The 72,089-nt window shown below is 42.2% G+C and overlaps 1 long non-coding RNA gene across 1 annotated transcript; it reads left to right on the top strand.

Moving 5' to 3' along the window:
• The first annotated feature begins 25,185 nt into the window (after nt 1-25,185).
• LOC123367441 lies at nt 25,186-67,694 on the top strand. Its single transcript, XR_006578466.1, has 3 exons — nt 25,186-25,233; nt 57,173-57,295; nt 66,019-67,694. It is a non-coding gene; the product is annotated as an uncharacterized LOC123367441 (long non-coding RNA).
• The last annotated feature ends 4,395 nt before the right edge of the window (nt 67,695-72,089 follow it).

The raw sequence follows: 72,089 nt of genomic DNA, 5'->3' as shown, positions 1-72,089 counted from the left end.
ATCTGGCATTCTCTAACTTTTCAGTGTTTGAATTCACAACCTTAATGTTATTTTAACATATTTCTTTGTGTGTAATTTCCTGGGTTTTAAAAAAGCAAACTGGAAAAAAAAAAGCCAAGTCTACCACATGGCATTGTATTAACACCAACATGAGTCACTCATTGGTCAGGATGGAGCCTTAATTCTGCCCTCTGTGCATATGCATTATGATTATGATGTTCACATTCTATTTTGTTCCTCAGGTCTCCTGGCGCCATCAGTGCACAGGAGGAACCATACTCACTTAATGAGCTGCTATTCAATATTTTGTTTTCTCTTCATTGTTCAGTACCTTATTTACCTCACACTGTTCAAACCATGTTTGGAAGACGGAATTATTAATGTAGCACAAAGATAGGCCTGTGCTGAAACACCTTGTTATGTCAGGGCTTTAGTCGCTTATGGTCTGATTCTTCAAGGTGCTCTGTGCTTTCAACTCCCACTGACTACTGGGAGTGAGAACTGTCATCTCCTCACCAGATAAGGTCATTAGTTGTCTCTTCAGTTCCCAGTCCAAAGATACCAGGAGTGCTACAGCTCTTTGTCTTTTTAAATCAAACTGGAAAGTCATCGTATTTGTCCTTGCTCTAGTTCATTGTATAGACTGTGGTTCAAGTTCTTACCCTGGATATGTGCATATCCAAGGGCAGAATTTGGCTCTGTAATATCACATTTATACACACTTTTTGTAAAACACTTTGATAGGTACTGACATAAGATGCAATAACATTTCATAACAAAAATAAAAAGGAGCAGGATCCTAATCCTTCTCCCATTCATGTCAATGGGAATTTTATCATTGAATCAAATGAGAGTAGGCTCAGGTGTGAGGAAAGTAATTGATGTTTTAGCAAAACATTACTTTAAAGGAATCGGTGTTAACTTGGGTTTAATATTGGTTTGCAATATAATGCAGGCACAGTTTTATGTACCCTCTTACTTTTTGTGGAGTACATCAGCAATTTTTTCTGTAAACAAAATAGAGATTCAGTGTTGATAGACCATAACGTGTTATGGTAAGGATTAATTTTCCTAAAACAGAAGGTTTTTTTAAAGGTAGTTTTGCAATTTACTCAATTACCTCAAATTATAACAGTAGGTCAGGTAATCAATCTGTTGCAAACCTGCTTTCTCTTTCAAAGAATTCAATAAAGCAATAGTGGTTAGGGTGTTCACTGGTAGTATTAGTGGTCACTCAATTTTATTTTTTTTGGTAACAGGAAAATTAAAAAACATAAATTTCTGACTCTGCTTTCTTTTGATTTTGTTTGGATTTAGAATTCAGTTAAGTTAATTCTCTCCACCTCCCCATCTAATCAACTGCCTATTAAGATAATGGACTTCTTAGAAAATATTTATGAACACCTGTAATAAGCATGATCTCTAATGAAAGTTGAGCTACAAAGCAGACATTATTTCCATATCTCTCCTGTACTTATCAAGGTTTTACAGTTTAGAAATTCTCCCCGGTCTTGATATTTTATTTTACTGGAGAATTCATCACCAAAGATAAAATTAGTTCATCAAACCAACGCTGATTATTAATGTTAACACTCTAGAGATTAATCATCTCTCTCCATCTCCATGTGGGAAAGATAATTACAAATGTATCCAACTCAATATCTTGAGCAGAAATTCTGTTTGAAACTGGGTGAGGAGATGGTTACTGGCACAAAGCCACTTGACTATTATTAAGATTATATCATGGACAAATTATTATAGGCCAAATCACCTATCTCATCAGAGAAACTTCCAGATGGGGTCCAGAAAGGCTGGTAAATGCCATGAAGTTCACCTTGTTGGGTTTTCTGTAAAGTCCTCCCTTTGCAGGGCAAGTGTGGGGAGTGGAGTAGAACTACAGAATTTGAAGGGGTGAGACTTCAACTCCTCATAGATTCTGACATCTTTGAGGAAGTGACCCCCCTTTGGAAATAGGAGCCACTCATGTGAACCCGTCTTTCTGTTCTTGACAGTCAGAAAGGGCATTGGAGAATACAGCTCCTTAAGGAGCTTCACTGCTATTGCTAGTGAGGAGCACAGTAGTAGCTACAACAGGGACTTAAAGAGTGAAAGCACGTGTGTAGTTGCAGTATATTATTAAGCCACTAGATGTTTCTATGTGATGTATACAGTTCAGACAGGCTGCTGTCCCTAGTAAACAAGGGAGCTGGAGCTGGACCTATATTGTATCTTCAGTTATGGTTGCTTTTATTTAATAAACACCTCCTGTTTCTGATGGCGATTCCATATATCATGAAAGAGTTCATACTGCTCTAAGATGTGCACCTCATGACCTCATAGTACAACTTAGAGCTGTATTAATTCATGACCACATTTCAGAGAATGCAGGGGTCAGCAGTGAAAAAGATGTCTGACAGAGAAGTTCTGTCCTTTGCTCTTAATGCCTGGGAACTCACTTAGTTATTACTAGCATAATATCATACCATAACCTGTTGGTTTCAGTATCCTCTATTTCTCAGAAAATCCAGAGATTCTGGAATGGGAGGGTAGCCCCTTTCTAATACTGTGGCAGCATCAAAGGACCACAGCTGGATGCACGGTGATGCTGGAGCAGGCGTACATCTCTGTACTTCATCTCCATTAGCAGCCTTCCAGGTAGGTGGTACTACCTGCAGACCTCACAAGACTAATGCCTAAACAAAGTCTTTAATATAACTAAATTAGGTCCCAATTCATGAAGCACCCCTATTCAGGACAGCAGGTAAGCATGTGCTTAATTTTAGTACATGTTTATATTTCCTTAAGTCAATTGGGCTTAAAAACATGCTTAAAATTATACACGTGCTTATGAGTTTTCCTGAAACAGGGCTGTAAGCAAGATAAGCAGTTACCAGAAGCACATGTCTGAGAGAGAGGGTGGAGCGCCAGGTCACACAAAGGGTGATGGGGATGCTGATTTTAGAGAGGAGAACACAAAGAAAATGAGAAGTCATTGACCCCATTGGAAGTAATGCATGTTCAGCTCCCCTGAAAATCAGATTGCTTTTATTTCGATGATTAAATATTAATTTAGCCATCTATGAAAATGTTGGCCTTGCACTCCATTAAGTATAAGCACCCACTTTGCCATGCTCTTCTGTGTTTGATGAAAACAACATGTCTTGTTCTGTTTATCAAAATAACATTTGTATTTTCCTGAGTATATAAGGGCTTGTTAAAGGTATTTTACTAATAAACATTTAATAAGAGTATTCGGAAAAGACCGAAAACTAATGTAAAGCACAAAACAAAATATGTTTAAAAGTTCTTGATAGCTTTACTTTAAATGTAAGCCTTCTATAATGATACAGTTACTTGTCACAACAACAGCTAAATCTGGGTTCTGTTGCTCATTGAAAATCTATTTATGTGCTCAAGAGAGTCCTGGAAAAGCAGGAAACTCTGCATGAGTGTGGAGTGAAGCATAAAATAGGCAAATTAGATGTTGTACTGACCTTATGGCATTGGAAATTTGATTGCTTCTTATGTTGTCTTTTTCTGTCCCTTGTAAGAATTGTCCAGAAAGTTAGTTCCAATGCTGCATGTTTCACCAGATACATAACTGTAATGAATTAGTGTATATATCTATATATCATGAAAAAGTATTACTGCATACCTAGAATGAGAGACACTTGAACACAGTTTTATAAATTCACTCAAACACATCATGTTTATCCACACTGAACAATATACCAAACAGAAAATTCTGTTTAGTCATTAGTTTACCATTCATACTCTTCTGATGTGTCACTCTAGCATTGTCCATTGTGTGTTTAAACACAGGGTACAATCCAGCAAGTACTCCACATACAGAGTTCACCGTGACATCAAGGAGAGATCTATACACAGAGCTCTTGCAAAATTGGTGGTAATGGATTTTGCCATCTGTAAAGCAGAATGGTCTTAAAACACGCTATGGGAACATCAACCCACTTCTTTTAAGCCTGAGAAATAGTCTATATTTTACTAACTTTATGAAATAAAATACACTGGGGGAAAAAACTTTTAATGGAGATTCACTGTGCAGACCTGAAAATACTAGCCATGGGAGTTTTCATGGCTTGAAGAGAGACAACTGAGGGTGGATCTAAAAGGTCATTGTTCCCTGAAATGCTCCTGAAGATCACAGAGTGATGTATGGGCATCTCAATGTTCATTATAAGCCTGGGGAAAAAGCTAAAACGTACACAGCTTTTCAAGGCTTCAGTGAAAATGATACGTATCCCTTTTCTATTCATCTTATTTTTGAGAAACCTACATTACTCTATAATGAAATATAATTGTGGACATAACTTCTGCTTGTTTTCCTTGACAGAAGATTGTCCCTATAGTCTAGTTCTAAAATCTAAATTGAATTTGCTTTTGTTGACTTCCTTCAGAATTTCATCTGCACTTCATGCTGCTGCAGACCATTTTGGGAACAGAAGCAGCAGTAGACAGCATGAGATCATTTAGTCACATCTGAAGTCTGGTGAGAAGGCATTTTATCTCAGCAAGCTATCCCAGCCTCCCCAGCTAGAACATCTAGTAGCCTTCTCTTGGGCCTGGTCTACACTAGGACTTTAATTCGAATTTAGCAGCGTTAATTCGAACTAACCGCTCAACCGTCCACACCAGGAAGCCATTTAATTCGAACTAGAGGGCTCTTTAGTTCGAATTTGGTACTCCACCCCGACAGGTGGAGTAATGCTAAATTCGACATGGCTAGCTCGAATTAGGCTAGGTGTGGATGCAAATCGAACTTAGTAGCTCCGGGAGCTATCCCACAGTGCACCACTCTGTTGACGCTCTGGACAGCAGTCGGAGCTTGGATTCTCTGACCAGCCACACAGGAAATGACCCGGGAAAATTTGAATTCATTTTCCTGTCTGGGCACTTTGAATCTGACGTCCTGGCTGGACATCGGGGCGAGCTCCGCAGCACCTGCAACGATGCAGAGCTCTCCAGCAGAGGAGTCCGGCCAATCCAAGAATAGAAAGAGGTCCCCAGCATGGACTGACTGGGAAGTCATGGATCTGATCGGTGTGTGGGGCGAGGAGTCTGTGCTGTTGGAGCTGCGCTCCAGCAAGCGGAATGCAAAGACCTTCGAGAAGGTCTCCAAAGCAATGATAGAGAAAGGATACAGCCGGGATGCAATGCAGTGCCGCGTGAAAATCAAGGACCTGAGACAAGGCTACCAAAAAGTCAGAGCGGCAAACGGACGCTCCGGAGCCCTGCCCCAGACATGCCGCTTCTACGAGGCACTGCATGCCATTCTAGGTGGGTCTGCCACCACTGCCCCACCAGTGACCGTTGACTCAGTGGATGGCATAGTGAACCTGGACAGTTCCTCCTCGATGTTCGCCGATGTGGAAGATGAGGAAGGGTCTGTGGCGGACGGCGCAGGCGACAGCCAACACAATACCGCTTTCCCTGACAGCCAGGATCTCTTCATCACCCTCACAGAGATCCCCTACCAACCCTCCCCGGCCGTTAACCCGGACTCTGAATCAGGGGAAGGATCAGGCGGTAAGTGCTATAAACATGTAAACATTTATTTTTTATAAAACAGGTATAAAAAAATAGAAATACTATATATAAAATTTTCAAGAAAAACTATATGAAAAGTAGGTCCACACATATAGGGATTGAACAATAATCCTCCAGGGACAATTCAAGAAAGGTCTCATTTAGGTCCTCGAAAAGCCTCCGCAGGAGGTTCCTGGGGAGAGGTGCCTTGTTGGGTGCTCCGTGGAAGCACACTCTTCCGCGCCAGGACATCCTTATGTAGATGGGAATCATCGCCTCCACAAGCATGGCCGCATATGGTCCTGGTCTCTGCAGGGCTTCCCTTAGCATCCGCTCTTTGTGACTCCGAGGGACCCGCATCAGGGTGATCTCGTTCATGAAATGCTGCATCTAATTAGGGCAATTAGTGTATTGTTACTGTTGTGAATGGTTGACTTTTACTTTGCATAACAATGACCCTCGCTTAACAGCCACGTGTTGTAGGCCACATAGGAAAAGCATACATTGATCTTTCCCATGCACTGGCGGGAGTGGCTGGAAAAGGGTCAGAGTATATGATTTCCAGATTGCCTTTAGCGGGAGGGCACAGCTATCCATTAACTGATAAGCAGAATGTACTGTAAGGCTTACCAGGACTGTCTGCTAGACGGATTCAGCTGTCTCTCCCCACTTGTCTGCTCTCCTGTGCAATGCCGCAGCCAATGAGAGCGTATTCTGAAATCTCGAACTTGTCCTGAGATCTCGTGAGACTTGTTGCCCTGTATGGTCTTGTTCAGAGAAACTGACTAGACTGTGTTCACTGTTCGCAAACATGTATCTGTTCAAGGAAATCACTTACTTTTCCCATCACACAGCTTCGGCTCTTTCCCGGACTGCCCCGGCATCCCCCTCGCAGAGGCTGGCGCAGATTAGGCGGCGAAAGAAAAAGACTAGGGACGAGATGTTCGCGGAACTGATGGCTTGCTCCAGAGCCGAGGCGGCAGAGCAGAGACAGTGGAGGGAGACCCTATGTCAACAGCATCGCACACACATCGAACGGGAGGACAGGTGGCGGCAGGAAGACCAGCAGGCGACTCAAACGCTGCTTGGGCTAATGAGGGAGCAAACGGACACGCTCCGGCGCCTTGTTGATGTTATGCAGGACTGCAGGCAGGAGGACAGAGCCCCCCTGCAGTGTATCTGCAACCGCCCTCCCCCGCCAAGAAGTCCTGCCCCACCCTTACCCCAAAGTACAAGACGGCGGGGCGGTAGGAGCCGTGAGAACTGTCACTGCACCACTGCATAGCGCTAATGTACCACACACCTCTCACGCTATAAATTTGTAGAAGTGCTTCCCTTACAGGCTCACCCAGTCCCAAATCCAAGTTTCATCCCCCCACTGTGTATTAGATTATTAAAAGCTGTTTGCTGTTATTCACTGTTTCGGTCACGTCTTTCGTGTCAGAGGATTTTTTTGTGTATGGGGGGGGGAGGGGATTTATAATTGCACGGTATAGCCTACATTACCAGGGTACAGACTTCGGGGCATGATCAACTGCAGGGCACACACACACTGCAGTCAGTAGGCACCAGCGTCACTCTGTGTGGTGTATGCTGCCCCGGGTCATTCTGTGATGTGTATGCTTGTCCAGGGTCCTAGCGCCTGCCACCCCCTTAATGTTAAGGCACGCTGCCCTTACCATGCACTTCCACCGTAGCAACGAGCCTCTCCGCTGCCCTGAGCCCCAACAAGAGCCCTCATCCATGGACAGATACTCACCCTTCCCCCACACCCCTCACCCCTTCCTACGCCCAAACCCGCAGCCCACTGCCATCATCCAAACCCCTATCCAAAGAAGGCACCACTCGCCCCTTCCTGCAAACCCACCCCTTCCTGCAATCCCTCCCCTTCATGCACAACCACTTGCAACCGTCCCCCACCCCAGAGACCTATGTAGGAGCAGGAGGATGTCATTCCTCTATGGAACAAGCGGTCTGTACATCAGTGCACACCGTGCCCAGCACAGTATGCGTCCATGTTTCAACACCTGAACAGAAATGCAAAGTAAAACAAAGATTTATTAATAATGAGCGTTACAATTAATTTGCTTCAAAACGTGCTTTGGAAGTGGGGGAAACTTGGAGAACGGGGTATGTAACCGCAGATCGAAATCGACACATACAGACACAGGCCCAGGGTCAGTTTCTCTTGAAAGCAAGTGGAGAGTCATAGGTTACCCTGCTCTCCGAGGAAACTTGCTTTCAAAGCCTCCCAGATACACAGCGCTTCCCGCTGGGATATTCTCTCGGCACGGGTGTCTGGCTGAGCGTAAACTGCAGCCAGGCGATTTGCCTCAACCTCCCATCCGGACAAAAAGGTCTCGCCCTTGCTCTCACAGAGATTGTGTAGCACACAGCAAGCAGCAATAACTACAGGGATATTCTTTTCGCTGATGTCCGAGCAAGTCAGTAAGCTCCGCCATCTCCCCTTGAGACGTCCGAAAGCACACTCCACCACCATTCTGCACTTGCTCAGCCGGTAGTTGAAGAGTTCCTTCTCACTGTCCAAGGCGCCTGTATAGGGCTTCATGAGCCAGGGCATTAGCGGGTAAGCTGGGTCCCTGAGGATCACTGTAGGCATCTGCACATCCCCAACCGTTATTTTGTGGTCCGGGAAGAAAGTTCCTGCCTGGAGGCGTCTAAACAGACCAGGGTTCCTGAACACACGCGCGTCATGAACCTTGCCCGCCCACCCGACGAAGATGTTGGTAAAACGTCCCCTATGGTCCACCAGTGCTTGCAGCACCATTGAAAAGTAGCCCTTTCGGTTAATGTACTTGCTGGCCTGGTGGGCTGGTCCCAGGATAGGGATGTGAGTCCCATCTATAGCCCCACCGCAGTTTGGGAATCCCATTGCGGCGAAGCCATCTATGACGACCTGGACGTTTCCCAGAGTCACTACCTTTGAGAGCAGTTGCTCAACGATTGCATGGGCTACTTGAATCACAGCAACCCCCACGGTAGATTTGCCCACGCCAAAGTGGTTCGCTACTGACCGGTAGCTGTCTGGCATTGCAAGTTTCCAGAGGGCTATGGCCACTCGCTTCTGCACACTCAGGGCTGCTCGCATCCGTGTGTCCTGGCGCTTCTGGGCAGGGGCCAGCAAGTCACAGAGTTCAAGGAAAGTGTCCTTACGCATCCTGAAGTTTCGCAGCCACTGTGATTCATCCCAGACCTGCAGCACTATGCGGTCCCACCAGTCCGTGCTTGTTTCCCGGGCCCAGAATCGCCGTTCCACACCATGAACTTGACCCATTGCCACCATGATCTCCACTGCGCGGCGTACCCTGCTTTGTGAGAGGTCTGCGCCACTCTCCTCACCGCGCTGCCGGAGCATCCTCGCCCGATTTCTCAGCAGCTGACTGTGGAAGAGGTGGACGATAAGGTGCGAGGAGTTGACAACGGCCATAAGTGCAGCGATGATCGCAGCGGGCTCCATGCTCGCAGTGCTGTGGCGTCCGAGCTGTAACCGACCAGAGAAGGACGCGAACAGATTTCCCGCCGGCGCTTTCAAGGAGAGAGGGCGGGAGTGACGGTTCAATAATGACAGTTACCCAAAACCACCCTCGACACATTTTTTCCCCCAGCAGGCATTGGGGGCTCTACCCAGCATTCCACTGGGCAGCGGGGACTGAGGGAACTGTGGGATAGCTTCCCACAGTGCACCGCTTCCAAAGTAGACGCTGGCCCCGTGAATGTGGACTCAGAAATTCGAATTAGTGTATTTAGTATGGATACACAAATTCGAACTAAGTTGATTCGAAATAGTCTTGTAGTGTAGACAAGGCCTTGGATTCTGTACTTTTTTGAATTTCCTAGATCATGGTAAAATTGTCAAAAGTGCTTATGTCACTTTTAAAAATAGGTCTTAGGCTTCTAAGTCACTTGGGCACTTAAAAGAATATAGGCCTGTCCCACCTGAAAACATGTACCTCTTTCATTGGTAGATCTGTGGGCACTCCAGGCTATCATGCACTGTTGTAAGTTTCACAAGAGCTGTGTGTGCAACATTTTCATATTGCTTTTTTTCCCCCCGTTTTGAAAGCCTTGAATTGCAAGTGCTTCTTCAGTACTCCTCTAGGCATGGATAAAACATCAGCAGGAAAAACAGAAAGCACTCAGTGTATTGGTGTGGATTAGATACCTGTTTTTTCATACCTAATATTAGAACACAGATACTAGCCATGGGGTGAGAAACACCTTGCTGTTTTTTCTCCAAGATCAGTGAGAGGGATAGTGGGTTAACAGACCCCTTCTGTATATTCCCTAGATTGGTATAAGGGCTAGTGATGCCATCAGAAGTGATGGAATCATTAGTTCTGCTGTCACAGTTGACATTATTTTTGGCAGAATGCTATTCAAGGCAATTGGTATTGCTGCTGCGCTAGGTTTGTCATCAGGAACTGGGAAGCAAGACATGCTGCAGCTCATTCACTTCAAGTATCTTTCTCTGAAACATGTGTCTTTTGGGATCAGGCAGATGGGGGAAAAACATGTATTTAACTCCCATAAAATTCAGTGTGAACTGCATACTTGTAAAGGCAGAATTTGGCACTGTTTTGCTAATTGACAAAATTGGTTTTACATTTCCAGAAACATAAGAATGGCCACACTGGGTCAGACCAAAGGTCCATCCAGCCCAGTATCCTGTCTTCTGACAGTGACCAATGCCAGGTGCCCCAGAGGGAATGAACAGAACAGGTAATCATCAAGTGATCCATCCCCTGGTGCCCCTTCCCAGCTTCTGGCAAACAGAGGCTAGGGACACCATCCCTGCCCATCCTGGCTAATAGCCATTGATGAACCTATCCTCCATGAACTTATCTAGTTCTTTTTTTAATCCTCTTATAGACTTGGCCTTCACAACACCCTCTGGCAAGGCATTCCATGGGTTGACGGTGTTAATGTAACACTGACAGACCCTGGTAACTCTGGTGGGATTGAACCTGGGAATCTCTGGAGCTAAATACATGAGCCTCTACTGCATGAGCCGAAAGCCACAGGCCCATTAGCTAAAGCTCTCAAGTAGACTCCTTAATCTCTTTCAAAGTGGTCTCGATGGCACTAGATGGGACAGAGCACCACACCCAGGAGGTGTATGGGTTACATGAAAAAATACTTCCTTTTGTTTGTTTTAAACCTTCTGCCTATAATTTCATTTGAGTTTTTGTGTTATGAGAAGGAGTAAATAACACTTCCTTATTTGCTTTCTCCACACCAGTCATGATTTTATAGACCTCTATCATATCCCCCCTTAGTCTGAAAAGTCCCAGTCTTATTAATCACCCCTCATACCGAAGCCGTTCAATACCCCTAAATATTGTTGTTGCCCTTTCCTGAATCTTTTCCAATTCCAATATATCTTTTTTGAGATGGGGTGACCAAATCTGCACCCAGTATTCAAGACGTGGGCATACATTGGATTTATAAAAGCAGTGGGCTAGACTCTGACTTCAGTTACGGCCTGATCCATAGCCAGCTGGAATGTTTCTATTAACTGCCGTGTGCTTTGGATCAGGCCCTTTACACTACTGCAAATCCAGAGTAACTCTTCAATGGGATCTCCAGATTTACAGCTGTGTCACTGAGACCAGTTTATGGCCCCCGGCCCTCAAAAAATGTAGAGCTTAGTGCATCCAAGTTTTTCAACAGATGCTTTGTATCTTTTAAAGATGGCTTTTCCCCCAAACTGGCTCTCTTTATATATAAAACAGAGTTTATTCCTCTGCCCCGAAAAGGTTCTTCAAGTTTGTAACATTTTTCCCCATCAGTAAACAGGTTTTATATTCTATTCAGGCAGATGAGGTAGTGGGATAGGTGGTAAGGTCATATTGGGCTAGAAGAGAGCAGGAAGCTTTATGATGTGATTCTCCCAATAGACAGCACCATGTAATGTACTAAAGTCTTACTCTTGAGACATAAAGAAGAAGCGAGATGAGACTACACTGTATTTCAGAGCCCCTCATGCCACGCTGGGTCTCAATCCAATATCAGTCCCAGTTCAAATTCCTTATTTTTACTTTCAAGGCATTTAACTAAGGCCTTGACTCAGACTCTCCCTCTCTGACCATGACTTACTACCTGTGGAGCAGCCAGTCTTTTCATCACATCTTGCAATAGGCTGAGCCTAAATTACCCAGTCTAGCTCCTAAAGAACTGGCAAGCATAGAAATAACAGAGTTGTTGTGGTTTAACTTTTTGAAGTTTACTTAACAGTTTCCTGTAGTACATAATAGTTCTCTTATGAATACTTCAGCCATGAAGATCACTGGCATTCAAAACATTTTGAATCATAACTTAAAACCCAGTAGGTAAATTATGTGCAATTATGTGTGTATTGGAGAAGTTATCACAATTTCAGCAGTGTAATCTTACCACGGTCTCAGCAGACAGTTGCGAATCATTTTGACAATTTCCAATTAACAGTCCCAAACCTATCCTCAGATATAAAACTGCATTTCTTTGAAAGAAAGAAGCACTCCTCATGCATCTCTGAGTTCCTATAAATCACAGTGACATTGTGCTTTCACCCATAACACCCAATATACAGATACTCTTCTACTTTCCATTTCTATCTTATCTCGAAAAGCACCTTGGGGCAGGCTGAAGAGCTGTCTGTCTATTTGAAGTATTTTTACAGGTTGTAAGTGATTTTAAATGCAAACTTTTTTTTGTAAAAACAAATAAAACATTTACACTTCACAGACATAAAATAAACATTCAGATCTTGACATGAAACCTTTCTGCAGCAGAATGTTCTTAGTGCAATACGTATGACTTAGCCATTTTATATTTTCAGCAAATAATGAAGGTTAATTTGTGCAAAAGAGATTTCCCTATAAACTTTCATTCTATGTGCTGCTAATAACTTTTCAGTTATAATGAAACTACTCTGTAATTCGATTGCAAGTATATAAAAATTTTGTGCCATGAAAATTACCAGATAATCTTTAAGTAACACTCTCAGCTCACATTCCTGTAGACATTTGAACTGTATTAGAAATATTTCAGAGAATTAAGTTACAGTACATTTTGTGCTCAGACACCATGATAATAGGGATTTCAGAGATAGATAGCAGGATACAACAAGTCAGAATTTATGCAGCAAAAATGCTTTATACACTTGTGAAAAACTATGAGACACCTCGACCCTGCAACCCTCACAGGCTCAGTGTGCAAGAATATAGGGAAAAAAAAGATATAAATCTTCTCTGGGCAGCACAGTGGGGGAGATGGGCTTATCATCCTCGATGGTATTTTACCTCTCTTGTGTCAACTGCTGTGATAGATGTTATTTACAAAAGTGGAACCTGGTACAGAATGACTTGCTTATGTACAGCTGGCAGCACCTCTGTTTTTCCTGTTGTCAGCTTAGGTCAGGAAGAGGTGAGGCCAAACATGATGGGTAGAAGAAGATAAGAAGGCTGTTGATGATCCTGAGCTACTGAATTACTGGAGAATTACTGAGAGATGCCAGGTTCTTTGACCATCTTCAAACACCGGCCCCTTGAATGAACTGAAGGAATTTTTCTGTCTTTTTTCAAGTGTTTGCTTCCCTTCAGTTTGACTCTTTCTGTTTTTCTTCCTCTCTCTCTAAATCTCGCTCTCAGTTAATTCCCTTTCCAATTTCTTTTAACACCCTGTTTTGAAATTTGGCCCTTCTTTTCCCCACTCCCTGCCCCTCTCCCTTTGCCACTTCCTTTCCCTTTAATGCTGTTCTCTCCTTGACCCCCTTCATACCCACTTTTTTCCTTCTGCCCTCTTCTTGCCCCTTCTATCCCCCTGCATCCTCCTTTTCCTCTTGGCTCTCTTTCTCTTGCACCAGTTTTCTTCCCCTCTACCTTCTCTTTACCACGTCCTCCCTTTTACCCTCTGCTTGGTCTTCCTCTCTAGCACCTTCTTCGCCTTGCTCTATCCTTGACCTCACAATTTGCATCACACTCCTCACTCATTAGTCATTCCACACAGTGCTGAAGTTACCTCAGAAGTTACCTTTCAGCCCCCCCTCCCTAACCTCCTCCCGTCAAGACTGAGCTTTCAGGTATAGAGCAGAATGTGTAGGACAGTGCCATAACAAGGGCGAGGTGAGTGAGGCATTTGCCTTGGGTGTGCAAAGTAGGGGGGTGCTCTACCGCTGCCGCTTCTTCAGTGGCAATTCGGCGGCAGGTCCCTGAGTCCCTGTCGGACAGAAGGACCTGCTGCCGCATTGCCACTGCCGCTTCATTCATTCTTCAGCAGCAATTCGACGGTGGGTCCTTCTCTCCAAGAGGGACTCAGGGACCCACCGTCGAATTGCCGCCAAAGAGACTGGAGTCGGGCGCAAAAATTCCTCGGGCGCAAAAATTCCTTGTTACGGCTCTGGTGTAGGATCCTACATGATTAAACACTTTAGCAGCATCTCTCCCACTTGCTTGCAGATCCGCTTCCAGCAGGTTGAAGTGGAGCTGAAAAGGCAATGGAAACAGAGCTGTTAATGTGCACAATGGCACAGCTACTTGTGTATTGACTGGAGCACTCTGGGGAATCTCAAGCCTCTGAAAAGCATCACCCCCTTCCAAACCCCTCCTCTTTCAGGCTGAGTCCCCTACAAGGGCCATACATGTCTTTCTATGAGAGTGAGCTGTGACTCTTAAACATAGCTGATTTGGGATATTGATCATGTTTACTGTCCCTATGGGTAAAAGAAATGTTATCAGTGGCCTGAGGCTATCCCACTTTGCACAGTTCCCCAGAAAGCCCAATATACCGAAGGAAATCACAAAGCAAATGAAATGGTGTCCTGTCTGCACCCAGAATACCACACTGGCTGCCATGAAAACCCACTACCTCTGCAGCCTCCTGCCCTGACAATACACTGCACCTGTCTGTGCACAACCCTCTAGTATTGGAAGTTATCCCATAACCCCAAATCGTTTGAGGGAATATGTTCAGCTGAAAGTCACCTTCACTTAGAGACCAAGCGTGGCAATTTTCAGCCCCAGAGATGATTTTTTTTCTTCAGAATGTTATCAGCATGTGAAAAAGGAGGGTGTGTATTGTGGGCGGGGGGGGAGCGGTTGTGGTGGTTGCCATTTCCACACTTCGGGGTTTGACCTTGCTATGATATATATAGTGTTACCTTGTAAGTTAAAATAAGTAATGCAACTACCGTGGCAAATTAATGGCCTGCCACTCTGTGATACATTTTTAATGGTGAGCACTCAAACTACAAATGGTTTTACATCCTTCGCTAGAGAGAGTTTTACATCCTTCACTTCTAGCACCATTGCTATAGTAATAATGCTTTGTACATATTGTAACATTTCACATTGCCAGTGCTTTGCACAAATTCACCAGTGACTGTGAGCTGAGCAAAGAAATGAGACAAAGAGTTGCAGTGACTGGCGCAAGTCTATGCAGCAAGTCAACATCACAGCTGGAATTAGGGTTCAGTCTCATTTCCTGTCCACTAGGCTAGGGGTGTGGACTACAGCATCGTAGAGAGATTGTCTCTTGTACACTTCCCTGCCAATGTGTGAATGCTGGGTTCATGTCCACTCCCATTTATGACTGCATAACATACCTGTGGCAAGGACAGCAATTGCTGACCTGGAAATGTAACACGAGACAAATATTTAACATACTTTTAGCATATTTTATTCAGTTTGGCAGCAGAAACAAGGAGGAGGAGCACCTTGTGCATCTCTTTCTGGACCACCTGTTGGTGCTCTGAGGACCACAGATGGTCCATACATCACAGCTGGAGGATCACCGTGTTGCTGGAGAAGTGACTTGCTGAGATTCCATAGGTCTAAAATGGTTCTGAGCAAAAGCAAAAAGTCAGAATTACAGAAGTCTCTCTGATGCAGAGTAGACATTTATAATGATATTTATTACAAATGGGAGCTTGTAAATGAGAATGAATTCTGAGAAGAATACCATCATGATAAACCACAAAAAAATCCTAATGCTAAACCCTCCCTAAAACCTGATGCCTCATTGAGAAAACTTGGAATGAAAATGTATGAGCCAGGAATTTTTGGAAACGTTCATACTTTTATTCATTTTTTTCATGCCTGAAGTCTTTTGTTTCATGAATGAACAGACAAATGGGATCCAGCAATAACCATTTTCTCAAACCATACTAAAAAGCAGGTAATATACACATGGCGGATTTCACCAGTTGTGCATATTTTATACCTCACTAGCAGAGTTAACATATTTCTATCCTGACTAGATTTGGAACTTTCCAGCTACTGCCTTGAAAGTTAAAAATAAGTGACTGACAGCAGAATATAATATAATAGCAGAGAGTCAACTATTCAATGTAAGGGTTACTGGTTTTATCTATACACTAAAAACTACAGTCAGTTTATAATTTATATCAATTTTTCTCTAAATGTGCTGCAGCTGTAATTGCTCTCTGCCAAGGCCTTTAGAAAACCACAAGAAGAACTGTGTCTGAATGCAGCAGGCATCACTGTTCACAAACATCCATTCGGATAACAGGATCTTTAAAACTCACCTTATGAGTGATACAATTTTTGAACATGAGGTAGTTTTGGAGGATGCATACGGCATACATTATGCATACTGCCTGGCAAAAATGACTTGGCTTTGCTATTTAAATCTATCCGTTAGTGTCTTCCCTGAATTGTCTTAACATAAGTTCTGTTCAAGGAGATATTAATCAGGCTAACACCAAAGCTGGCTCTTAATGTTTCTACTGCCTACTTTTTTATCCAGCCCTATAAACTTTATATTGGGATATAAATTAAGATTTCAAATGCTACTGCTTGCTTCTCAGCATCCTTGCCGGAGGCTGCCTTTAGTGCTGAAATGCCTGTCAAGCCCATAGAAATGACGCATTTGAAAATGCCATCAGCTTTGATGTAATGTTTATTTCTTCCCATTAATGAAAAGATTTCCCATTTATTATAGAAATATTTCTGGTGTTTTAAAAAAATATTGTAAGCTTTGTATTGCTTTAAGATTCAGTATGATGGAAAGGCTTTTTATTAAAACGGTATTTTTTTTCCCTCTAGCTTCAAGACTGGCACTCTCAAAGTCTAATTTTGAAAGTTTACGTTATTTCTCTGCATAATGGGATTGAAGCAGGGGAAGATTAACAGGAGGCAATCTAATTTAATGGTTGCAAATTATAGTTGATGAAGGAATGTGTTAATCAGGAAAAAAATAACTGACTTCCAATTTGGAAGAAAAAGAAGATGAGAAATGCATGTTGTGAAGTTGCTCATCTAAATATCCACTTTTGTTTCTCAATCATGATCCATAAATTAATGCAGACATCCTGGAACCAGAGACCATCTCTGAAGCGCATATAATGCATCTGACTGACGGTTCAGTATATGACAGTGTGACAGAGTAAACTGTCATATGTGGGGAGGGAAAGAAAAAAGGGAAAAACCCCATGCAGCTGGCTCCACTTAACCAATCCTCTCAGAGGCAGTTGGGAGTAGTCTGAGGCCTGTATAAGCCAGACTCAGCTCACTCCATCTAGAGTGAGATAATGTCCAGGATGGCAGGTGTGTCAAGGGGAAAACACCTTTTCTTGTGCTTCTCTCTGGAGCTAATCACCTGGGGAGACGGAAGGGAAAGGTACTGAGTTTGGGGAGAGTTGGGTACCAAGTAGGGTCTGCCTTCCCAGGAAACTTTGGATTAGCCTGAGAAATAAGAGAAATCATGAGGAAGTGGGACTAAAGACTTTGGGCAAACTAAATACTGATACATCCCTTCATACTACTATTGCATTATCTCTGGCTTTCTTTTCCTCCTCATCCTTATTCTGTGGTGGTCAGGTCATGGTGGCCCACCAGGCAATAGCTTGGTGAGAGCAAGATGATGAAGAGATTTGCTCAGATAATGACAAGTTTTATTCACAAGTAATCTAATGATTGATGGAAAGAAATTGTCCAACCTTCATTTTTCTTCCTTTATAATGTGTGTAAATGCATATAAAGTTAAGAACATCATATTGGTAGTTATGATGAGATAGAGAAATGGAATTTTACAATCAAGTGATCTAAATTCCAATGTTCTCCAGTACTCTAAGGGCTTGTCTACACATTTAGAATTAAAGTGGCCTCAATTTGGATTATGTTAATTCACTTTTCAAATTCTATTTGAATAAAACTAAATCAAATTAAGGCTATTTTAATTCAGAATGAGGTTTCCACACAAGTGTTTAATTCAAATTAACGAATCCATTTTAAATTCACACCTTTAATTAATTTTGATTAACTTTCCTAAGTGTCCTCAAGTAGACAAGCCCTAGAATGATGGCATGGATTCTCAACCATGGGTTTGTATCATCTAGGGACCAGCCATTAATCGGTGTCAGGGGGTTGCAGACACCCTGCTTTCCCTATATTGCTTACATGGGAGAAGGGTGCTAGGTGGGTTCTGCCTTGATAAGGGTAAGAGGATTCCAGGCTGGAAAAGGTTGAGACCTGCTGTACACTGGTATTATTTAGTTATTTATTGAATAATATCATCTGTAAAATACCCTCTACCCCCCAAAAAATAAATAAATAAAAGTAAAAAAAAATCCCTCTTTAAGGAAAAGAACCAGGCAGATCCAGAAATGGACAGGAGGCATAGAAAACAAGAGTGATATTGCTGTGGCATCACCCCTGCTTCCACCAACCACATGGAACAGCCACTCCATTATAGCCCCGCTGAGAATGGCTCCTCTGATCTAGAAGAAGGAGGCTGTGGAACCAGGGGATGGTTGGCTTTTGAGGTGGGATTTCCCTCCTCCCTCTGTGACACAGATCCCTGGGCAAAGTGTCCCCTGTTCTTTGTAAACAGCTCTCACCTCAGGTCTGGCAAACTCATTACACTAAACATTTTTGCGGGGTATTTTTCCATAAGGGATACCACATGAGCTAGTTACCAAAATCTTGTAACTTGTCAAGATTGATAATCATAGTGTGCTGTGTGTACAGATAATATTTAAGGAATAATATATTCATATTGAAATTATGCTTTATGGATGTGCAATAGAAAGTAATAATTAGTCACCAGGATGTCTCATAATGGCCCATTTGGGAGGTTGTCACCCCACCCTGTCTGGCTAGTGATGCAATGCAAGGCTCAATTGTGTGCCTTGCAGAATACTGAGACTTTGAGTGGGAAATATGAAAGGCAACAATAAACATCTGAAACCACTTGATGGGGTTAAAAAAATAAAACACAACTTGACAGGGGTTCCACCCTGGCTATCAATAGAAAGAAAGCAATATTCAGTTTCTATTCATAGCTAGAATCTATGCATAGATTTTCAGTATAACACAAAGGAAGACCCTCTGTATCATTCACTAAGGAAAACCCCTGGGGCAAGAGGGTGCTTTCATGAATGGTTTGGATCCTGATTATTGAGAAACAAGCCAGCTTTGCAATAGACTAAACTTGGGGAGGGGAGAATCTTCTTTATTATATAGGAAAGTTAACTACCGACAAATGTAGACCCAGGTTTGTGGTCTGTTTTATTTTGTATTGTAACCACTTGTTTCCAAAACTCTCTCTTGTTTCTAGTTACTTTTTTATTCTTTCTTAAATAAACCTTCTTCTGTTTTATTAAATGCTCACAATCATCTGGTTCTGTAAACCACACAGCATTTCAGGTAAAACTGCTAAATTGGGGTACTGTGTACCTATGGGTGAAGAGGGTCTGGAATTTCTGTGAGTAGCCAGTCTCAGGGGTGGGTATCACAGGGGAACAATTCAAAGGGACTCGAGGATTGGGATGCACCTATTATTAATCTCCAAGGAGAAGGAAGGGCTGGCAGAGCCCAGAGGAGACTGGCTTAAGGGCTGGCAGTGTCAGGGAGCTGACACCCAGCTACCACAAGAAAGACTCCCTCTTTTTGGAGGCAGGGGATAACAAGATGACTCACAGTCCTGGGTACTCTGAGATACTCCCCTTAGGCCTTCAGGATATTAATTCATAAACGAATGCAGAACCTACTGTGACCTCTGGTCAGAAATCACTCCTCCTACATGTACGGGCAGAGGGCAGCATCCCTCTTGACAAAAGAAATTGAAGGATGCTACTGTGCTGTGAATCAGTCCTCATAGAGCAGCTCATTCAGGGAAGCTTATAGTACTTTGGTAAGTCAGACAATTACTGTAACCATTGGGACAATTTACCAAGGGTTGAGGTGGATTCACCGTCACTGAGAATTTTTAAATCAAGGTTTGATGCTTTTGTAAAATATCTGCTCTGGGAATTATTTTGGGGAAGTTCTATGGCTTGTGTTAGAGAGGAAGTCAAACCCAGAGGTTGCCAAATGTCATTTCACTGCGACTCCTTTCTGACAACAAAAATTACTACACAACCCCGGGAGGGGGGACAGAAGCCTGAACCCTTCTGAGCCTCACTGCCCCAGCCAGGGTGGGGCCAAAGCGGAAGCCCAAGGGCTTCAGCCACAGGCAGGGGACCTGTAACCTGAGCCCCGCCATCCAGGGCTGAAGTCAAAACCTGAGCCCTGTAGCCCACTTTGGGTTTCCGACGCACAGTTTGAGAACCGCTGGATTAGATGATCACAATGGTCCCTTCTAGCCTAGGAATCTAAGAAATAGTGCAGATATCTGCTAATTTAAAACATTTTAGAAGCCTGCAATAATTACACATACAGAGAGAGTTGAGAAATCAGAAGGGTGTGGCTGAAAACATCTCAGAGGCTGATTGTGGGGGGAATCATGGACACAGAGGCTTCACAAGAAACTCTCCTTCTATCTTGGGTAGCTGTGCAGATTTCTGCACTCCGTATACTCCGGAGGAACAGGGATTGCTCGTCCTTTGTCCTCCCAGGGAACATGTTGCCAAACAGTGGTGGAGAGAGAGGCTAGGACATAGGAGCAAGCCATGACCCTTGCTGTACCTTTGTATAAGCCTGGTACAGCAAGGGGAACAATAATTGTTCACACCCATGCATATGGAGAAGCTCAGAGAGAGGGACTCTGAGGCACAGTCTACCCAATTCTCAGGGGTGAAAGTAACTTAAAGGACTTGCCAGTACGCTGGAGTCCTGAGCAGGGGTGTGGCCTCAACTGGAAGAGGTAGGGCCTTTCAAGATTCAAAGGCCCTGGAGCTCCAATTGTGGCTGGGAGCCCCAGGGCCTTTAAATCACCCCAGAGCTACCAGCTGCAGAGGTGGCTAGGAGCTCAGGGGCAAATTAAAGGGCCCAAGGCTCCAGCCACCACGGAGCTCTGGGCCCTTTAAATCCCCGCCTGAGCCCGGCTGCCAGAGCTCTGGCGGCGCTTTAAAGGGCCCGGGGCTCCCCGCAGCGGCCGGAGCACTGAGCCATTTAAATCCCCTCCTGAGCCCAGCTGCCAAAGCTCCGGCAAAACTTTAAAGGGCCTGGGGCTCCCTGCAGTGGCTGGAGTCCTGAACCCTTTAAATCACTGCTGGGGAAGCCAGTCCAGCCTGGCACGGCATACTGGCTCTTGCTGGTACACCATACCAGACCGGACCAGCTTACTTTCACCTCTGCCAGTTCTTCTCCTGAGGTGGTGCCATTCTGCTCAGCCCTCCGTGTGTGGCTTTAGCATAAAAACCATAATCTAGCCCAAATGTCAGCAACTGTGGAATTATCAAAGAATCCAAGTTAATCGATACAGTGTTACTAAAAAATCTTGGGAAGCAGACTAGAGATTGGAAATATATAGTCTTGTAGCAATATAGCCTTGCTTGTTAACTGGACTATCTGCTGATGTGTGAATTTTCTTTCTGATAAAAACCAAGGAGAATTGTTGTAAATGTTTGATACCTGCATCTGAAGATTATTATAGTTACTAGGATACTGTTATATGACTGCGATAGCATGATAATAGACTTGGAGAAAGGATGGTTTTGTGTTTAAGGACTGGGACTCAGAAGACCTGAGCAGTGCATGGTTCTGTCACAGCCTTCCTGTGTGACTTATACAAGCTATTTAATCTCTTTGTGCCTCCGTTCCTTATCTGTAACCTTAATACAGGGGTATTGAGATTAATCCATAAAAATACTTGCAAGGTGCTTAGATTTTATTTTGCCATCTGATTTATAGTTTGTTGATGAAAATCTGACTTTGATCAGTGGTGGAGTGGTTTAAAAAAAAAAGTGAGTAAACTAACCTAACCTAAACTTCATATTCCACAAAAGAGAAGCTGATAACCTCAGTTTACCCTCGACTACACTACTGACTGATCCATGAGGTGACATAAATATTATATGTCTAACCCTGCATGACAACATGTACATAGCATCCAGTTCTCATGAAATGGACATCGAGGAATGGCTGTTGCCTGTACAAATACATATATTTTCAGGTGAAAGATAGCATTTGTATGAATGAGATAACTGGCTATTATTTATTATTCTACTGTTTAAAATATTTAAACTAATAAAGAAGCAAGATAATACCATGTGCCATAGGCGATCAGTCTCACACTACAAACAGTGAATAGTTGAAGGGAAATGTTCCAACATCCTCCAGGTTGATTTGTTTTCACATAATTATTCAATGAATACTTGTGAATAACAAAATACTTTCAGACCTCATGGTTGGTTCACAAATTATTCTCACAAACATTCAGGTTAAATACGTTAGATAATATATTCACAACAAACAATTCAGCCAGCTCTAGATGTATTTAAATTTAACCTTGGTTACTGCTTTGTAGTACTGCTTTACTGGAACACAAACAAGTAAAGGTTTGCTACTGTGTGATTAACGCAGCTGCAGCAGCTAAAGGTGTATGCACTTTAGGGCTCTTGCAGTAGACTCCATTACCAGCAGTATTCTTTCAGTTTGCAGCAATATGGTTTCCTTAAAGGGGACCACCAATGCTACTACAACTTTTTTCTTCTCTAAAGAACTTTCTTTCTTTCTGGTGGCCTCATGTCACTTCATTATCTCAGCATATGGCTGATTCCAATAGCTGCCCCCAAAGGAGTATATGATTTCCACACTTACTGGGACAGGCTTCAGTTGCAACCAGTTTGGTTTTGGCTGAAGTTGCCTCTCTTCAAACAGCCGTAAACCCTCCTATGTGCAGCTACTGTGTCTGACCAGCCACTGTATAGCAGGGGATTGGATGGAGGCAAAGTAAGAAATAGTCACTGTTAGGGTTAAGAGAGAGGGGATGGGTGTAAACCAGGGAAGTCTTCTTTTGGCCCTGCAAACAGATCTAACACACCGTGTAACTGGTAAGGGGGTGGTGTGAGCCCATCACCCTTCTGAACAGTTCCCCCCTCCCCATACTCCTCTGTACAGTAAACATTTCAAATGTTCTGATATTCCTCCATTGGTTTTCAGTTTATCGTCTTCAGGGTTTGCTAGCTGTTTCTCAATATTTAGTGGTTAAAACTCCACTATCAGAATAGTTAATTCTATGGCTCTTCAGAGGTTTTTATAGATTATTTTATGTTTGTTATCCCTTCAGGACATCTTAATCAAAACCAGATCTGTAAATCCATTCTAATATAGTACTTGTGTGCCGGGGGTTATGTGTCTCCCTCTTCCCCCACCCCCCTTCTCATAGGAAACAGTCTTCACAGCCCATTTAGAAACAATGAATGAACTTAAATACCAACTTATTAGACACCCTGATTCATATCTTTAGTGTAAACAGCACAAAGATTAATTTAAGAAAGAATCTGGATTTCAAGATCAGTTCTGAAGCTGATCTTTATGCGAAAAAATATGCACAGTACATCCTGTTTTCATCTGAGGAATATGTTTTGTTTTTAATTTAACTAAAGAAGTCAAAGCCAGAGACTGTTTGTTGCTCTTTCAGCAATTTTTTTTTTAATTTGTAGTTAACAAACATGCAAGTGAGGAAAAAATCTGCTCTGGAAAAAAAAGTGTAAAAATGGTTACAGAAATGCATACATTAGATCCATACAGAAGAAAATGAGGAACAGCTTGCTAGCTGAAAGATGGTGACGCATCCTAATATGTATAATGGCGGAAAAGAAAGTTAAGATACAGAAATGGAAGAAATGAACAGAGGATCTAACAGTAAGAAACCATTTGGTGGTTTAAAATGAGCTCACTGGAAAAAGAAATGGAAAAACCATTGAACTGGAACACTGAATGAAAAGGATAGAAGGGGAAAGTGAAAAGGAAACCTTCCTTTAGTGTGCATGCAATTGAAGTGCTTTCAGACACTCTTTAATAGGAGGATATTAACTGGCTCAACTTAGGAAATATTTTGGGGTACTAAGGAGAAATGGAAAGTTGACTGACTGTAAAAATGATTCAGCTATGTGGCAAATATTAAAGGCTTCTAGTTCTGTAATATGCAGCAGGAAAATCTAGTGCTATGATGTTAAATGGATTTACATCAATTTACGGTGTAGGAAGGGGAAACTTTTCACAGCTAAGATGGGTAGTAAGGAAAGTGACTTTGCAGGGAATAGAATGGGCACAAAAGCATATAAAGAGGGAGGGAAAGCATTGGGTGTCTGCTAAAATTCCTACTGAAATACACCAAGATGAAGGATCTGAAGTTAGAGGAGGATCCAAATCAGACCCAGTTATCCAAACCTGCCTGAACTTTGCCATGGCCAAACCAGGTATCCAGATAACTTCTTTCTGTGGCAGCAGAACCAAAATCACTGTTTCTATTTCAGGGGCTCTGGACTGATAGAATTAATTCTATCTTCCAAGTTAACCTAATTTCAACAGAGTTACAGCTCCCCAATAAAACAATTCCCCAGTTTGGCACAAGAAGCTATGTGAGGGTTAGAGAGGATATAATCCTCCCCCACCCCCAGGGCAGGGTCTGAAGCATATGAGGCAGCCAAATTTTATAGCCCCCGAGGGGCTGTACAGCAGACACAACCTGTCCAATCTCCCTCTGCAAGGCTTGAGGCCAGCAGCTCCACAACATTTGAAGACCCACTGGCCACATCTTCTCATCTTCCCCAGGGTGCCTATATAGTTCTCTCTTTAAACTTCTTTGAGAGATCATCCCCGTGGTGAGCCAATTGAGGGGCAGTGGAGCTGCGAAGGTGGGTTGGGGCTTCCTTTGCCCCACCCTCCTAAGTCTTGTGCAGAGAGGAGTCAGGCTGAACTAGAGAATCTAGCCTTGTTTCAAGAATTTCCCTCTGCAAAGGGTGAATCTGTGATCTGAGCATTAAAATAGGCTGAGTAATAGAAGTGAATCCTTCTCCAACATCTATTGCTATCCTTCAGTTGTCATTTTAACTGGTGACCATGGCAACAATTAAACATCTTCTGCTTTATTCTCAGTTTAGTTTCTCTAGCAGATTCATGAGAATAGATTAATAGCCTTTACCAAGTTTTTTTTTCAACTAAATGTTTTATGCCATGTTTCTGATTTGTATTTAGACTATTTAAACTATATATAGTGATAGACCTAGGCCTGTTGGGAACAGCAGAATAGTCGAAAGGAGATATACTGGCCACTGGATAAGCAGTTTCCTGTTCCCTGAGTGACCAGAGCAGGGGCTGCTCCAGGCTAATGAGAACACCTGACTCCAATTAACCTGCTAGGAGTCAGGTGAGGCTGTCAAGCACCTGACTCTAATTAAGGCCCCTCTGATGCTAGAAAAGGGCTCACTCCAGTCAGGCCAAAGGGAGTCAGAGGAGAAGAAGTGTGTGTGAGGAACCAGAGGCATGCAAGAAGCTGAGAGTGAGTAGGCGTAGTGCTGGAGGACTGAGAAGTACAAGCATTATCAGACATTAGGAGGAAGGTCTGGTGGTGAGGACAAAGAAGGTGTTGGGAGGAGGCCATGGGGAAGTAGCCCAGGGAGTTGTAGTTGTTGTGCAACTATACCAGGAGGCACTCTAGACAGCTGCAGTCCACAGGGCCCTGGGCTGGAACCTGGAGTAGAGGGCGGGCCTGGGTTCCCCCCAAACCTCCCAACTCCTGATCAAACACAGGAGGAATTGACCTGGACTGTGGCTTCTATCAGAGGGGAAGGTCTCTAGGCTGTTTCCTGACCCACAGGGTGAATCTGTGAGGTGAGCAAATCCATCAATAAGCACAGGACCCACCAATTCAGAGGAGGAACTAATATTTGAAATACCCATCCAACAAAAGATTTAGGGGCTATATGTAAAATGATGATTTCACAAAGCAATGAGGTTAAAAGAAGAGCCTGTGAAAGTTTGATGACTTCTGTGCTAGTCATGAAAATTATGTTTTGAAGAGTGCACAATATCTCGTTCTCTCTGTGTACAAGCAGTATTGCAGCTTTCTTCCGAAAGCTTCATGGGCCATGGCCCTGCCCAATTTGGAAGGGTTTGTATAAGCAATGGCACGAGTCACATACACTCAGAGTGAGTCCACACTGTGCCTGGCCTACACACAACAGATAAAGAATGCATGAGGCTCATGCCAAAGCAAAAGGTTTAATGTCAAAGCAAAAAATAGTATTCACTAGGGCTGAAGAGAAGCAATAAACATTGGTTTTGGATTTTACTCAGTTTCATCATTTGGTTTTTAGTGAGTGTGCATTGTGAAATGCAAAGTTTTTCATTTAATCTAATGATACTTTTTCCCACCCTTTAAAATTGTGTAAACATAGGGTGCGGGGGGGAACCACCTGTCACTCTACACTGTGTGCCTTTGAAATTTCAAGCAAAAGTGGATAGTGGCTATCTTTGGAATCTGAGATTGGGAAATGTTAGAGAGAGAGAAGGAAGAGTCATGTGACTGATGGAATGATATGTATTATGCATATGCACACAAACCTACATAGGAGAGACTGAAGTTTTCCAATATGTCTGACCTCCAAGCCTCTCTGGCAGGTTGTGACAACTTGGAAAATCTGTCTGTACAACTTGATAATCCTGGTTGCTATTATAAAATTGTTACATCAACTTTTATAGTATCCTGAATGCCCCTCCGTATCCACTGTGAGCTGCTGGTTGTGTCACGTGTCTGCCAAACCAGGGACAATAGTGGATCATTAGAACTCCATGACCACCTACTGCAGTGGAAACAGCTTGGAACAAAAGGTGGCTTGTGCCCAGAAAATGTGTTCTCTTACCTGCCAGCAGTGGGCAGGAGTCTGGGGAGTAGAAAGTTACCAGACACAGAACAAAGAAACCAAGGTGTTGGCAGGGGAATATATAAACAGACTGAGGCAAGACACACAGGAAATCCAGGCAGGAAGAAGGAAGGGTTCAAGCTGGTCGAAGTGAGAGGTGGCAGGCTGACCTAGGGAGAGAAGGCTCCAGGTTTCAGAATACAATCCATGCCCTGGAGCTGAAGGACTCTGGATCGTCCCAAAGGCCGGTGACCCCAGCCCAAAGAATGCTCTGGAGTGCTGAGGAAGTTGAGGCAAGAAAGTATAGGTAGGATTTACTTAATCACACAGATCTATAAAAAAAATAATAAAGAGCAATAATGTGTTATACACAGGACACTTTGCAGAATTCTATGCTACACCTACTATGTACCCCCTTGAAGAGAGAAACCAGAGGGTTCATACCTTTGGAAAGATGCTGAGAGAGGGTATGTTTAAGCTATGGAGGAGTCAGCACTGGTTCCAGAGTCTGGGGAGGGGGTCCTCTGGCTGCAGCTACCTAGACAGAGGATCTGCACTGCAAATGCCTGGGGACATCAAGACAGGGAGAGTGCTTGGTCTCTGCGCAGACTCCAAAGGCTTTAAATACTTGGGGATGCTGTAGCTGGATCCCACTCATAACAATCTGCCAGTAGAGGAGCCCAAATGGATCTGGGACATAGGTGTCTACGTTTTTCCTCTTGAAATGGAGCGTAATTGTAGGAGGCCATGGGGAGTGAGGCGATATGGATATGCAGTGCTGGGAGCTCCCAAGCACTTGTTTTGGGCACGAGACAAAATTAACAAGCAGTTATGAAACTGTTATGCTTCTTGCGTCATGTGTACAGCATCTGGAAATTTCTAGCAATGGCCATGTGGGCATAGATAAGCAGCCATACTGTTCTTAGGGCTCAGTACAGACTGTTAGATGAGACCCCATCTGTGTGTCTCTGTCACAGGGATTTTGCTTTTGTTCATTTTTGTTTTGTTCCCTTATTCTAAATGTCACTTTTAATAAAACGTTTGCCCTTTGTGTATGAAAAATCATAACTGCAGTTTTTCCCTGGACAGGCTCTTGAGATTTGAAATGTCCGACTCCTCTCTAAATTAGAAATATCATCTGAATATGAAATACCGGAATATAGCTTCTACACTGTTTGTGTATAGTTATTGCATTTTCTGCTTAGAGTACTTTCTAGATTTCACTCAGAATTCTGTGAGATGTAAGAATAGGAAGAGTTAACTAAATGTTTTCCATCTCAAATGGCCTTTTGAGTTCTGGACAAGTTCATCTTGGTTATTTTTAATTGAACTGCTTTTCCAATCTCTGCTCAGGAGACCAGTAAATTTTATAAGCAACCTTTATCTTCAAATTGGTGAAATTGGATGAGACTTTCAGAAGTGCTAAGCATTGGCCTAGCTGCTCCCAGTGAATACAAAGGTTTTTTTTTCCATTGACTTCAGTGCAAGCAGAGTTAGACCAAAACCAAGCACTTTTGAAAATCCCACCTTTTAAGATTTTTCTCTTCTATTAAATAATGGGTATGTTTGCTTACTGCTACATACACATATGTCTCCTTGAGGACTCATATGTACGTAATATTCAATACTGTTTGGTCTAAATTAACAGTATAAAATGTAGTTTATATAAATATTTTGCATTTCTAAATTGTTAGGTCTCCAGAGCTTTCCCTGTGAAGCACCTGGCATTGGCCACTATCGGAAGACAGAATACAGAGTTAGATGGACCATTGGTCTGACCCAGTGGGGCTGTTCTTATGAGCTTATTGGATTTAATTTCTGTGTAAACCTTAGAGTAGCAGCAACACCCACATTTTGAAAAGGCACTTTAGCCTCTTAAAGCTAATGAAATACCATCACTGTGGACAAGATGTCTGTGACAGTGTCCAGAGCAGTGATTCTCAACCTATTTACCATTGTGGGCCACCTATGCAGCTCTCTGTGTTATGTGGGCCACATCCACACAATATATATACTACCTGTATGGCCCTGAGGATGTCACATGGGCCACAGCTGTGTGCTGATTGGGCCACAAGCGGGCCGCAGTTGAGGACCACCGGTCCAGAGCAATAAGAACATAAGAGCAGCCATATTGTGTCAGACCAAAGGTCCATCTAGCCCAATATCCTGTCTTCCAACAGTGGCCAGTGCCAGGTGCCCCAGAGGAAATGAACAGAACAGGTAATCATCAAGTGATCCATCCCCTGTTGCCGATTCCCAGCTTCTGGCAAACAGAGGCTAGTGATACCATACCTGCCCATTCTGGCTAATAGCCTCTGATGGACTTATCCTCCATGAACTTATCTAGTTCTTTGTTGAACCTTGTTATAATGAACCATTTTAATCAGTTAGATCCTGGGGACACTCCCATTCCCATATTATCCTGGCATCAATAGTTGAGCTTTCATACTCTTATTTGTGCAGTTCTCAAAGCCAAAATCTTCCCATTCTTCTCAAGTTAATATAGTCATAAAGATTCTATGCAGAAAATATGTGCGCATTATCTATGTTTTACATAACCCACCTTTCCCAAGTAGTATATTTATTTGTACTATGGTAGCACCTAGGTGGCCCAGCTAAGGTCAGAACCCCATTTTGCTAAATACACTACAGTAGGGCCGGTCAAAAATTTACCATCCAAATTGTTTTTAATTGAAAAAGTTTTTTCTGCTGAATGAAATACTTTGATATTTTTTGAAAAAATTGAACGCCCAAAAATGAAAATATTTGGATGTGATATTAAAAAAAAAAAGATATTTTCCCCATGGAAAACTGGTAGACAACCCCTCTCCCCCTCACACACACACATTTTTCTTTCAAACTTTTTAATTGAAATAAAACCTTACTTTCTGGCCAGCTCTACATTGGACACATACTAAGGGACACTCCAGTCCCAGTGAGTTTACACTCTAAATAGACAAAGAGAATTAGAGAAAGGTAAGGTGACTTGCTCAATGTCATGCAGCAGAGCTGGGTAATGAATCCAGGTCTTCTGACCTACTCCCCACCCCACTCCAGTCCCCAAGTCAGCCTCTCACCATAACCCTAACAGCCTAATCATTGATGAATTTCAGGCTTCTGAGAACAAGTGAAAACCTAAAGCTCTCACTAATATAAATAAAAATAAGTCTGGTCTTTTAAGAAGATCACTAGGCTTTCATATGTGTTGATCTACTGGATTAAGACAATTTAAAAAAAAGTTACAGAAAGTGTTGGTATATCTTGCCTACTGCAGGATTGTGAGGTGGGTGTTGATGTGCAAACTCTTTCCTGTCTGACTGTTCAGGAGCAGGGAAACAATCCTGAAGTTTTGAACAGAGAAATAAGAATATCGTGAACAATTTCACAATACGCTACAGAATTCCTGTTTCCCACAGAATTGCATTTGATGCGCCTCCGACCCTGCTCAATCATTTGAAAGAATAATCACTGTTTTCTCAAAGCACAATCATTTTGTTTAATGCAGCTCTTCACATTAATATCAAACACACAAAATATTTTCCCTTTTAAGATGAAATAAACAATAATATCTGAAAAGTCTAAAAAAATTTCAAAGAACTTCACAGATGTTGTTAGTATTAAAAGATAAACATATTTTTTTTCCAAATGGGGCCTGGATTTTCAAAAGGAGTCTATATCCCCTTTAGCATGCAACTGTGTACTCATTAACCACCCATCTAGTGTCTGTATAGCCTCTCTGAGGAAGTGCAGCCATCAACCTTAAGTTATTTTTGCTTCTAGCAGCCATAATGTAATGTAGGTATAGATATTCACTTTGGTACCTGCTATCTCTTGAGGGGAACATGCTGTTGAGTGTAGATGTCCTCAGTTCTAAGCACTCCTCTCTAGATTCACTTGTTCTGGCTCCCCTCTGAATGCAGAAGTAGATGGGATGGTTGGATCCTATAGCTGTAAAGATTTACAGCATCATCTGTGAGTCCTTTCAGCTTCTAGATTTGCTTCTTAAAATTGAGGACTGGGGATAAGACTTAAATAGATGAAATGGCATCCAAGAATGAAGGGGTGGATGAAAACCATTTGCCGCCACTTCTCTTATTCAGCTGGATATTCTGAATTATTAAAGCAGGGCTTTGGAAAAAAGACCAAGGACAGGGTAAGCACATTACTTAATCAGGGGAAAAAGCAATAACAGAAAATATAGAAAGTTTTGTTTCAGTTTTCACCAAAAAAATTAGTAGAGATTGAATATCTAACATAGTGAAGGTCAGTGAAAATGAGGTAGGACCAGAGACTAAAATAGGAAAAGAACAAGTTAAAAAGTACTAGATAAATTAGATGTCTTCAAGTCAGCAGGGCCTGATGAAATACGTCCTAGAATACTCAAGGAGCTGACTGAGGGTCAGAGCTGTCCCATTCATAGGACTGACCAGGGCAACCATCCCGGGCCCCACACTTGGGTGAGGGGGCGCTTCAGGACATGGGGTCTAGGGTGGCCTAGGGAGTTAGCAGGGAGCCCGGTGCCAGCAGCAGTGATCAACCCGGCCCCAGCCCGTCCTGCTCTGCCTTGCAAGCTCCTGGTGTCACTCGGGGGGAGGGGCAGAAGCTATAAAGAGGCAGGGTGGGTGCAGGGGCTTGGGGGAAGGGGTGGAGTGAGGGCAGGTCCTGAGGTGGGGGTGGGGTTGTCCCGTGCCCCACACCGCCCCCTAGGGACGGCCCTGCTGAGGAGATATCTGAACCATTAGCGATTATATTTGAAAAGTTATGGAACACGGGAGAGATTCCAGAGGACTGAAAAAGGACAAATATAGTGCCAATCTGTAAAAAGGGAAATAAGGACAACCCAGGAATTAAAGACCTCTCAGCTTAACTCTGGAAAGATAATGGAGCAAATATTTAAGTAATCAATCTGTAAACACCTAGAATATAATAAAGTGGTAAGTAACAGCATGGATTTGTCAAGAACAAATCGTGTCAAACCAATGTAATAGCTTTCTTTGACTGAGTAACAAGTCTTGTGGATAGGGGGAAGTGGTAGGTGTGGTATATCTTGACTTTAGTAAGGCTTTTGATACTGTCTCACATGACCTGCTAATAAACAAACTAGAGAAATGCAACCTAGGTGGCACTACTATAAGGTGGGTGCAAAACTGATTGGAAAAACATTCCAAGAGAGCAGTTATCAGTGGTTCACAGTCAAGCTGGAAGGGCATATCGAGTGGAGTCTAGTTCTGTGCAATGTCTTCATCAATGATAAAGATAATGGCATAGAGTACACTTATAAAGTTTGTGGACAATACCAAGATGGGAGAGGTTGCAAGTGCTTTGGAAGATAGGATTATAATTCAAAATGATCTGGAGAAATTGTCTGAAGTAAATAGAATGAAATTCAATAAGGACAAATGCAAAGTACTCCATTTAGGAAGGAACAATCAGTTGCACACATACAAAGTGGGAAATGACTTCCTAGGAAGGAGTACTGCAGAAAGGTATCTGGAGGTCATAGTGGATCACAAGCTAAATATGTGTCAACAGTGTAATACCGTTACATCCCAAAATGAGATTTGCTTTTTTTGCATTTGCAGGAGTGTGTAAACAAGAAATGAGAAGTAATTCTTCTGCTCTACTGTGAGCTGATACAGCCGCAACTGTAGTTTTTGGCCAGTTCTGGGCGCCACATTTCAGGAAAGATTTTGACCAATTGGAGAAAGTCCAGAGAAGAGCAACCATAATTATTAAGGGTCTAGAAAACATGACCTATGAGGAATGATTGAAAAAAATTGGGTTTATTTAGTCTGGAGAAGGGGACATGATTACAGCTTTCAAGTACATAAAAGGTTGTTACAAGGAGGAGAGAGAAAAAATGTTCTCCTTAACTTCTGAGGCTAGGACAAGACACAATGGGCTTAAGTTGAAGGGTGGCTTAGATTAGACGTTAGGAAAAACTTCCTAACTGTCAGGTGGTTAAACACTGGAATAAATTGCCTAGGGAGGTTGTGGAAACTCTGTCATTGGAGGATTTTAAGAGTAGATTAGACAATCATCTGTCAGGGATGGTCTAGATAATATTTAGTCCTGCCATGAGTGCAGGAGACTGGACTAGATGACCTCTTGAGGTCCCTTCCAGTTCTATGATTCTGCAGCTGGCAAAGCTTGGGGTTTCAAAAAGATTGGGAAAGGGCTAAATATTCTCACTACTTCTTATGCCTAATTATGCTCATTTCTTCAGATCTTTTTCTCTCCAGTTTTTGAGGTAAGGTTGTGAAAGTGCTGACCAGAGTTTACTATATTTCAGTTATAACTTACAGAAGGCTGCTACCTCTAAATAGTGTAGCACAGAGAAAAAGAGAGCACGCAAACAACTGAGGCATGATCAAGCCATCATCTGCACATGTGTAACTGATGTGGTGATCCATCTTTTGAAGAACAAAATAAATCTGTGGACTTACATTGGATTAAGTCTCAAATCAACTTAAATTCAGGTTGTTGTTTTTTACTTTGCTTGGTTCTCACTAGAGATGCTTGCAATACTTTCAACTAAATTTTTTTGTCAACATTCTATTTTGTTGAAGTAGTGTTTTGTGAAAACATCAATTTAGATGAAGCTTTCGAAGGGAAGGTTTCTGAAATCCAGGGTAGATTCTCTGGTCACACACCAAGTGAGAGAGAGGAATTGGAAGCCTGACCTTTTTGATCCAAGAAATTGATATTTTGAGACAGTTCTGTTTGATAGAAATTGTCGGTTTTCATTCCAATGTGGAACAAAAAAAAATCAAAACCTCAAAAGTAGTCTTGAACTGTAATAGTTATTTTCCAGTTGTCACCTACAATCTGTGCTTTTGAACTTTTGGGCAGCATAAGTTGAAGTTTAGCATGCAAAAAGCCAGTGAACAGCCAGCCAGCCTGCCTGCCCCTCTCCTACATTCCCTTTCTACTTTAGTGGGGGTACCACAGCTTGTAGGGGGAAGGAGCTAGCTGCAGCTATTCCCCTCCATAGTCTGAGCTTGTCAGGTTCAACACCCTCCAGCCCCAAGCAAAGCTTCAGGGTTTATGGCTATACAAATCCAATCAGAGGCTTCAGTTCACAAATTCCTTTTGCACATTGTACCCTGAAGTACTGGCATGGCCTTAAAACCAAAAAGAATGAAGATGAGAGCCAAAAAGGGAAAAAGTAGCTTCAAGTGGATTGAGAACACAAAGCTCTGGCCTTGGAGCAAGAGGAGAGGATAAACCACTTAAATCTTTGGGATTACACGGTTGTAAATGAGGGTCCAATATGGTTTGAGTTGAACAGGAAAAAGAAATAGACCAGTTGAGGAAGTGAGCATAGTTCAGGATAATCAAATGGGAAGAGTGCCTGAAAGACAAAGCAACCAAAGAAGAGAACAGTGAGCAATGTGAAGAGGAGAGGGTAACCAGGGGAGAGAACCCATGTCAAGGTAAAACAGTGTGCACATTAGTTCCACAGCACAAATTAACCAACTGTTATTTGTTTTATCACAGTGCTCATACTGTCACATCAACCCTTTATGTGCAAAGTTCTAAGGTGTATTCTGATGTGACACATTGATTCATAGATTAAATCTTGTCCTGTAACATTTCAGAGGTGACTTCATGAAAAAAATCTATGAAATTCCTCCTGCTATTCATAGTTTCAATTATTAAGGAGTAACTCCTATATCAGTTTACCACAGTCATTGGGTCAGAAAAGCTTCATTATTGTAATTGCCTAATAACATCCATCAGCAGCTAGTCTAGTAGGAAAGTAGCAGTAATACTAATGAGAATGCAGAAAAATAATTGCCTGCAAATATCTCAGCGTTCAAGTATCTACTACTGTACACAACAGGCGTAGGAACTGAAAGTGGCTGAAAATAAGGGGGGTGAGATTGAGTTGCAGGAGCACGTTCTGGGATGCTTCTAAACCAGTGGTGGGCAACCTCTGGCCTGTGGGCTGCAGGTTGCTCACCACTGTTCAAAACTGAGCAATCTATTTCCCCTATTCTAATCCATGCTTAACTCCTATTACCATTATATGCCCATTGTGAGAGGAGAAGGTACGTCTCAAAGATTATTTTGTTGTCATTCTGATTTTCATATGCTCTGAGTTTTTTCTTTGGAGTTGTGCAAAACTGCCCAAGTTCTTTCATGTTGCATTTTACAAATGGTTTCTTGTTGAAACCTTCTTTCGCTCCTGCCCCTGCCCCCTGCACACACCTTTTGAGGCCATTGGACTTTGAGAAGATTTTCTTTTGCTAAAATTGAACTGAGGAAAGTAAAACTACTTCCAAAAAATGGCAGGGGCAGAAAGTGTCTATGGGGTTATGAAATTTCATATTTGATCAGAAACAGAAAAGGGTTGTGTGCATCTTTGAAAATGTTCTTTTGGAGTTTGAAACAGAAAGGAAAAGTGGTTTGTTTTCAGATTGGGGGGGAGGAGGAAAGATTTTATCATAGACTATCATGGTTGGAAGGGACCTCAGGAGGTCATCTAGTTCAATCTGCTGCTCAAAGCAGGACCCATCCCCAGACACATTTTTGCCCCAGATCCCTAAATGGCCTCCTCAAGGATTGAACTCACAACTCTGGCTTTAGTAGACCAATGCTCAAACCTCTGAGCTATCCCTCCCCCAAAATTAAACATTCAGACATAAATACATATTTTGTGCCACACTGAGTGACGTTATCCATGTGATAAACTACATTTCCCTTGCACCTTCAACCAACTCATCTTGACTCTGCGCACCATCTCTACCTAGATTACTTCCAACAAACATGTCAGAAGCTTTAAAGAGGTGCCATTTATTTAAAAATGTAACAAACCTTTAAAACAGGGATTGGCAACCTTTGATACACACAGGGCCGGCTCCAGACCCCAGCGCGCCAAGCGCGTGCTTGGGGCAGCATGCTGCGGGGGGCGCTCTGCCTGTTGCCGGGAGGGCGGCAGGCGGCTCCAGTGAACCTCCCACAGGTGTGCCTGCAGCGGGTCCGCTGGTCCCGCGGCTCTAGTGGAGCATCCGCAGGCATGCCTGCGGAGGGTCCGCTGGTCCCGCGGCTCCAGTGGAGCATCCGCAGGCATGTCTGCAGGAGGTCCACCGGAGCCGTGAGACTGGTGACCGCCAGAGCGCCCCCCGCAGCGTGCCGCTGTGCTTGGGGCGGCGAAATTCCTAGAGCCGCCCCTGGACACACAGCCCGCCAGGGTAAGGAAAAGCTAACTCAGTGCAAATTCAATTATTTGAGACTACTTAGTTCAGTGCAACCACTCACATATTTAAAGTTAAGCATATCCTTAAGTGCTTTGCTGAATGCTGGATATATAATATCTGAGCACATATCAGCACCAAGTTTATCACTGAATCTGCTGCATTAAAATTAGCATTCGTGATTTGTTTAATGGGGCAACAGGACTACTTTATTTGGAAAAGCTGAAATTTAAATGTTAAAACTTACATGTTTTTCAAAGAGTCGAACACCAGAGCCGTTCTTAAATAATTATATTTTTCTCTAGGCAACATTCTTAAAATATGCGGCTGTCTTCTAGTCACAATTAGGAAGGCATTTTTAAGCACTGTTCCAATTAGATTGTGGCCATTTGCTAAGAAATTCTGATTGTGCTTCCAGAAAAATGATGTGGGAATCAAGATCTCTCACTGTAGGGGTTCAGAAAGCTTTTAAAATAAATGCTCTGATGCATAAAAATGCATTATAAATGGAGTGATATTCTTTTATATGAGGATTTGTTTTTAAATTTCAGAGTAGTGTGTTAAGCAATATCTATCTAGCAACGAGCCAAGGAGTTGATTATTATCCAGGCTAACTTTATTAAGATAAGCAAGAATATTTTAAAACATTGTCTACATTTTATTTTTAGGAATACATGGACACTAAGAACTGTGTATGGTATGTTTCAGTCTTTCAGATTTTACTCGATTCCTGACTAGGAAATCCTGTGAAATATTTTGCAGGAGTCACTCAACAGCCCACAGAATTAGGTATTACTGGATAGATTAACATACATAGAAGATATACGAGGCATGACTTACATTGTTTTATTATCTCCATACATACATTACACTTAACCAGCTAGGTCATTCCAGAATCTTGCAGAGTTTCTTCAAGGCCTCTATGAAATACTGTACCAGAATGCATAAGAAAATGGATACATAATAGAAGTTGAATATAAATGTCATGAGCACGGTAAAGACATAAGCAATTTTGCCTGGGTGTAATGGAAGGTCATAAAACCCTCATAAGTCTATTGCTTTTTCCCACAGTTTTCCCCTCTGAGTACTAATGCTTGCTCTTTTGCGCGCATGCATGGTCTCTCTGTTTTTTTTATTTCCCTCCCCGTCCCCTGCCCTCAATCCATCTAAATCGTATTCACATGAGTAGCCCATAATCACTTTAGTAGTCCCAATAGAAGCCATTGGGACTAAGGTGAATAAGGGGAACTTTCCTGTGAATTGTTTCCCTTCTCACTGATCAGCAGCATGACAACCTATCAAGCAGAATCATGTGACTCTGACTCCTCCACTTGACAGTTTTATTCCTGCCTCATTGCCGTGAAGAAACAGGAGGGTAATCACTGAGGTCTGGCTCAGGGCCACCCTCTGGATTTTAATAGATTCTGATCAACGGCTTCAGAAAAGCCTAACATTAAAAAGAGTCTTTCAGGCTATTGTTAACTGTAGTTTCAAACTACAGATGACTTTTTCCTCACAATGAATTGGACTGTGGTTTCAACCCCACTGCCCTGAGTAGAGTGCCAGGATATGAAAGCACCCCACTCCAATGAAATACCTGACAGAGAACTGAGTTGTGGTGAGGATCTTAGGCAATGTATTTGTATCAGCTAGTACTAAGGTTCAGTTGATCCATTATTTAATTTTAAAAAATCGATCACCTTTAGTTACTTTATCTTAATCTATGGCTTTGATTCTAATGAGGCCGGAGGGGAAAAAATGGGAAATGTAAAATCTCTTAATGGTCTTGGGATAAAAAAATTTAATGTGGAAAAGCCAATATCTAATCAAGAAAAAGGCAGTGAAACAAAGACAAGAGCTTTACAGTCACAGCCATCTGCTGCTGCTCACAACTACGTTGCATTGTGCATATGTGCAAAAACATGTAAAATAACAAAAGGAGGAGCGATCCAAAAACAGAAAGGGCACTGAGGAGCCCAACTGACACACAGTCAAGGGAAGCCGTGAGCCTAACTGCCCTTTGTGCCTCGAAAAATCTCCCCCAGAATTTTCATTTTCTAAATTCCCCAATATATTTCAGTTGATTTGGATTTTACCTGTGTCTTAAAATATTTAAACCAGGGGTAGGCAACCTATGGCACACGTGTTGAAGGCGGCACACGAGCTGATTTTCAGTGGCACTCACACTGCCCAGGTCCTGGCCACCGGTCCAGGGGGGCTCTGCATTTTAATATAGTTTTAAATTGTTTCTTAAACATTTTAAAAACCTTATTTACTTTACATACAACAATAGTTTAGTTCTATATTATAGACTTACAGAAAGAGCTCTTCTAAGAACGTTAAAATGTATCACCGGCACGTGAAACCTTAAATTAGTGTGAATAAATGAAGACTCAGCACACCACTTCTGAAAGGTTGCTGACCCCTGATTTAAACAAATTTGAAATAGATATTAGGAATAGGTATGAACATACTCTTATGGTGATAGCGCATTAATTAAAATGACACAACTGGAAGGGTCTGAGATACCATGGTGATGGATGCAGTAAAAAAATCTGAATAGACATCTTCAGCAAAAATATTTATCAACTGGTAACTATGATAAGCTGAGCATATCAGTTTCTTCCAGAGGTTACTTCTGCCCCTAATCCTAAATATGATGTTCCAATAAAAGTGTACTTTGTCTTATATTTGCTCTTGTCACAGACCTTGACTTGATGTTCAAGTTCTCTCGTAATCATTCAGATGATTTTAAGGAACATAAAGTACTTGGGGCTTTTTGTCCTGATATCACACTCTCTACATTTAATTGAAGATGTCAGTCTTCTTTTTTTTATTTCTGGAACTCCGGTTTCTGAATGCAGCTTACAAGTTCTTTCTATTCTCCTTGGTGCTTAGTTTCATATGCTGATTTATATATTTGCCATTACTCTGAGCAATGGATTTATTTTCTTGAAGGTCAAAAAAATCTGCCATGTGGCTATCTATTTATGTACTCATATGACCACCATAGTATTTACTAGTAGCAATGAAATAACAAAATCTCTCTCCCTCCCTTCCCAGTTTATTGCAGAAATAGCTTGGCTAGTTTAAAGGTTTTGTTTGGTTAACTGGTTTTCTTTGTTTTCCTGTTTAAATTCATGTGGGTGTGTGAGCGAGTGTGGATGTGTTATGTGAAGAAATTACCGAGGGAAAGCTACGTTGAAAAATGAGTTTTGTATTTAGTTCTGAAAGTGATAAGATGTGGGGTTATATTTATGTCATGTGAATTCCATAGTCTTTCCCTATGTCCCGGAGAAAATTGTCACCTGTATTGATGAATCTCCCTCTTGTTACTTGAATATGGTGGGAGGTTATGGTTATGGTAACAGCTGTATTACAGACTGGTTTTCAGTAGAATCAGGAGTACACCGGGGATGTGTATTCACACCTACATTATTTAATGTTCTGATAGACTTTCTGAAGACAAAACTGATTGAGGTCAAAGTACAAGTTGTCTAAGGATGAATCTTTAAATTTGAGGATTTCAGGTATGCAGATGATATTGCCTTATTTAAAGAGATGACTGACCATGTACTGCTAATGCTGGAAGAGCTCTGAAAAACTGCAGAATCTGAGAGACTTAAAATCAATGATGATAAAACCAAAGCTATGCATGCCTCTTATAAAACAGAAACTAATGACCTGCTGATGCTGCATGTAGATAGCAAAGACTAGTTTTCATCTATTTGGGTAGTCAGGTTCTATATCCGAAATCACATGTTGGATTGACTTGTCATGGCATTTCAGTATCTTCAAAGGTCTCTAGGCAGTGAGATGTTTGTGTGACAACTATGATACAAGTGTTCAATGCTGTAGTGATGACAACTCTGATTATGGAGCAGAAACATGGCTGTTAAAAGCAGCTGAGGAGAGAAAGCTAAACAGTTTTCAGTGTCAAAAGTTATAGTGTATTCTTAATATCCATTGGTTTCTTCTTTTTTTTTTTGGTCACAAATAAGGATCTACTTAGATAATCCTGGCATGTTGCAGTGTCACCACAGTTGAGAACAAGACATATGCAATTGTAGGAGTTATGTCCAATGTTCAGAAGAAGGTATGGTTTGACAGAAGGTTTATAGAGCTGAGATTGAATGAAGTAGAGCATGAGACCAACCATGAATGAGGTTGGAAGATGCAATTTTGTGGGATTTAAGAAACCTAAATCCTTCCATCTCATTCTTGCTGAAGGAAGAGGACTTTTAAGGACCCATTGGAGATGGAAGTCCATTCTGTGTGTCACCATGGCTACAACATAGCCATGTAAATCTGCTGCTTTTATGGATATTGAGCAAGAAGCCATCTTTCCTGTAGTTAGGGCCATCCCCTGGGATGGCATGGAATATCAGGATAAAGACTTTGAAACCAAATGCAATTCAATGGGGAGCCAGTGCAGAGTGGAGCACTAGGGTGAAGTGTTCCCATGGATCTGCATTTCTTAGCAGGCTACAGCATTTTGTAACAACTGGAGATTTTTCAGGGTATGTGGCTTCATTCCGAGATATGAATTCCAATAACTGCACCCAAAGGTCACATAAGAAAATCTAGTGCTATATTTGGGGGCATATTTTGTGTTACTTTAGAGTCAGGTGTGGATAGAATCAATCTGACCTAGGGAAGCACCAATGTTTTTTTTTTCCTGGCAGAATGTCTTCTGATTGACAGATTGATATATCTCTAAGTATACGTCAACATGTGTGGCTGGCCAGCTTGGCTGGCAGTGCAAAAGGGTGGGTGTAGGTAAATCCCAAGGTAAATGGGATTAAGAGCAGCTGAGGGAGGCTGGCAAGGTAGTTGGCCCCAGATGTGGTTGGCTTAATCAGGCCACAGCTGGCCCTGATAAAAGGGTCATGGGGCCAGAAGACACAGGAGTCTCACTCTAGCCCTGGAGTGGGAAGGGCTAGCTGCCTGGGAGCAAGGTACCTGAAGCAGGGCAGGGCAGGGGAAGGGAACTCCAGCCTGGTAAACCCCCAGCTGGCAGGCCTTGTTGAAGACCTATGAAAGGTACTGGGGCTGCAGAGGGGCAGCCCGGGGATAGGCAAAGGCAGCAGATCCTACACCCTTGCCAATGATGAGTGGCCATTATAGACTGCAGTCTGCCCAATGAAAGGACTAGATGATGACTGGCAGTAGCCACTGAGGCAAGGTGGGGATAGAGGGGTGGGCATTCCCCTGGGAGGGAAGACCAAGAGAGTGGGGGTACTGCTGGGGCATAACCCTGAGGTAAAGAGGCACTGGGGTCCAGGAGGGACACAGGGCCTGAGGCAGGAGAGACATCAGCCAGCCGAGGGTACTCTGGTGCTGGAGTTGAGCTAATTCCGAAGACAACCAGCAGGAGGTGCCACACTGGTGAGTCAGTGGTCTGCTACAATGGGGCAATCTGTGACTCTTGTCCCCTCACCCAGATGTGGGCATCAGGATCATGTAGTCCTGTAATCCTATCTGGCTTTTATTCTGTGTAGTGAGGCTGAATCTCCCATCTCCCACTATGTACTCACATATGGCCTAGACTAGAATCTAGTTGTCTGTGATCTCGAAATGTATTTGACTAATGATTCAAAAGGGTAATTATGAAGGGAAATGATGGGGAACTTTAATTTTTTCTCTTTATATTTAATTAGTGACTAATTTTAAGTAATAGTGGGTTGTGAATATTTTTTCATGACATTCTGATTTTAAAAAAAATCTTATCACCATTTTCCTATGTACTGTACTTTGCACACACAAATAATCCTATTGACATTAATGGGTCAACACATGGCCATAAAAAACTCAGATGTTTGTAGGATGGGGTCTGCATTCATTATTTTCAGAGCCCTTTTAAGCAGTTTCTTCTCCCTTGGTTTTCACACCTCAACTGCTAGAAGAGGGCCTCATCCTCCCTGATTGAACTAACCTTGTTATCTCTAGCCTGATTCTTGCTTGCATATATATACCTGCCTCTGGAAATTTCCACTACATGCATCCAATGAAGTGGGCTTTCACCCACGAAAGCTCATGCTCCAATACGTCTGTTAGTCTATAAGGTGCCACAGGACTCTTCGCTGCTTTTACTGACATGGGATCTCCAGCTCCTACTGAAAGAAGTGGGAGTTTTGCAATGGAGTAGACCCTATAAATCTACATCACTGTGTCATAGTAATGATTGAAAAGCTGTCCTGTGGTGTAATTTCAGTGGAACTGCTCATGTGACTAATGTTTTTGAGGGACCAGGCCCTTATTTTGTTATATTATATTAATATGCAAATCAAAAGTGTTCAGACAAACACCCCAAAGTTTAGCTACTAATTCAAAGTTTATTTAAACTTGCAAGACAGTAATAGAAATCTCAGGAGAACAGTCTTTTTCTCTGAATATTTCCAGTAGTGCCTACTCCTGGCGAAGAAATCCTGCAAGAACAGCTTCTCACAGGGGTAAATTCTTCCATTTACCTGTGTGCAATTCTTATTAACTGCATACATATCTGGGGGCAAAATTTGGTCCATGGTACTTTAACATAACTCTTTCTGGACTTAAACAGAGAGAGGAAAGGAAAAGTATATTCAAAATTAAATATATTTTTCTTGTTTAAAAAAGTTATTTGTAGAGTCCATCAGATTGGTTACAGATTACTATCTGTAACTGGTTACATTTCAATTCTATTTGGTTAGCTGTTGGGACCCATTTACAAACAGATCTGAATTTTCTGTACATATATTCATTTGTGAAAAACATTCCCTAACTAGTCAGATACCTAAATTTCACCCTGCAAGTAAGATAAGAATTTTGGGGTTTGACTCCTTGCTGTCTCATTTTTGGTCATATGTCACAATTTTTGTTTTTTAATTGGATGATTGATACATTTAGGAAGAAAGGCCATAATGAATAGCACATTTGCAGTGCGCAGTCTCAGAAATAAATATTCATGTTAAAAGTTGTAATATATATTGAAGACCATTTTAATGAAAACCAGATATGTCTTCTGAATACTCATCTGTTTTTATAAATATATTTCTACAAACTGCACTGGACCGAACATGGCACTCTCATTCACTAAAATTATCAGTTTATATTAACTAGAGCTGGCTGCATACTTATCTGTACTTTCCTGAATCTTAACTATTTTGGTTCATTTCAGATTCTGCATGAAGATTCCAATAAATTCTTATTTTATTCACATTACTTCATCCATTTATACTTGGGAGGAGGGCTTATTTCAGTTTTATTCATAGCAATTTAAAAATAACATTTTAACATGTAGTGAAATCCAGTGAAAAAGCATCACCTTACAGACGTGCTATGGCTTTTTAATTCTGTACTTCAACAGCTGTACAGCACACATGTTCAGCCAACAGCAACACATACATAAATTCCATTAATTCCTCTTCCCCTGAGGTCTTTGCTGACTGTTTGAATGACAAAGTTCTGCTTTTATTGGTTATGACAGATCAGGCTTGGGATTTCACTCTCTAGGGAAACATCACACTGTTATTTTAAGGTGAATTGCTCAATTCAGGGAACAAAACTGCCTAAAGCTCTCAAGACATTTAGCACCGAGTTTTTTTCAGTCAAACAGCTTGGCACCTTCTAACGCAACAAGAATATACAGATTATGAAATGGTTTGGAATGAAAGAATAAAGAGGATAGTATGGATGATGGTCTACCACTGGTTTTCAAACCAAAATACCTTGACTAGAATTGTTAGCTATATTAACCTCCATCTAAATATGTACATCTGAAATACAAATGCACTTTCTCCCCCCACTTTTCATTTTATTCATCGTCTCTTTATTAACAACACTCCCCCTGCACACACTAAAACAGTGTTTCCCAAAGTTGTTCTGCCGCTTGTGTAGGGAAAGTCCCTGGTGGGCCGGGCCGGTTTGTTTACCTGCCCCATCGGCAGGTCCGGCTGATCGCGGCTCCCACTGGCCGCAGTTCACTGCTCCCGGCCAATGGGAGCTGCTGGAAGCGGCGCAGGCCGAGGGACATACTGGTCTCCAATTTCAGCAGCCCCCGTTGGCCTGCAGAGGCGAACCGCGGCCAGTGGGTGCCATGATCGGCCGGACCTGCGGACGCGGCAGGTAAACAAACTGGCCCGGCCCTCCAGGGGCTTTCCCTGCACAAACAGCATCCCAGGTTTGGGAAACACTGCACTAAAACATACATCTGTTACCATGAAGCTTGAGATCCCCAGCTAACGCTACATAACAACGGTTGAATTTTGCTCCAAAGTTTACTTCAATTTTTCCCACAATACATTCATTACTATCAGCTTGATGAGATAGCTGAGCCAGGAAGCCAGAACATAAGTGGGCTCAGCAGAATTCCGTTTTTTAATATATAATTTTGGTGTTTAAAATAAACATTTTTCTATTTTTATCAACTTACCTTTTCAGTTACAGGAAATTATGGGGAGGGTCAGACAACTATATAATGACAGATGTTGAGATTCGAAAAGTTAAAGCTTTATAACCACTAAAATTCAAACTGTCGATATCATGTCAAAATATGCAAAGTAAATATCCTTAAATAAAACTCTAAATTCTCAAGCAGCATTTTTCTTTCTTTGCCTATCTGTAAATTTTGATTATAGATGGAAATATTTTTCATATCTTTGGGCACGTGTACAGTGAAATCATTTATCAACACTTACCAATAGAATATAATCCTTCCAAGTCTAAATAGGTGTGGAGGCTGAAAAATGCTTGTTTGATAAGATTGTAGATTTCAGAAAATCCATCTTTTGATTGTGCAAACAAAGACACTGAGGATAAAGAAAAGTTTGTCTGGAGAGCTGGTAGGTTTTAAATGAGGCAATGAAAAATGGAGTTGAGATTCCAACAGATTCCAGGGGATGGCATAACACAAATTTATTTAATGGCATTAAATGTTATTTCTATCCCATAGTTTACGCATCCTAACTTTTTTGCAGCTGTTTTGACCATCACTGTACAATGAGCAAAGGTTTTCACTGAGAACTGCACAATGGCACCCAGAATTGTTATAGTTAAACTAGAAGACAGTGAGTTGTATGGGGAGTTCAAATGTTTAAATTTTTCAACAATCTGGCATCGTGCTGCCCATTCACCTGGCTGCGTTAGGTCCCTCTGAAATTCCCATATTTTAATATTGAGTAACCTGAATAATTTTGTATCCTTTGAAAACTTTGCCACTTCACTCTTCACCCCTTTCCATATAATTAAACAACACATTCTGGCTCAGAGCTTGGCCGCCCCCCCTGTTAATTTTTTTACCATACTGAAAGTGGACTATATATTAGTACTCTTTTTGTTTTGTGTCTTAATCAATAGTTTGCCTCTCTCCTCATGACCAGTAAGTCTCTTTAATAACTTCTTATGAGGAACTTTGTCAAACCTGTCATCTGGTTCTCCATTAGCCACAACTGTGTTCACACACTCAAAAAAATCTAATAGATTAGAGGTGCACAATTTTCCTTTACAAAACCATGCTGGCTGTGGCTATCATAGAACACCTTGATGATCATAATATCATTTTATTTCTAATGATTATTTCAACCAATTTTCTTATTGAAATAAGTCTTACTGCTCTGCAGTTCTCATAGTCACCCTGGCATCTCTTTTGTAGATATGTACAATGCTTGCTATACTCCACACTAGCAGCTGACTTTAAAATTCTGAAACAGATGTTAACCATAAAAATAAGGAAGACAATTTAAAGTACAGCATTTATGTGACAATAAAGTGGGTGTGACAGGTATTCTCAAAGCTGCAGTCATAATAATAATATATGGGCACATAAGTATGATGTTAATATATTTTTACTGTTGACTCAGGGTAGAATGGATCCTACTCATGTATACCTGTTCATGTATTTGTTTTTGCCACCTAGACACAGGACAGCTGGTGGATGAGAATTCACTGTGGTAGTGCACTCTGTGTTCATTAAATGGATCCCAAATCTGAGTCACATTCCTTAGAGAACCCTCTGGTCCAATTAGACCCAAACACTTCCACAACCCTTGTGAAGGCAGAAATGAACCCCAGAAATAAATGCTGCACTCAGCCATAAACCAACACTTTGATCTGGGTGGTATATTGAAAACTCTAAAATGGTGATCTATCATTTTACATTCTCAGGGGGTTTCCTGGTCCTGCTTGCAGGCAGGGGGTTTTGTAGGGAAGTGTGTGATCTGAGCCTAGCAGCAGTCAGGTTGCAGCCAGACAACCTAAATTAAGGTGGGCTGAGTTGTCCATTTTTGTTTTAGGGAGTAGCCTGCCGTGTGTGTGTGTGTCTCTCTCTCTCTCTCTCTTTCTCCTCCCCCCTTGTGTGTATTCTAGATTTTAAGAAATAGACCATTTATGTTGCAACTTTCCAGCAAGAATGTTTTTCTTTTTATCTAACTTCTGTTTGTATGCCATGAAACACAACTGTCCATACAGTGACAATCTGTTAGTACAACTGTTTAGAGCAATGGCTCTCAACCTTTCCACACTACTTATACCCCTTTCAGGGTCTGATTTGTCTTGCTACCCCCAAGTTTCACCACTTTAAAATTACTTGATTACAAAATAATACATAAAAATACAAAAGTGTCACAGCACACTATTACTGAAAAATTGCTTACTTTCCTATTTTTACCACATAATAATAAAAAAATCAACTGGAACTGGGCTTGTCTTCACAAATAGCACTAAAGCAGTGCAAATTCACCAGTGCACCTGCACCGCTGTAGCACTGTAGTGAAGACGCTACAATGCCGATGAGAGATTCTCTCATCAGCATAGTTAATCCGCCTCCCCGAGAGACAGTAACTATGTGAACAGGAGAGGCTCTCCTGCCAACATAATGCTGTTTTAACTGGGGTTAGGTCAGCCTAACTACTTTTCTCAGGAGTGGGGATTTTTCACACCTCTGAGTGATGTAGATATACCAATACTGGTCTGTAGTATAGACCTGGCCTAAAACAGTAAACCCTCACACTCAGGGGAGAAGCATTATCATGTGTGAAATATTAGTTTACCATGAGAGGTGTTAGCGCCTCTCATTGGGAGTAGATATCTCCTCCCTAATACAAGAAAACCTATCAGCACCAGATAAACCATTGTGGAACATCAGTGAACAAAAGACTGTTGATTGGTTCCCCCACATCCAGGAAGAGGGTATGTGCATAAACCCTCATCCCATCACAGCTTGAACACTAGGTGAAGGGAAGAAAAATCCCTTTTAAGGAGAAATTGTGATCACTATGCTGCTTGAACTCCAAGGGACAAAGATTTCTAAGTGTAAGCAAGGGGTCCCCAGCTGTTTAGCTCGAGTTAGCTCTAAATGACATATAAAGCTTGCATATTACAGCAGTTACAATCTTAGGTTCCAAAAGATGATAGTATCTTGAGTGTATGTTTACCTGTTTTAACCCTAGTAAATAACTCTATTTCTTTTTCCTAGTTAATAAATCTTTATTGAATTTGTCACTGGCTTGGCTACAAACATTGTCTTTGGTTTGAGATCTGAGTACGACTGGCCTGTGATAAGTGACTGGTTCTTTGGGACTGGGAGTAACCTGAATATTGTTTTGGTTTAAGGGACTATCTATCACAAAGGCAGTCTTGCAAGAGAGATCAGAATGCCCAAGGGGACTATTTGTGACACCATATTAAATCTGTTATAATGCTTGAGGAGTTCACACTTGATGCTTGGTTAGTGAAATCTAAGTATAGAACTCACAACCAGTTTGTGGTTCATGCTCTGTTTCTTGATAAGCTGCCCTGAGGCTGGTACACATGGTCATGAGCCACTCCAGACAGCTCCCTAATTGGATTCCCTAGATCCACATTGAGGCTGTGTTTGAACTGCCTCCCTCCTGCAGCAGAAGCAACTGAGGCCCTCATCTAAGCTGCATGGCTCCTTTCTCCAGCCCTGCGCACGTGCCACCTGATTATAGGCCGTCTGGTTGGCTCTGGACCGATCAGTGCACTGTCCTCACTTGGGCATGCCTCATGACTGAGTTTCTGCTCTGGAGTGACATTTCTCTCCAGTGAGAGACTGGATAGGCAGAAGGAAGTCGGGGTGGAATTTCTTCCTAGTTCTGTGGCCAACGAGGTATCTAGGGCCAGCCATCCTCTCTTCCTGTCCCCTAAGCAATCAGTGCTTGTAGAGGTGGGGCTGGCCCTTCATATTGCAGCCATGTTGTGGGGAATCCACATCACATTTCAGAACTTCTCACTATCTTGTTGATGCAGTTGCTGAACTGATATATTCTCCCTTCCAGTCTGTCTTTCTGAGAGGTCGTGTCTTAATATACAATCCTAAAGCCAATGGGAATTTGGTCAAGGATCTCCATGACAGAAGGATGTCCCTGCTAGCTGTTTTCAGACTATGGTAGACTCTGGAAACACATTAAGTGTTACTAATAATTAATGATTATCATGGCCCGCTAATCTTTTCTTACATTAACATTTATGTCAACCTCAGCATGGTACTTGTCTAGCAAGAGGCTGATAAATAAGGGCAAAGAATAAACAATCCAGAATGAAAGAGAATGTAAAATCAGGGACTATTGTGGAACCTTGATTGTGGAACATGTAAGGGAAGGAAAATCCTCCTCTTGCATGACTGAAGAGAATATAATCAACACCACTGGAAAAAATTTTGCCTAATGACATAATTACACAATAGAGAGAAATGGCATTGGAACTCATCCAAGTGTTTTGTTACATAATAATACATTAACAACGCTGTCTGATTATAACTGCACATACTTACTCAAGAGATAGAAAAGACTTCCGAGGAGATTTTCTGGTCTGTGGGAAAATTGTACTTTTTCCCCAAAGCTGCTTAATTATTTACTATTTCACCAATTTAGAACATTTGATTAACAATTATTTGTCTTTGGCATCAAGGTTGGGGAGATTATTTAAATAAATACTTGAATTCTGCTAAGTATCTGATTTCAACTAATAAAATCCTGGGATTAAAAAGTAAGGACAACACTCCTTCCAGAGCAAACACAAATACCGCCCTCGACCAACCCCAAAAGCTTTCTTTCTCATAAGATGGGTCTGCAGAATGCAGGCCTGACTTCCTATAAGAATCAAAATTTCATCAAGTGTTTTAACATATGTAAATATAAGGGTCTCCATCTTGGCTGACCCACTGAGTATTGACTCTCCAGAGCTAAAAACAGATGTTGCTGCAGTCTGAGCTAAAGTACTCTATGTGGTGCTGTACCAGATGCCTGTCCTTATGGGAACCAGGAACACGTACACACTAGTGGGTTGCATAAAGTAGCCCTGATAAAAAAGATCATGGCCCACTGGTGGGTCAGAGTAAAGACCAGGGAATGACTGTCACTTTAATCTTCCATTGTAACAAATCCCTACCATCTAGTAATTTAATTGTCTCACTACAGTGAGACACTCAGAATTTCAAAGAAAAAATGGGGCTAGAATTCAGATCCATCTCCTTCTCCATGAAGAGGCATAATAAAATAAAACTACATACTATACCCAGAAGAAAGAGACAAAGGCAGCCATATCCAGCCCTAGGAGAGCAAGAGCCTGTATTCTGCATATCACTATTCCTATTGCCAAGGGAGAGAGGAATAATCCCTCTTTTCACAGGCAGTTATATGGGTCAGTCCTGATTTTAACATAACCAAATCATTTTTACATACCTTTTCAGGTACATCCGAAACTCAAATGCAGAATCTAACAAAGAAGGCTATTATGTGAATGTGGAATTTGAATCTGTGACAAATGTATTATGCATAATAATTAATAATAAGCCTCATTTGGTAAGTGATCCAAGTCTGTACTTTTATGCTAGTTACTTATATCAACTGAATTTTTTTTTTCATTTTGCACAACAGTTTCAGAACACAATGGGACTGATTTTGCTGACACTCTCTGCGTTAACTAGAAATTGAAGACAGTGGGGTGGCAAAGGCAAAAGGTCGGTATTGTGTTCCGTGTGTGAGAGAACACTAAATTGCTTCTTGTGGAGTAGTGTTCTGACACATATTGAGCGCATGTCAGCGAAGTGAAAGGTATACCTTTTGCTAACTTTTCAGCTCTGGCGTGTCATTGGCATGTTAGGCATGTCTTTCACTTTGCTGACATGCATGGCAACTAGCAGAAAAAGCTGTAACTACTAATACTTTCTCTTGGAGCCTCAGCTCCTGGTGACAGAAAAATCAATGCTATGGAAATTCTAACGCAAGAGTTAAACATCTAAATTGCTTGTTAGCTTTTGTTATATTTTGGAGGTGGTGTTCTCATCACAGAATGTTCCTGCTCATATTTGATGGTACCTCAGGTGATGTGCTTCCTATTCAAGCTATTCATCATGATACTTAACACTCAAGAAATGAAGGGGACCCTTTCTGTCGTTGGAAGCAGAAACATAGCGCAAAAAACCTTTGATCTGCAGTGAGAGATGTGACTATCTATTGGTTTAACCCTGAAATGGCCCACAGTCTGATCTGAGTCCCTTTGTCCTCACTTGGTACATCTACACACACACACACACACCCTCATCAAAAAAACCCAACCCCACCTCTGTCAGCGAGTCTCAGAACCCAGGTCAACTGACTTGATCTCGTGGGACTTGTGCAACGGGCCTAAAAATACCAGAATAGATGTTCCCCTTGGGCTGGACTGGAGCTCTGAGACCTATTACCCTCACCAGATTTCAAAGCCCAGGCTCTAGCCCGAGTAGGAACATCTACACTATTTCTAGCCCCAGAGCATGAGCCAGTCAGTTAACCCAGGCTCTGAGACTCACTGCCCCTCTTCTTTTTTGTTTGTTTGTTTTTTTGCAGTATAGATATGCCCATTGTGTACTGAAGACCCAAACCTCTTCCCACTAAAGTCAATAGCAAAATTCCCCTTGCCTTCAATCAGACCAACACTTCCAGCTAGGCAACTAAAACACAGTTGTCTTAGGAACTTTGTTTCTTTAAAAAAAAAAAAGTCAGAAGAGGAAGAGAGCCCTTTGTAGGTTTGTTAAGAAATGTATGTGTACACCTTTATTTGTCTGATAGGACTGATTTTTAAGCACAACCCTATCTTTGAACTTTAAAAAAGAATGATGAAGCTGAAGGGAGAAATGTGTACACGTAAGGCTCAGAACTAGAGATCTGAGAATAACTGTTTGTTTGGTTCAGGGCTGCCCGGGGAGGGGCAAGTGGGGCAATTTGCCCCAGGCCTCCGGCCCCGCAGAGGCCCCCACGAGAATATAGTATTCTATAATATTGCAACTTTTTTTTATGGAAGGGGCCCCCTGAAATTGCTTTGCCCCAGGCCCCCTGAATCCTCTGGGTGGCCCTGGTTTGGTTTTTGTTCATTGGAAGAGCCAAAAAACAAACAAACCCACCAACCCCAATATATTTTGTTCAAACTACATGAAAATGTTTTGAAACAAAAAGTTGAACTGAAAAAACTGAAACATTTTCTTTTGACAATCTTGAAATGAAATACTTTGGTTTTTATTTGAGTTTTTTCAACCAAAATAATTCAGTGAATTTGACATTAATTCACAAAATATTTCAGTCAATCCAAATCTGCATTTTTTCAGCAAAAAAAACCTTAGTCTAAAATTTTGCCCAGCTCCAGAATTCTACCCTGTACCCTTTGTGAGTGACTAATGAGAGAGTTAGGGTGAAAGAGGGGAAAAGATCAGAGCCTGGGTTATAAATAGGGCCCTACCAAGTTCTCGTCTATGAAAAACGTGTCATGGCCCGTGAAATCTAGTCTCCCTCCCTGAAATCTGGTCTTTTGTGTGCTTTTACCCTATACTATGCAGATTTCACAGGGAAACCCAGAGTTTCTCGGATTGGGGGTCCTGACTCAAAAGGAAGTTGCAGGGGGGGTTGCAAGGTTATTTGTGTGGGGTGGGGTTGCACTATTGCCACCCTTACTTCTGTGCTGCCTTCAGAGCTGGGCGTCCAGAGAGTGGCAGCTGTTGGCCAGGTGCCCAGCTCTGAAGGCAGTGTCCTGCCACCAGCAGTACAGAAGTCAGAACACAATACCATACCATGCCACCCTACTTCTGCAGTGCTGCCTTTAGAGCTTGGCGTCCAGAGTGTGGTGGCTGCTGACGGAGGGCCCAGCTCTTCAGGCAGCAGTGCAGAAGTAAAGGTGGCAATACCATATCATGTCATCCTTACTTCTGTGCTACTGCTGGTGGTGGATCTGCCTTCAGAGCTGGGGTCCCGGCCAGCGGCTGCCGCTCTCCAGCAGCAGCGCAGAAGTAAGGGTAGCAGTGCCCTACAATAACCTTGCAACCACCTCACCACTCCTTTTTGGGTCAGGACCCTTACCATTACAACACTGTGAAATTTCAGATTTAAGTAGCTGAAATCATGAAATTTACAATTTTTTAAATCCTATGACTGTGAAATTGACCAAAATGGACTGTGAATTTGGTAGGGCCCTAGTTATAACATCACTGCTAATTTCTATCTTGATTAAAAAGTAAACCATTATTTTATCATAAAATAGTCGTGAGCCCTTAAGCAACATTTAAAAAACTTTAGTTAAATAGGTCCACGGCTAGGAAAAGTGGAAAGAGTCAAATTAATGGAGGAGGGGAGGTGAAGGGTGGTAATGGGTATGAAATTCAGCTTCTGAAACTGTCAAGTATTTCACGAGTAAACTGAGATGACTTAGTACATATTTTTGTGGGTTTATGGAAAAGCTGAAGGAAGCACTCTTTTTAGTGGGGGTGGGGATGGGGAGAGGAGCAGGTATTGTTACATAATTTGCACTTAGAGCTAAATCTTATCTTATTTACCCTATGACTTTAATGGGACTTTTGCTGGGTATAAGGACTGCAGGATTTGACTCAAAATCTTCTAGCTGTACTTACACCTAGTCTAGGTTGCCATGTCTTGCCTTTCACTGTGAACCCTATCCTACCTCTCACATTCATTTTGATCATTTGTTATGCCCTCTTCTTATGTCTTGTCTTAAATTAGATTGTGCATTCTTATCTTTCTATATCACCCATCCCAATGGAGAACTGTTACTTCTTGGGGCCTCTGCAGCCTCTGTACTGAACAAGTCATAATAAGAGTGAGTAAAAAGACTCTGTGTCACATAGATGAGGAGCTGAAGATCAAAAGGTAAATTTCACTTGCTACAAACTGGTTTTTATAGACTAAAACTTATCCATGTAATCAGTAGCATTCACAGAATTCATAGAGAAGTATTTAGAGAGGAAAATTACTCATGTAGGGGTCCCTATTTAAGTAAGCACATTGAAGTCAATGCATCAGACCCCATAATGAGCAAATAATTGAGGTTTTATTCTATATTTTTTAAAAAAGTCTATGAAAGAAAGACTAGAGGAAGAATTTAGTAATAACAGCAATGAACTAAGGATCTCCTAGGGGGAGTTTGGGTTGATACTGCTCTCAATGGAGACAGCAGGAGTTCTGTCACCAACTTCAATGAGAGCAGCAGCAGGACTCGCTAAGCATTCAAATCAAACAGGGTGGTTTTCACTAGTTGTAAAATTTCATTTTAATAAAGTATAATATAAACCTATGTAGAATTTCCTTATCTTGTTGTTTTTGTTTGCGGGACATTCTTTGTCTACAAATTTATCTTTTGAACCACAGTTTCTCTTGGGGCTTCCCAAGTACTGCTGGCATAGCTATGTCGTCTAGGAAAAATACCTAAGACTTTTTTTTTAAATGTGATGCATGCTTGTAAATCGCATAGACATTTTACTTCTAATCCCAGACTCACTTATTATTCTCTGAAACTGTCAAAATACCACAGAATACAGCAGGACTACTTATTTACAAACTCTTTATGAGCCTCTGAAATGCCTTTAATATTGCAAGTGCTTGTCTTCCCCCGGCCTCCCCATTTGTATAACTGAGTACAATATTGGTTTGTTGGCTCCTTGGGTTCAGATTCAAGCAATGGAATGAATGGCGAGTCAGTTCCAAAACTACTGTACCCATCTATGACAGGTTTCAGAGTAGCAGCCGTGTTAGTCTGTATCCGCAAAAAGAACAGGAGTACTTGTGGCACCTTAGAGACTAACAAATTTATTTCAGCATAAGCTTTTGTGGGCTACAGCTCACTTCTCCGGATGCATAGAATGGAACACACAGAAGATATTTATACATACAGAGAACATGAAAAGGTGGAAGCAGCCATGCCAACTGTAAGAGTCCAATCAACTGAGATGAGCTATCATCAGCAGGAGAAGGAAAAAAAAACAACAACAACCTTTGAAGTGATAATTGAGATGGCCCATAGAAGGTGTGAGGAGAACTTAACATGGGGAAATAGATTCAATTAGTGTAATGACCCAACCATTCCCAGTCTCTGTTTAAACCTAAGTTAATTGTATCTAATTTGCATATTAATTCGAGTTCAGCAGTCTCTCTTTGGAGTCTGTTTTTGAAGTTTTTTTGTTGCAAAATTGCCATCTTCAAGTCTGTCACTGAGTGGTTAGAGAGGTTGAAGTGTTCTCCCACTGGTTTTTGAATGTTATGATTCCTGATGTCAGATTTGTGTCCTTTTATTCTTTTGCGTAGAGACTGTCCGGTTTGGCCAATGTACATGGCAGAGGGGCATTGCTGGCTGTACCCATCTATGTGATCATGAAAGACAGTCGAGACAATAGCTGCATGTGAGGACTGATCCAATGACCCCTGAAGTCAATCGGAGTTTCCTCATTGACTTCAGCAGGCTTTCCATAAAACCGTTGGATATGCACAATGATCAGGCCAGATTTTCCTGTTTTACAGCAATTGTACCCAACACCACCTGAACAAAGCAGTCCCAAAATAACTGTAGTTGGCCTGGGAAGGTTAAGCCAGTGCATGGGGATCATCTACCAGTGTAGGGCCTGCATAGCAGGCTGGAATAATGGAATAACAGCCAGGGGAATCTGATGCCTCATGAGCCATTTTGGGGCAGTTAGCACGTGTGAGAGCAGCCTTTGGGCACCTCTAATTTGCACCAGGGGAAACTGACCAACAGTCTTTCACATAGCCAGAGCAGAATCAGGGAATGTAAAGGTGATGTAAAGCCACTTTTGAACGCCCTCCCGAGCTGTACTGTGTGCTCCTCAGCTGCAGCTGAGGATCCCAACCATTGTGTTTAGCTCTTTAATCCTTTTTTATTATTATATCACCTCTGCACACCAGTATTTTATACTTCTGTAAGTTATAACATTTATTATGGGCTTTCTTTTTCCCCCTAGCAAAATTTCAACTGGAGCTAATTCCGGCAGTAGGCGGAAAGTATTATTTGGAGTGTGCAGTCTCCATTTTCCTTCCTGACCAATAGTCCTCAGGCTTACACAAACACAGCAGCAGAAGTCTAAGGCCTTTTTGTTCCGCAGTAACAGCATGTCTGGGTGTATAGCTGCTAGCTGTTTCACCTTGTTGCTGTATTTCATAGAGCAGAGTTCTCTGACTCCTTTAGTCAGTACATAAATATCCATTTAATTAAAGATGAGGGGAAAAAAACACCCAAAGAAGAATATGAACAGTAGCAACAGCAGTACTAGCCCAGGACCACTCATCTAATAAAAAAAATGAAAGGAGAATACTTTCTTGATTAGGTACTTTCAATGAGTCATTGCTTGCTGCAGATGTGGGGGTGGGAGCAGAATCAAGGGTAGAAGAATTTCCTCATCTTTGGCCAACTCCCAACTAGGGAGTTCTATCTCTAAATGCCAGAGAACTGCTGCAATCCATTTTAAGTTGAACTTAAAGGGCCTTTCCTCCTGTGTAGTCACTTATACCTGAGAAAAGTGAAGCAAACATGGCTTCCATCACTTCCTGTTTGGAAACTATTCCACAAACAAATCTATTACTGTCAAGAAGATTTTCTTGAGGTTCATCTCCCACCCCCTACCCCATTAATAGGTCCCAGTTCAGCAAAGCACTCAAGTATGAGCATAAGGTTCACCAAAATCCGCATTTTCCTAATTGTTCTATAGTATGTCAATATTTCAGGTTGACAGCATGTGCTAAAATTTAAGCACACTGTCACAGGGTGGCTGTCCCTGTAGAGGCTGATGGGTCTCAGCTGACCTGTGGCATATTTCACTTGATTCCTCAGATGGGGAAAATGGGTCATGGGACTCAATCAGGCCTCTGGGACAGATAAGGAAGAGGCCTGGGTAGAAAGATAGACTTCAGTGGAGGCTAAGGGCTATAGAGGACTGGGAGAGCCCTGTAGCAGACCCTGAGATAGCAGGGGGTAGACCTCCAGAGAGCAGGAGGTTCCTGCAGGAGATCCTGAGGCAACAAGGGAGAAAAGACACTAGGCAGGAAGGCTTGGGAGTGGCTTGATGAAGAGCAGGAAAGACTGAATATGTGAACTACAGACTCTGAAGACTTTATTCTGAATGGATTGTGGCCAAGAGGAGGCTCCCTCAGGTCATGAGAGGGTGCTCTGGAGCCTTGTTACACTCATCCTGAAGTGCTTTGCTGAAGCAGGGCCTCTATTTCATCTAGTTATTGCAATCATACCTCACTGTGCTTCCCTAAATGAGAGAGACATCCTTCAAATACTTGTTGACTGTTAAAACCCATAGTAGTCACTGTAGCCAAGTTAGTGACCATGGCGATACTGCTGTTGCAACATAGGGGGTGTGTGACCACTGGAACCATGCTCTCAACTGCAGAATACTGGGGGCTTCTCTCCTGTGACCAGCCATTGCTGCTCAGGGGCTGGGTTCATCATTGTCCACTGCTTTCCTACCACTCCTATTTATGCATTTTTTTGCTTTGGTTTACTGGGCACAAGGATGGGCAGGTAGTCTGGACAGCTATGCAGTCCTCACCACTATTGGTGTTATGGTCTCCTGTTGTACCTCCTGGGTATGGCATGTGATTTTTCAAATCCTCTTTAACTACTTGGTTTTTCAAAGAAATCTAATGAGGCAACTGTACACACACAGTAATCCTGGGTCTTCTGTACATGCCTTGGAAAATTTAGTACTGGAGTAAAATTTTCAAAAGTGACTCAGAGGCTTAGGAGCCTAAGTTATATTTTCAAAAGTGACAATGGCACTTCATGACACATGCTTAAAGGTATCTATGTGCCTAAAGCTGTAGATGGGCACCTGGTTGGATTTTCAATGGGATTAGGTGATTTGGGTGCACTTTTAGGCATCTAAATATCTTTAAACATCTGGCTCTTAGACTCCTATGTTTTTTTGAAAATCAATGAGACTTAAACTTCTAAGTGCATAGGTCACATATGAAAATAGGATTTATTTATCACTTAGGCACTTGGGAATGTCTTATTCTCGAGCTCTTATCAGTTTCCTTAACCTTTCTTCTATTTTGTCTAGTTTTCTACATCTTTTTTAACCAGCGTTCATGATTTATTCCAGGTACAGCATCACCAGTGCAATGTACTGGATCACATGGAAAATAATTCTGCTTTACATCTACCTCCTACGTAGTTTTCTTTCTACTATTGCCTCCAGGTGTTTCCTGGACTTGCTGCTTTCTAGGTAGGTACCTTCTAGTTTTTTATTCTGTTTACTCTTCCTGTAACTCTTTTTTTACAACTGAATCTGATCTTTTTGCAGTCCACTGTTTATAATCTCTTCAGGGCACCTTGCAGCTTAGAAATCTCTTAACTGTGTGTTTGCTAATACTTCTATTTTGGTGTCATTGACAAATTTAATGAATGTAAAATCTAAACCTCCTTTTACACAATAATAAAAATATTAAATAATAAGGGTCACAATACTGATCCCTGAATTAAGTTAAGAACTTCTAATCCAGTATTAGGCACTGGAGGTTTCAATTTCTTTATAAATATATGATTTAGTTCTATATCACATGCATTGCTGAACTCCAAATGTATGGTAATACACCTCTGCAGTCTCTCTAGCTACTGAATCCAGCAAAGAAGACCATTACATTTGTTTGGCATAATGTAACCTACTATTAATAAAACAGCATTTTATGCTATTTCAATACTATGGTAAGTATTCACATAGGACCCCATTAAAAGCCAACTGAATTTAACAGAAGATTATCTTTGACTTAAATGGTCTTTGGAAACAGGGCTATCTTGCCTCTCTTACTATATACTGGAGCATTTTGCCAGGAATAGATGTCTGGCTAATTGTTCAGTAGTTTCCTGATTTTTCTCTCTTAATATCAGTACCTGATCACCTTGATCTTTTGGTGTGACCTCTTGACTTCCACAAGTTATTGAAAATTATTTCCAGAGATTCTGAAGCCTTCTTTGTAAATGCTTTTCAAACTCTTAAGTGCATTTTTGTCCAGAGTAAGTCTGGGTGGGAAATGGTTTTTATGTCCTGAAATAATTTTCAACATTTAAAAAAAAAATCCAATCTGGATTTGGACAAAAATGAAATGTCAAATTTTTTGAGAAACAAAAGTAAAAAAAATTGATTTGGGTCAATCAAAACATTTTGGTTTGCTAATTTTGAAATATTTTGCCCTTTTTCAGTAAAATTTTAGGGGGAAAAAGACATTTCAAAATGAAATACCCAAGTTTTCATTTAGAAAATATCAAAATAGGCCACTTTTTGAGTCAGGAAATTTGTCATAGTCAACATTTTTTTGCAAACAGTTTTGACCACTCTTCATTACTGTGACCAACACTACCACTGACTCTCATCTCTTGTTTAGGCTTTTGGATTCTCCCCTTGTGTGTGCCCATCTCAGTGTGATGGTAACTCACTACCAGTGGACACCTTGTGTGAATGTGCGTGGGAGGACTCAGTGTAGACTCCTGAAACTTTTCACACTTCAGCACCTCTCCTTTCAGATTACAGGATTCTCTTTAGGGACATCTGTGTGAAATTAGCCACACAACAGTAATAATAAAAATACTGCCTTTCTCCCCACCTTTGCCTGTTTGGACTATCAAGTGCTTAAAATACCTAATAAAAAGCAGCATCGGAAGCTATGCATGCTAGCGTAGCTGTAATGAATATTATCTCAAGACTGTTGATTTGAAGCAAAAATTCATTGTAAAGCACTCAAAGTTACACATTTTAAAGTGAAGTACTGAAAACAAGGTAGATATGCTATACAAATTCTCATACTTTAGACTCTAGTGTATCCAGCTTTCATCTGAGATGCTGTCAAAATGCTGGGTCCTCATAATTATTCTCTTCAGGAGCAAGTACTGTGTATGCTATCAGCGCATATGAAGAGTGGTAGGCATTGCAAAAGATAGAGCTGTCATGACAATAACAAGCAAGGCTGAAGTGAAATCAATTAGATTAGCGCGTGGGAGCACTGAGCTTCAATTTATAGGTATTCCTTTAACCTCTTGATCACCAGTTCATATCCAGCCCAGGTCAGTAATAATCAAGATATCTGACACATGGTCTTCTATTGTTGTCACTGACAGCAAAATCCAGCAGTTACTTTTACACAGGCATGGAGGCCAGCGTGGAAATGGCTGTGCAGCAGGCCCAGGAGCTGTCCTAGCAGCACAGAACAAGCTAGCTCTGGAGAAACTGGGGCAGGATGTGCTAAGTGCACTTTGCTGGGCCTTTAAAAGAAATATTGGGCACTTCCTCCTAGGTCTTACTGCCAAAAGAAGCAGGCTTCTAAGTGCACTCTCAAGCCAGCAGAGTTCTCTCAATCTACACAGAGTTAAGCAAGCCTGTTATCTGTTTTTTCAGGGGTGCACTGGGTTGGAAGAGGCTCCCCTAGTGCATCTGAACAGAAATTTGTTCTAGATATTTTTCAAGTGGGGCAAACTAAGATAATCTAGGGAATTCCATATGCATGTTCTGGGCCAAATCTTACGGGTCTTATTCAGGCAAAACTCCCCATGAAAGGTAGTTTTTGCCTAATTAAGGACTGAGTGAGAACTGAAGGATTTGACCAATATCAGGCCTTGTCTACACTACAAGACTATTTCGAATCAACTTAGTTCGAATTTGTGGATTCGACCTTATGAAGTCGAATTTGTGTATCCATACTAAATACACTAATTCGAATTTCTGAGTCCACATTCACGGGGCCAGCGTCGACTTTGGAAGCGGTGCACTGTGGGAAGCTATCCCACAGTTCCCGCACTCCCCGCTGCCCATTGGAATGCTGGGTAGAGCCCCCAATGCCTGCTGGGGGAAAAAATGTGCCGAGGGTGGTTTTGGGTAACTGTCATTATTGAACCGTCACTCCCGCCCTCTCTCCTTGAAAGCGCCGGCGGGAAATCTGTTCGCGCCCTTCTCTTGTCAGTTACAGCGCGTACGCCACAGCACTGCGAGCATGGAGCCCGCTGCGATCATCGCTGCACTTATGGCCGTTGTCAACTCCTCGCACCTTATCGTCCACCTCTTCCACAGTCAGCTGCTGAGAAATTGGGCGAGGAGGCTCCGGCAGCGCGGTGAGGACAGGAAGTCACAGAGTGGCGCAGACCTCTCACAAAGCAGGGTACGCCGCGCCGTGGAGATCATGGTGGCAATGGGTCAAGTTCATGGTGTGGAACGGCGATTCTGGGCCCGGGAAACCAGCACGGACTGGTGGGACCGCATAGTGCTGCAGGTCTGGGATGAATCACAGTGGCTGCGAAACTTCAGGATGCGTAAGGGCACTTTCCTTGAACTCTGTGACTTGCTGGCCCCTGCCCTGAAGCGCCAGGACACACGGATGCGAGCAGCCCTTAGTGTGCAGAAGCGAGTGGCCATAGCCCTCTGGAAACTTGCAACGCCAGACAGCTACCGGTCAGTAGCAAACCACTTTGGCGTGGGCAAATCTACCGTGGGGGTTGCTGTGATGCAAGTAGCCCACGCAATCGTTGAGCAACTGCTCTCAAAGGTAGTGACTCTCGGAAACGTCCAGGACATCATACATGGCTTCGCCGCGATGGGATTCCCAAACTGCGGTGGGGGTATAGATGGGACTCACATTCCTATCCTGGCACCAGCCCACCAGGCCAGCGAGTACATTAACCGAAAGGGCTACTTTTCAATGGTGCTGCAAGCACTGGTGGACCATAGGGGACGTTTTACCAACATCTTCGTTGGGTGGGCGGGCAAGGTTCATGACGCGCGTGTGTTCAGGAACTCTGGTCTGTTTAGACGCCTCCAGGCAGGAACTTTCTTCCCGGACCACAAAATAACGGTTGGGGATGTGCAGATGCCTACAGTGATCCTCGGGGACCCAGCCTACCCGCTAATGCCCTGGCTCATGAAGCCCTATACAGGCGCCTTGGACAGAGAGAAGGAACTCTTCAACTACTGGCTGAGCAAGTGCAGAATGGTGGTGGAGTGTGCTTTCGGAAGTCTCAAGGGGAGATGGCGGAGCTTACTGACTCGCTCGGACATCAGCGAAAAGAATATCCCCGTAGTTATTGCTGCTTGCTGTGTGCTACACAATCTCTGTGAGAGCAAGGGCGAGACCTTTTTGTCCGGATGGGAGGTTGAGGCAAATCGCCTGGCTGCAGTTTACGCTCAGCCAGACACCCATGCCGAGAGAATATCCCAGCGGGAAGCGCTGTGTATCCGGGAGGCTTTGAAAGCAAGTTTCCTCGGAGAGCAGGGTAACCTATGACTCTCCACTTGCTTTCAAGAGAAACTGACCCTGGGCCTGTGTCTGTATGTGTCGATTTCGATCTGCGGTTACATACCCCGTTCTCCAAGTTTCCCCCACTTCCAAAGCACGTTTTAAAGCAAATTAATTGTTACACTCATTATTAATAAATCTTTGTTTTACTTTGCATTTCTGTTCAGGTGTTGAAACATGGACGCATACTGTGCTGGGTACGGTGTGCACTGATGTACATACAGCTTGTACAATACAGGACGGACATCCTCCTGCTCCTCCATAGGTCTCTGGGGTGGGGGACGGTTTCAAGTGGTTGTGCATGTAGGGGTGGGTTTGCAGGAGGGGGCGAGTGGTGCCGTCTTTGCATACGGAATTGGATGCAGGCTCTGGGCTGTGGGTTTGGGCATAGGAAGGGGTGAGGGGTGTGGGGGAAGGGTGAGTATCTGTCCGTGGATGAGGGCTCTTGTTGGGGCTCAGGGCAGCGGAGAGGATCGCGCCTACGGTGGAAGTGCATGGTAAGGGCAGCATGCCTTAACATTAGGGGGTGGCAGGCGCTAGGACCGTGGACAAGCGTACACATCACAGAATGACCCGGAGCAGCATACACCACACAGAGGGACCCTGGTGACTACTGAATGCAGTCTGTGTGTGCCCTGCAGTTGATCCTGCCCCCGATAGCCTACATTAGCAGGGTACAGACTATCCCGTGCAATTATAAATCCCCTGCCCCCCCCCCCCACATACACAGTCTTCTGACACGAAAGACGTGACGGAAAGAGTGAACAACAGCAAACAGCTTTTATTAATCTACTACATAGTGGGGTGATGAAACTTGGATTTGGGACTGGGTGATCCTGTAAGGGAAGCGCTTCTAAACAGTTATAGCGTCAGAGGTGTGTGGAACATTAGCGCTCAGCTGTGGTGCAGTGACAGTTCTCACGGCCCCTACCGCCCCTCCGTCTTGTAATTTTTGGTGAGGGGGGGACAGGACTTCTTGGCGTTGGAGGGTGGTTGCAGATACAGTGCAGGGGGGCTCTCTCCTCCTGCCTGCGGTCCTGCAGAACATCAACAAGGCGCCGGAGCGTGTCCGTTTGCTCCCTCATTAGCCCAAGCAGCGTTTGAGTCGCCTGATGGTCTTCCTGGCATCACCTATCCTCCCGTTCGATGTGTGTGCGATGCTGTTGAGAGAGGGTCTCCCTCCACTGTCTCTGCTCTGCCGCTTTGCCTCTGGAGCAGGCCATCAGTTCCGCGAACATCTCTTCCCGAGTCTTTTTCTTTCGCCGCCTAATCTGAGCCAGCCTCTGCGAGGGGGATGCCGGGGCAGTCCGGGAAAGATCAGAAGCTGTGTGATGGGAAACAGTAAATGATTTCCTTGAACAGATACATGTTTGCAAACAGTGAACACAGTCTAGTCAGTTTCTCTGAACAAGACCATACAGGGCACCAAGTCTCACGAGATCTCAGGAAAAGTTCGAGATTTCGGAATACGCTCTCATTGGCGGCGCCATTGCACAGGAGAGCGGACAAGCGGGGAGAGACAGCATAATCCGTCTTGCAGACAGTCCTGGTAAGCCTTAAAGTAGATCATGCTTATCAGTTAGTGGATAGCTGTGCTCTCCTGCTAAAGGCAATCTGGAAAGCAGAAAGGCTGAGCCTTTTCCAGCCCCTCCCGCCAGTGCACGGGAAAGATCAATGTCTGCTTGTTCTCTGTGGCCTCCAGCACGTGGCTGTTAAGCGAGGGTCGTTGTTATGCAACCTAATTGTAAACCGTTAACAATAGTAACAATACACTAATTGCCCAACTTAGATGCAGCCTGTCCAGACCGACATCACCCTGAGGCGGGTCACTCGCAGTCAGAGAGAGCGGATGCTACTGGAAGCCCTGCACAGACAGGACCATATGCAGCAATGCTGGTGGAGGCGATGATTCCTCTCTACATTAGGATCTCCTGGCGCGGAAGAGTGTGCTTCCATGGAGCACCGAATAAGGCACCTCTCCCCAGGAACCTCCTGCGGAGGCTTTTCGAGCTGCTCTCTGAGAGCTTTGTTGAACTGTCCCAAGAGGATTACTGTTCAATCCCTATATGTGTGGACCTACTATTTATATAGTTTGACATGTAAAATTTTGTATATAGTATTTCTATTTTTTCTATACCCGTTTTTTAAAAAATAAAAGTTTCCATGTTTATAGCACTTACCGCCTGATCCTTCCCCTGATTCTGAGTCCGGGTTAACGGGCCGGGAGGGTTGGTAGGGGATCTCTGTGAGGGTGATGAAGAGATCCTGGCAGTCAGGGCAAGCGGTATTGTGTTCGCTGTCGCCTGCGCCGTCCTCCACAAACCCTTCCTCATCTTCCCCATCGGCGAACATCGCCGTGGAACTGTCCAGGTTCACTATGCCAACCTCAGAGTCCACGGTCACTGGTGGGGCAGTGGTGGCAGACCCACCGAGAATGGCATGCAGTGCCTCGTAGAAGCGGCATGTCTGGGGCTGTGCTCCGGAGCGTCCGTTTGCCGCTCTGACTTTTTGGTAACCTTGTCTCAGGTCCTTGACTTTCACGCGGCACTGCATCGCATCCCGGCTGTATCCTTTCTCTATCATGGCTTTGGAGACCTTCTCGAAGGTCTTTGCATTCCGCTTGCTGGAGCGCAGCTCCGAGAGCACAGACTCCTCGCCCCACACAGCAATCAGATCCAGGACTTCCCGGTCTGTCCATGCTGGGGACCTCTTTCTATTCTTGGATTGGCCGGACTCCTCTGCTGGAGAGCTCTGCATCGTTGCAGGTGCTGCGGAGCTCGCCCCGATGTCCAGCCAGGACGTCAGATTCAAAGTGCCCAGACAGGAAAAGGAATTCAAATTTTCCCGGGTCATTTCCTGTGTGGCTGGTCAGAGAATCCAAGCTCGGACTGCTGTCCAGAGCGTCAACAGAGTGGTGCACTGTGGGATAGCTCCCGGAGCTACTAAGTTCGATTAGCATCCACACCTAGCCTAATTCGAGCTAGCCATGTCGAATTTAGCGCTACTCCACCTGTCGAGGTGGAGTACCAAATTCGAACTAAAGAGCCCTCTAGTTCGAATTAAATGGCTTCCTGGTGTGGACGGTTGAGCGGTTAGTTCGAATTAACGCTGCTAAATTCGAATTAAAGTCCTAGTGTAGACCAGGCCTCAGATACACCATCTATCCATATGATATTGATCATATTTACACTGTTCTTCAAATTCAATCAGAACAACATAATACAAGAACATAGGTTTTCAATGTGACTGAATGGAAGGTTTGGTGAACATGCTGAAACCTTAGTGAACATTGTATAGGAGGAAGGGATAGCTCAGCGGTTTGAGCAGTGGCCTGCTAAACCCAGGGTTGTAAGTTCAATCCTTGAGGGGGTCACTTAGAGATCTGGGGCAAAAATCAGTACTACTTAGTCCTGCTAGTGAAGGCAGGGGGCTGGACTTGATGAACTTTCAAGGTCCCTTCCAGTTCTAGGAGATGATATCTCTATTATTATTTATAAACAGAAATGTGGGGAGATGGGAAAACAGTATATAAGATAGCTATTAATTACAGGCAGAATGCAAAGAAGGGCAAAAACAAAATCAATGGAAATATTTGTTTTGTGTGCACAGTGAAATCAACAGTTACCATTATAAATCTAACCCTTTGAAGCCTATTGATAAATAAAGGACCAAGATTCAAGTTGAGGTCCAGTCTTGGCCAAACTTTGGTGGGAGAAGAGGTTCAGATCCAGTTTTTCAGTTGGGGGTCCATTTCTGTTAATCCACACATCTGGCTAAATTCAGCCCTAGAGCAAACAGATGCTACATACCTGAAGTCAATGGAGTGTAACCAATTCTTCAGCCCAGCATCTCTGAAGTATGTCTATTCTCTATTATATATGCAGAAGAAGCATGTAGGTTGTTCCCAAATCCCTATTTCCCATGCAGCCTGGCAGAAGTGTCCATCTTTCATAAGAAGCCAATTTTCTCCTGTCAAGTTAATATAATTTTAGCAAGATTGGTATGGAAGGAAGGCGATACTGCTCGGACTTGTACTGCTGCTCAACATTTATTCCCTCCTGATGCCCCATGCACTGTTTCCCTCTCAAATTAGTATTTTGCTTTTAAATCAGCTATCAAGTTCAAGATATATTAAGTTCAGCACATCAATGTGTCTTACTTGCTAAAGATATCATTCTAAACAAGTTGTACACTGCATTTATATAGATTTTTCTACTCAGTTTATTCAAGATGAAAACATAAGCAATATTTTCTTAAAATATTGTAGGTACTCCCAAAGTCCTGTTCAGGAATATGAAGGTGAATCCTCAGGACATGACACCTCCCAAGGGGAATCTTATTACTACTGTAAAGAGTGTTAAATATTAGTGTCAATTATTGTGAACTTTGCATGAAATAATCCCCTCCTCCAACTTGTACTGCATTCCAACCACACAGACCCCTACTTATCTTCTCCCAAGACATCCTAGACTGGCAACCAAACCAAGAGATTTTGTTCATTCAAGTGAGAGGAAGTGAGTGGTTCTCACAAGGTGAGCAACAGTCACCCCATAGACCAAGGTGATATTCCACATCCTTACATGAAGGACACAAAGCAGCATAATCTGGAGCTTTCATTGTGGCGTGTGTTGACCTTGTCCTGCATTGACTAAAATTCTCCTTGTGCTGGCAGGTGCTTGATTCCAACAGAGTGTCCAGGGAGAGGGGACATCCCATGGAAGTAGTGGAAATGGCAATAAGCAGAAATCCATGGGGCAGCAGGAAGATCCATGCCTCCAGATGGTCAAGAGGTCAGACCTGGGAGGGAGCGGCGCAATAAAAGTGAGAAGAGGCAGAGTGAAAAGAGGGATAGGTCGAAATAGGCAAGTTGTAACTAACACCTCAGACTAAAGACCAGTACCGATTGGTGTGGGGCAGGACAAGAGTGGAGACCAGAAGCAATAAATGGAAGTTGCAGGTGCACAGAGAATGAGGTTTCCACTGTTCCCTTCCACCACAGAAGACTAATTATGTAATTACTTAGATAGTCCCAGTGACCCAAGAGCTGAAAGAGGGGCTGGATTTGGAAAACATGAGCTGTGAAGACTAGGAAATCTCACATTTTGATCTCACCAAGATAGGAGACTGTGGTGCATCATGGGAGATGTAACCCAATCTGGCAGCCCAGCCTATAGAGGAAAATTGGACTAGGAGGCACCTGAACTCTGGCTCCCATAAAGTAGCACAACAGCATTTCTTAATAAATATATTTCAGTTTTTGGCTGAAATATTTAGCTGAATAAGTCCAAATTTTCCACCGGGTTGGGTGGGGGAATTTCCATCCAGCTCTAGTGACTTGCATGGCTCCCATTACTATACTACAGGGATGTCTAGGGGTTAAAAGGGGAGACTTCCTGGAGCATATTGGGCAGTACTACAATATGCTTTTTCTTTGTGTATTGAATATTCAGAACACCTTTCATATATGCCCACATGAAAGATCAATGGCACTCTTCCTTCACAGGGAAAATGTGCACACTGTACTATAGTAACTACTCTTTAAAAAAACTGCTATTATAGATTTTAATGGAGCTACAGTTGATCTGCAGCAAACCAGGAGTTATGTTAAACAAAATATATTTTGGGTGTTCCTAAAAATCTAAATGATTCTCTAAGAGCTTCTTAATCCTGAATTAGAAAGAGGTTTTGTGAGCTGGGACACTCCAGGCTGCTATATTTGAGGCACCTTTGAAAGAAATGTATTATAACTTTTTCTGTTTTAATGGATCATGCCATTAGATCAGGAGAGTACTGTGCTGGCAATACATAAAACATCAAAAGAAGCAGTAAATGAGCATTGCCACTAAAGCTTACCTATAATTGGATAATTTTGGAGCTACATCTCTATCAGTCAAAAAACATAAAAGCAAATCTCTTATTGGAAGATTTTTAAGGACGGAGTTAAGGGGTTGAAAATGTATGCAGAAACTGCTAAATGATGAAGATGAGGCACTAAAGACCCTTCTTCCTAGGCATTTTCCCCCTGATGTCATGCTATTTAATTATCACTGAGGGGAATTTCCTGAAGATTCAGTTGTTAATTTTGAATTGTTTTGCGAAAAATATCTGAATCTTTGAGAACTGTCAGATCTCTGCAAAGTTTCTAGACTTCATCAAAAAGCTGATGGATGTGTGGGGCAATGAAGTCAATAAGACTCTTTTTCTGTTGGCGTCAGGAAGTCGTTAAAGCAGTGCTGGCATACAGTGGGAGCCAGTGGACCCATATGTTTAAATATTGTGTTGTCTTGTGTTTGATTATATTGCATGCATTTCCTTTACATCTCTAACTAGGATAAGACACGGTTACTGTAGCAGATAAAATGTATTATTAACAGTACTTTTTCACATATTAATGTGCAAAAATACTTTATTAAAAAATAAACAAAACCTAAATTCCCAGACACAATATTGGTTGCAGAAAACATTGTAAATATATATCCATTACATTCATGGAGCATTATGAGAACCTTCTGGGTTAAAAAAGTGACCCACAGGATTCTGAGTCAGTATACTTATAGTTAAGGTTTCCAAGAACTTTAATTGTGATTCTATATCAATGCCCCATCTCTATCTCCTCACCCAGCATTCCCTCACACCTCAATCCCACAAATAACACACTGTCACTGTCACTATTAGTAAAGAGATAAAGCAACTGAGCTGCTGGAAATGGAACAGTATAGGTGTTGCAGGACTCTTGGCTCTGGTTAATACTAAAAATACCAATTGCCACCATACAAGAGATACAGATCTCTTACTGCTAATGACATAGGAGCTACCCTCCCAAACGCAGAACATACTCCACTGCAACCACAACAGCAAGACACCTCAAACATCATCCTTTACATCCCTCTCCCCACATATAGTCTAGAGGAGAAAACTCTCCTAGGCTCCATTCAACCTCGAGTCAGGAAGCAGTCTCCCTCATTCATTTGGAATATCATAGGTTGATTGAAATAGCCCAAATATTTGTGCCCTCCATATATGACTCAGAGGGTTGATCATAAACAGGTTGACTGTGGGTGGAAATATGAGGACAGAGCTAAGGGTGGCTTTTTTTGGTAAATTTAACTCTGAATTCTGCGACTCGTGGGAAACTGTAACTATTACAGATACTTCCTGATTCCATCCCAGCTTAAAGCAGAAAATGCCAAAAGCTATGTGAGATGGCACATACTAATAGACCTTCCAGACTAGTTTTTCATATAATACAGATGACTTGGATAAGCATCCAAAGTTATGCATGCTTATCCAAAGCAAACGCAAACTCTCCACCTTTTGAGATTTGTTCTCTATTAAAATTTCCTTTGCCATGCCTGGCACATGAACTTCCTGCTTGCAAACTGAAAATGACCTTTCAAAGTGGTAACCTACTGGTAATGTTCAAAAGCAGATATATTTAGCTATACTGGATACTCTCCGGGGGGGGCAAAAGGGACAAAAGTGCAGACAACTGAAAGGAAATAAAGTAACCTGGGAATACAGGCTTGTCGGAACCAGAAAGCTGGGAAATATATTTGTCTAGATAGCTCAACAATTCAATGAAAATAATTGCAATTTAGCAAAAACCTTATGTTTTTGAAAAAGCACTCAAGACTTCGTGTCCACAAATGACCTTAAAGACTGACTGAGCATGCAGGGATTTCATCCCGTTTAACATTTACCTAGCACTATGCATAGTATGGCAGTTTCTATTACAGTTCAGACACATTAGTCTAAAGTGTACAAAATAACAAAGAGAAAATGACAGTTATCATGATGGAATGGGGATAAGTGATAAAAGAAAAAAATCACTGTACATATATAATTTTCCCTTTTTTAGCACCTTGTCTCTAAACCATACTTCATTTAAGATTTCTCTGCCTGGTTTGATGTGAAGTATCTAATTTATTCAACACCAACATTTTTGTAAGATTTATTTTGTTGTTTTGCAAGTCAAGTGCAATCTTGCAACTCCATGTCTTACTCATAAATGAAAAAAAAAATCTGTGTTTACTGGAGCAGTGATCAAAACATGAACATTAGATGCCACATCTAGTTTAAAGCATAAATATGAATGCCCAATTTACCTAAAATCAAATCACTCAGCCAGAAGGCACAACATCAAGGAGTTGTGATTAGAGCTGACAATCAAGCACAAGGCACATGAAAGGACAGTCAACAAAGCAACGGAAACTTACTTTACTTAATGCACCAGGCTATACTGACTGCAGCAATAACAGTATTTCCTCATTCTTCTGAGAGGTAATAGAGATCAGCAAAGGTAGAATGCCAAGACCCAGTTGGAAGTTGAATGTCCTATATGACTTGCAAACATCTGTTTAACTCATGTTTCTACACTCTGTAGCAGCTAGATATAGGGAATTGGATAGTTCAGTTTTTCTAGATTTCAGTCCCAGAAGTCTCTTCAAAACAGTCAAGTGACTGGAAGAGCTCCTTTTTTAAATTAAACACTGATGTATTGCCTAGCCATTTCATTGTGGTCAATGATTACCATGTACTCAGCAAATTAAATTACTAAAGAGAACTAAGGAAAAAAACATTCAAAACTTTAATACTTTGTTCAGAGTTTTAGGGACCACAAATGGGATCAGCAATTCTGCTTGTAATGTTTACTGTGTGCTTTAAACCAAAGAAGATATAGGCAGAGGGACTTTGGTTCTTTTTAATAATGGTAATATTTACATTCTGTAGCCCCTTTCATCTGAGAGTCTTAAAACATTTTTTAAACAAATTTATGAAGCTTCACAACGTTGCACTGAAGTTGCTATTATCAACCCATTTTACGTATGGATGAACTGAAACACAGAGAAAACCCTAGTAAGATCCTTTGTGTAGACAACCTTTAATCGTGGTAAGGAGCAGTTTCTAAATCAAGGAACATGTTACAAGACTTCTCTGTCTCTCCGCTACCCCTTAGCCCCATGGTTAGGAACTCTTGGAAGTTAAAGACCCAGATCCACATCTTTACTCCATATCTGACAGGAAAATTGAACCCAGACCTTCCACATCTGAGGTGAGTACCCTAACTACTGGGTCAAAGTTATCATGGAGAAAGTACCACCTCCTCCTACTATGGCCAGTGTATGAATCTAGCCTTTAAAAAAAATTAAAAAAACAAAAACAAAAAAACCTCAGATGGTTCCAGGTAAAACACAATGTTTTGTTCAACCTAAATGGACTAGTGGATTCACTAGATTTTTTTGCATTTTTTTCCATTTCAATTTGCCTGGAACAGTTTGTTGTTGTTGTGTGTTAGGTGTTTATTTGTTTGTAGGTTTGGGTTTGGTTAGGTTTGGGAGGTTTTTTGGAGCTGCCAGTGAACTGAAAAATCTGTTGTTCTCCCAGCTCTCTGTCCTGAATGCATGTGTAGGCTCCACCCCACCCTTCCATCCACCACATTCATCTCAAGCTTTGGACCATCTCTCGGGTAAAGTGGAGTCTGCCCTTAACTCCTGCTCTGTGAAATATAGCAGGCTCCTTTTTCATATCATTAAGAATTTCCTTTCCCTTCACTTATTAGATGATCACTTCTAAAGAGCCTTTGAAAAAGCTGCATTATACAAAAAAATTACCTTCTAATTTACAAACAATAATTCACCCCAGATAAACTTCATACATTCTCCTCTTGTTCAAAAGATGCATTCTTCATCCCATAATTGCATAACGATTGCCCCTTTTCCATGGACTTCTCTTGAGTAGCGAATTTTGAGTGTTTTCAGATACTGGCCTAATGGTCCGTGCCCTGTGTGGAAACCCATCCTACCCAGAGTGAGATTTAATTAAAACAACAGCAATATTTCAATTTCTTATGGAATACAGTGTGGAGGGGGAGAGAAATCGTGTATCTTTGCCACACTAACCATCATGACATAGTTCCTACACAGATCAGGGGTCAAAGCAAGTTTCACATGCTGAGGCCTCATACAACTGAATGGTATGATAGCTACAGATTGTAAGGAATCCCCAGTCCACCCAGCAGTTACAGAAATTGGGTGGAACCAGGCATATACTGGAATCCACAAAAAGAGCAAGACTAAGAGTGAGTTGGAAAGAGAAAGTGACTGGTAAAGCCCAAAATATTGAGCTTAAATATTACGTGGTTAAAGTTATACATCTAAATCCACGCTTTAATGGGACATCAGCACCTTTGAAAATCAGATTATTGGCATAGCTTCCTAAATATAGATTACAGGTGCCTAACTTTAAGTACACAACTAGAAAACATTGGACTGACTGGCCCAAGGTCACAAAATAAATTAATGACAGAGAAGGGATTAGAACAAGGACTCCTCAGCTCTAACACATCACAACTTTCCAGAAACTGAATGTGCCATTTGTATGACACTAAATCATTATAATAAAATGTGAATCTAATCCTTTAACAGCTTCATTTCAAAAACTACTTATCATATATTAAATACCAGTATCTCAATGCTAATTAGCAAATGCTATTTAAAAAAAAAACATTCATTTTCTGTGGGAGATTACGAACCTCACATTGACATGCTGTATTCCAATTCATTAATGAGGTCTGATTAATTAAATCCATACCATTCCTCTGCACAGACAGAACTAAACTATACAATGCTCTGATGAACTATTGCCATTTAATTTTAGATCATAGGCTGTGAAGGAATGATCTAAGTAGGTATTTTCATTAACAAGAATTTTATATGAGTGAAATTCAGGTTGGTTATAGTATTT

This window comes from Mauremys mutica, chromosome 3 (genome assembly GCF_020497125.1).
Source record: "Mauremys mutica isolate MM-2020 ecotype Southern chromosome 3, ASM2049712v1, whole genome shotgun sequence".
NCBI lineage: Eukaryota > Metazoa > Chordata > Testudines > Geoemydidae > Mauremys > Mauremys mutica.
The sequence above is the reverse complement of the archived record's forward strand: the minus strand, read 5'-3'. Positions and strand labels throughout refer to the sequence as shown.